The sequence below is a fragment of the Kogia breviceps genome, chromosome 4 (assembly GCF_026419965.1).
Source record: "Kogia breviceps isolate mKogBre1 chromosome 4, mKogBre1 haplotype 1, whole genome shotgun sequence".
Classification (NCBI taxonomy): domain Eukaryota; kingdom Metazoa; phylum Chordata; class Mammalia; order Artiodactyla; family Physeteridae; genus Kogia; species Kogia breviceps.
This window is the reverse complement of record NC_081313.1, coordinates 129,497,983-129,570,071: the sequence shown is the minus strand read 5'-3', so window position 1 is coordinate 129,570,071 and position 72,089 is coordinate 129,497,983. Positions and strand designations below refer to the sequence as shown.

Sequence of the window (72,089 nt, the reverse complement as noted above, 5' to 3'; positions counted from 1 at the left end):
TTACTACGTTGTGTTAGTTTCTACTGTAAAGCAAAATGATTCAGCTATACGTACACATATATTCCCTCTTTTTTGGATTTCTTTCCCATTTAGGTCACCACAGTGCATTAAGTAGAGCTCCCTGTGCTATACAATATGTTCTCATTACTTGTCTATTTTATACATAGTATCAATAATGTATATGTGTCAATCCCAATTTCCCAATTCCTCCCCCCACCCTTTCCCCCTTAGTATCCATACATCTTGTTCTTTATGTCTGTGTCTCTATTTCTGTTTCGCAAATAAGATAATCTCTACCATTTTTCTAGATTCCATGTATATGTGTTAATATATGATATTTGTTTTTCTCTTTCTGACTTGCTTCACTCTGTATGACACTCTCTAGGTCCATCCACGTCTCTACAAATGACCCAATTTCGTTCCTTTTAATGGCTGAGTAATAGTCCATTGTATATATGTACCACATCTTTATCCATTCATCTGCTGATGGACATTTAGGTTGCTTCCATGTCCTGGCTATTATAAATAGTATTGCTATGAACATTGGGGTGCATGTATATTTCCAATTTAGAGTTTTCATCTTTTCTAAATATATGCCCAGGAGTAGGATTGCTGGTTCATATGGTAACTCTATATTTAGTTTTTTAAGGAACATCCATACTGTTCTCCAAAGTGGCTGCATCAATTTAAATTGTCACCAACAGTGTAGGAGGGTTCCCTTTTCTCCACACCCTTTCTAGCATTTGTTATTTCTAGACTTTTTGATGATGGCCATTCTGACTGACATGAGGTGATACCTCATTGTAGTTTTGATTTGCATTTCTCTAATAATTAGCTGTGTTGAACATTTTTTTCATGTGCTTGTTGGCCATCTGTTGTCTTTTTTGGAGAAAAGTCTATTTAGGTCTTCTGACCATTTTTTGATTTTTTTTTTGTTGTTGTTGTTATTGAGTTGTGTGAGTTGTTTGTATACTTTGGAATTTAATCCCTTGTTGGTTTTTGCAAATATTTTCTCCCATTCTGTAGGTTGCCTTTTCATTTTGTTTATGGTTTCCTTTGCTGTGCAAAAGCTTATAAGTTTGATTAGGTCCCATGTGTTTATTTTTGCTTTTATTTCTTTTTCCTTGGGAGACTGACCTGAGAAAATATTGCTACGATGTATGTCAGAGAATGTTTTGCCTATGTTCTTTTCTAGGAGTTTTATGGTGTCATGTCTTATATTTAAGTCTTTAAGCCATTTTGAGTTTATTTTTGTACATGGTGTGAGGGTGTGTTCTAACTTCATTGATTTACATGCAGCTGTCCAACTTTCCCAGCACAGTTTGCTGAAGAGATTGTCTGTTTCCCATTTTATATTCTTGCCTTCTTTGTCGAAGATTAATTAACCATAGGTGTGTGGGTTTATTTCTGGACTCTCTATTCTGGGAGGACTAGGGCTTCTTAATTGTGTTAGTTTTTCATGGGTGCCGTAACAGATTGCCACAAACTTATTGGTTTGAAACAATAAAAAATGATTATCTTCTACTTCTGCAGGTCTGAAGTCAAATATGGGTCTCAGGGTGCTAAAATCATGGTGTCGGCAAGGCTGCATTCCGTTCTGGAGGCTCTAAGGGAGACCCTGTTTCTTTGCCTTTTCCAGCTTCTAGAGGTCTCTTTTCCTTGAGTCCTCACATCAAATCACTGTGAACTCTTCTACCTCACTCTTCCACTTACAAGGACCCTTGTGATTATATTAGTCCCCCCTGGATGATCCAGGATACTCTCCCCAATTTTGTCACCTCATTAGCAAACTTGATTCATGTGCTCCCTTAATTCCCTTTTGTCATGTAAGGTTATATATTCATGGTTTACGGGGACTAGCATGCAGACATGCTGGGGGGCGGGCTGTGCACTATTGTGCCTGCCCCACTAACTTCCACCTGCTTTGGAATGCTACTAACTTCCACCATGCTACTGTATTTAAGAGTTTTCCATTATCTATTATTTGCCTGATGCCTTTTCTTCTTTTGTTTTTCCCTCCTGCATTATCTTTATATAGTTTCCATGATAGTTCCTTTAAAAAATTTACCACTTTTCTTTGAAGTAATGGCATTTTCCTGGACAGCTCTTTTTGAAAAAGTAGTTGGAGGAAGAGGTAGCTTATATCCCCAAGGCTTCTGTGGATATAATTCAGGAGGTCTGTTAACTTGGATGGGAAAAATTTTAATCTTGATTTTCTCTAACGAAGGCAGGCAACGCAGCCCAATAGTATTCATAGGTCCTATACATTTGTCACCAGTAGAAATTAAAGATATTTTCTTAAAAAAAATAAATTTATTTATTTATTTACTTACTTACTGGCTGCGTTGGGTCTTCTTTGCTGTGCACGGGCTTTCTCTAGGTGCAGCGAGCAGGGGCTACTCTTCGTTGTGGTGCACAGGCTTCTCTTGTTGTGGAGTACGGGCTCTAGGAGCACAGGCTTCAGTAGTTGTGGCACATGGGCTTAGTAGTTGTGGCTCGTGGGCTTAGTTGCTCTGCGGCATGTGGGATCTTCCCGGACCAGGGCTTGAACCTGTGTCCCCTGCATCAGCAGGTGGATTTTTAACCACTACACTCCCAGGGTAGTCCCTAAAGATAGTTTGATATCACATTACAGATATACTGAAAAACCGGTTACCCTCATCATTTCTTCCAAATTATAACAGTTATTAGGCCCACTGCTAGATCTCATTAATTGAGGCATAAATATCACAAACTTAAAAAAATATTTTGGTACCTGTATTTCAATATGTCTCCCTTTATAATCTTCTATGCTTTATTTTATGCATTTGAAAATATTATTCTGAGAGGGACCCATGCACCTCAGCAGGCTGCAGTGTGGGTCCAGTCTTCCTGCCTTTTGCCCTGTTCTTGCTGTTCCTCTCTTCTGGGTGTGGTCCCCTTCCGAAAAACAGGAAGTCTCCTTGACTCATGTCAAAACCCTGCATGTCACAGATTTTGGGTGAGTTAGCTTGGACTTTTCCTTAGCTATTCAGTGTCAGAAAGGATCAGGCTTCTACTGATTCACTCACAGTTTCTCCCCACACTGGTAACAGATAACCACCCACTCTTGAAAATGTATGTCCCTGTTTCACCCCAACATCCTTCCACTACTGTGGTCCACAGGGTTCAAAGATGTTTGGTGATTTGCCCATATACCCAGACCTTGCAATTCAAAGTAAGGTGGGGCTGGGATTGCTGTTTCCCACTAGTGTGTGTTCCCTACTCTGAAAAACCTTGGATTCTCTTTATTTTCCTGCAGATGGTCTCTCTCCTTGTGTCCCTTCTCACTCCAGTCCCAGGCCCCAAGAGCATAGGGGCCCTCTCATGATTAGTGATTTCATAGAAGTGGAAGTTCTTTTTTTGTTTCTCTTTGTTGTTCTGGGTTGATTTCAGAGAGGGCACAAGAGTTAGAGGTTTCTCTTCTGCTATCTTTAATCAGAAATCTTTTTAGCTTCTTTCCATAACTTTTAAAAAGTTGCTGAAGTTCATTTTAGTAGAGACAATACAGAATTGCATGTAGTGGAAATGTCTCCTTCTTCCCACATAGTGACCTCTTTTAGGGATGATATCAGAAGCAAAAATGTGATGTGTGTTTATTTTCCAGTCTTTTCTATATATTTATATAAACATTTAAAGTATCCAATCCAGCCACAATTTATATAGATGCAGCTGGTAAAGTGAAATATAATCGCTTACTTTTAACTGAGTGCTAGGAGTAGCACTTGTACTACAGTTTTTCTTTACTCTCTTCTGGGTTAAATGAGAGAGGGGGAAAATCAGGGGTGGAAATGTATAAAACAACTGATTTTCTTCTTCTTTACTGTAGAAAATATATATAACATGCAATTTACCATTGAAATAATTTCTAAGTGTATAGTACAGCAGTGTAATGTACATTCACATTGTTGTGCACTATCTATCTCCAGAACTCTTAATCTTTTTTGTTGTTTTTGGCCATGCTGTGTGGCTTGCAGGATCTTAGTTCCCTGACCAGGGATCAAACCCATGCCCCCTGCAGTGGAAGCACAGAGTCCTAACCACTGGACTGCCAGGAAATCCCAAGAACTCTTCATCTGGCAAAACTGAAACTTTGTACCCATCAAACAATGAGTCCCCACTTCCCCCTCCCCTGGGTCCCTGCCAACCACCATTCTTTCTGTTTCTGTGAATGTGACTATTCTAAGAATCTTATATAAGTGGAACAGTATTTGTTCTTTGGTGACTGGCTTATTTCACTTAGCGTAATGTCATCATGGTCATGTTGTAGTGTACTGAGCTGATAAGGAGGGCCGACTCTAAGTTATAGGCAAATTTTTGACTGTGCAGAAGGTCAGCATCCCTTAACCACTGCCAGTTGTTTAAGGGTCAACTGTACTTCTGAGTAGTAGTTTATCTGTTTTCCTCTCAAAATGTTTATTTTCCTTCTGGTTTCAAGTTTGCAGTAAAAGCTCCTAGATTTGCTTCAACTTGGAATGTGTCTTCCAGAAACACGATAGGGAGCACTGACGGGGGTGGTGGTGGAAATCATTTAAAGGTAGATGAGACAGTAATCCATAGTTGGAACCCCATGACAAGGGTCTATGACCCTATTGCTGTTTATAAAAAGTAATTCTAGAGAAAAGCTTATGAACACAGAAAAAGGGAAAGCTAAATGGGAACAAAGAAACTGATTCCACTTATGGTTCATGGGATGTTTGTGTAGAGGACTTGTCTCTTTTTTTTTTTTTTTTTTTTGCGGTACGCGGGCCTCTCACTGTTGTGGCCTCCCGTTGCGGAGCGCAGGCTCCGGACGCACAGGCTCAGCGGCCATGGCTCACGGGCCCAGCCGCTCCGCGGCATGTGGGATCCTCCCGGACCGGGGCACGAACCCGTGTCCCCTGCATCGGCAGGCGGACTCTCAACCACTGCGCCACCAGGGAAGGCCAGGACTTGTCTCTTAAAAAGTAGGACTTGACAACTTTTTTCACAAGTGTCAGCCAAATCTTCTTCAATCCATTACTCAGAAGGTGTAGAGGTCCAAGAATTGGGAGTCTTGGAAACACTTGGGCTCATAAGCCCATGGAAACCCATCTCAACTGGGGATGGTACCTGCTAGGAGAAGGGTGTGTTCCCAGCATTCTGAGCCCCAGGGAAATACACCTTGAGGGGAAGAGGGAAGAGCACAGTTGCAACATAAAGTGATTATTATGCCAGGCTTCTCCTTACAAGAGATCATGAAGACTCAGTAATGCTAAATTGTAACTTTATTTTAAAAAATTGAATAGTCTTTGTGCAAATTCAAATTGTGCATCACTGCCCCTTCCTGCCATATCATGTTTCTGCCATGTGATTTGTCCAACAGTCACTTTCAGTTTAAAATGCAGTCTCTTTCTAAGAGAGCTCAGCTGCCTTGGGACTCTCTACTTCCTGTCTCTTGTCTTCTCCCTAGTAGGGGAATGGTGTCTGGCTGCTGGGCTGACCTCTGTCCTTTCTGGGCCCCTCTGAAATCTCCCCTGGGTACCAGCGTCCTTCCCAGCTGCTTCTGGCACCACGTCCTCATCCCGGTCTTGGGTCCCCTGGAATTTCTGGTGGTCCCAGAATGCATGCTCCCTCCTTGGGTCTGGGTCAGGTAGGGTTTTGTGAATATGTCATGGCCTGCCCACCTGGCATCTCAGGCACCATTTCCTTGTTTTAGAAGAGAGATTTCTCTGGGAGGTGTGTGCTCTCTCTGGGCAACCTCTGGGACAGTGAGGCATGTTTTCCTCTATTCTCAGATCCCCTGCATCCACTAGTAGTTTCTGTAACTCCTCATCCTGGGGCTTGGGCTGCAGGTATGCTGTTGGGCTTTTGGTCCTTACCCAGGGACTGTGTTAGTCAGGGTTCTCCAGAGAAACAGATGTATATGTTTGTGTGTGTGTGTGTGTGTGTGTGTGTGTGTGTGTATATAATATACTGAATGTTTGTGTCCCTTCAAAATCCATATGTTGAGACCTAATCTCCAGTGTGATTAGTATTTAGAGGTGGGGCCTTTGGGAGGTGATTATGTCTGACGGGGGAACCCTTATGAATGCAATTAGTGCTCTTTTTTTTGTGTGTGTGTGGTACTTGGGCCTCTCACTGCTGTGGCCTCTCCCGTTGGGGAGCACAGGCTCCGGACGCGCAGGCTCAGCGGCCATGGCTCACGGGCCCAGCCGCTCCGCGGCATGTGGGATCTTCCCGGACCGGGGCACGAACCCGTGTCCCCTGCATCGGCAGGCGGACTCTCCACCACTGCACCACCAGGGAAGCCCCTAGTGCTCTTCTTATAAAAGATCCCAGAGAGGTCCCTCACTCCTCCTGCAATGTGAGGACAGAGTAAAAAGATGACCTTCGATGAATCAGGAAGCAGCCCTCATCACTCATTGAATCTGCTGGCACCTTGATCTTGAACTTCCCAGACTTCATAACTATGAGAAATAAATGTTTGTTGTTGAAGTCACCCATTTTTTTAGTATGGTATTTTTGTTATAGTAGCCTGAACACACTAAGACAATATATATATATATATAGTGTGTGTGTGTATATATATATATATGTATATATATCACATCTATATATATGTAACTGTCTATATTTATATCAACATCTATATCTGTCTATCTATCTATTTTGAGGGATTTTAAGTATTTGGCTCATGTGATTGTGTGGGCTGGCAAGTCTGAAATCTGCAGGGCAGGCTGGAGACTCGGGAGAAGTTGATGTTGCATTGTTGAGTCTGAAGGCAAACTGCAGGCAGAATTCCTTCTTTCTTGGGGGATCTCAGTCTTTTCTCTTAATACCTTCAACTGATTATGTGAGGCCCAACCACATTATGGTAGGTAATCTGTTTAACTCAAAATCTACTGATTTAAAAGTTAATCTCATCTAAGAAATACCTTCACAACAACATCCAGACTGGTGTTTGGCCAAATGTCTGGGTACCACGGCTTGGCCAAATTGACACATTAAATTAACCATTGCAGGGGCGCTCCATTTCTCCAATTCAGGTTCCTGTTGATTTTTTTTTTTTTTTTTTTTTTTTTTTGCGGTACGCGGGCCTCTCACTGTTGTGGCCTCTCCCGTTGCGGAGCACAGGCTCCAGACGCGCAGGCTCAGCGGCCATGGCTCACGAGCCCAGCCGCTCCGCGGCATGTGGGATCTTCCCAGACCGGGGCATGAACCCGCGTCCCCCACATCGGCAGGCGGATTCTCAACCACTGCGCCACCAGGGAAGCCCAATGTTCATGTTCTTTGAAATTGTTCTCATATCACCTTACAATCTTCCCTGTGCTATATAGTTTATGTGATAAAATTTATTTTATGAATTCATGAATGCTCATGCTATTTGGAGCTCAACGAAGATTTTCTCTCTCAAAAAGCCTCCATTCTATCATAAAACCTTCCATTCAAGACCATTGTTCTACCTTGAAATTCAGAGCTGGCTGATAACTCCTTATTTTGTGGCCATGTTGCCACAGGGAAAAACTATGGTGAGGAAATGGTGAGGAAATGGTAGTGGCTGACAGCTAGGGTCTTTTTTAGAACTATTTAACAATCCTCAGGACACTGATGCCCACCTGTTAGCCCAAGCACAAGTCGATAGCCATGCTACACTTGTACTTGTGATTATTAGCTCAGTGTTGACCTCAGGGAAATCAAAACTCACAGAGAAGAATAGTCAATCATACCTCAACAGTGGCATCTATGTATAAGTTGCCTTTGGATTTGACGAACAGAGAAACCATATTAATTGGCTTAAACACCAGAGCATTTCACTGTTGGGCTGGTTGCTTCAGTGGACATGTTTCTTCCATCTCTGGCTCTGCCATCCTTTGAGTCTTTCATGTTCCCTTATAGTCATTAAATGGCCACAGCAGTTCCAGGCATCATAACCTGATGTGACCACATCTATTGGCAGCAAAGGACCAAACCTTATGGAAAGTCTTTCTTCAGAGCACAGACTGTTTTATGTGAAGTCCTGGTCTTATAACCAGAACTTACTCACCAGCCCACTCCTTAAACAATCATTACTAGGAGAGCAGGATCCAATTATTGGGTTATATAAACCAGAATATACCCATTAATTTGGAGAAAAGAATTAACTTTTCCTGAGTCCTGTAAGGAAAAAGTGAATTCTTACGCAAAATTGGGGTCCTTTTAGTAAGGAAGAAGGTGGCCACTGGGTGATGGTCTGATCACCTAGAGTGTCTGCTCCACTTCTGTGAAATTCTACACTCATCATAATACAAGTACATGCTTGGCCTTTTGCAGTTCATGCCTTGACATGGATTAGAAGGCATGGGAGAAAGAATTAGCACCGAGTGGAGGAGGAGGAAAAAATGTAGCGTTATTAGTTAGAGGACTGGTGTCCTGATGGAAGCTAGAAAATCAGGGAAGCCCAACTGTCACTGTCATCCTATTTTAAGGCCACCAGAACCTACCAACTTGATACCTGTGCTGGGTAAAACTCCCTTTTTTTCTTTTTCAATTACAAAGTTATATATGCTTTGGAAAAAAGCCAGTCAATAGAGAAATATATAATGTACAACATAAAAGTCCTTTGTATTAATGTAGAAAATAAAAATCTTCTGTTTGTTCTAACTTCATGTTTGTAGTTGCAAATACAGTTCTTCCAAATTTGTCTACACATGTATTAATAAATGCATATATACGTATTTTAAATATAAGTAATCTTATATATATATATGTATATATATACATATCTTCAACAACCTACCTGATGTCTGATAGAATAATATTCTGCAGGAAATATTTTAAGATTTCCAACACGAGGAATTAAGTTCCAGGAAGCCCCTTCCAGGCAAAGAAAGGAGTCAGACCAGGGCTGACCAATAAAACTCAGTAGTGATATACTTGTCCTATTTTGCACTGTCCCCACATGTGGCTACTGAGCCCTTAAAATGCCTCCAGTGCAGCCAGAACTGAATTGTTAATTTTAATTAATTTACATTTCAGTAGCCATGTGTAGCTAGTGGCTACTGTATTGATCAGTGCAGGGTTGACAAATGGAAAGTGGCAGTGATGCCTGCAGCCTAAGAGAATCTTTTTTCCAGGAGAGCAATGTGCTTTCTTTCTGCCGGTGTAGAAGTGAAACCACCTTTCTCACAGGCCTAGAGAGGGTGATTAGCATATCATGTGTGTAGAGGTCAAGGGAAGGGGAAGCTGGGTGAGGATTTGGAAGCATTCAGGCCCAGAGATACATGCATGATTTAGGGTACCTTACACTATTACTGTTTTGCTTTGGACTTTTCAATAGAATCTTGACTTTAAATGTTTGGGCTCTTTGTCACCACACCTATACTTTCATGTCTCGTGTCTGGATTTTTGGTTCAGAAAAGCCCTATGACATTTCATCACTCTGCCCCGACCCGTAGAATCAGGCCTTGTTCATATGTACTTGGAGGTGGCTGGGGGAAGCAAGTCTGTCCTGGCTTGCTTTATTTCCCCTTCAGCCTTTGGCAGGCTATTTCTTTGTAACTTACAGCAGTCATTGATTTCCTAGTGGGTTTCCTTTTGTTTTGTTTTGGTTTCCTGTAGATTATTCAATTAGAAAAAATTGGTGGCAAGTTTGGGTTTGGAACCCAATACCCAGAGCTCCAGTTCACTCTGCTTTATAGAGGTGAGAGGCAGTTGTTTCATGGGTGTAATTGTTTTTCTTTGGTGCACAGTATTAACTTGTTATTCTCTGTGTTTTTAGGAGGGGGGTCATGAATAGGTCGGAAGCAGAATCATTATATTCTATTTTTGTGACCTTCTTTGTTTAATATTTGTGTTGATTTTGATATTCCCATACCTGAAACAATGTTCTCAGAAGGCAGACTAACAAGCAAAGCATGGTGATTTCTTTTCCTGATTAGTTTTTATACATGATTAGAGTATATTTTCAAAATTCTGGAATGATATTTGAACACTGCTTTCTACCTTGTATTTCCCTCTCAAGTATTTTTTTTTTTTAACATCTTTATTGGAGTATAACTGTTTTACAACAGTGTGTTAGTTTCTCTTTTACAACAAAGTGAATCAGTTATACATATACATATGTTCCCATAACTCTTCCCTCTTTTGTCACCCTCCCTCCCACCCTCCCTATCCCACCCCTCTAGGTGGTCACAAAGCACAGAGGTGAACTCCCTGTGCTATGCGGCAGCTTCCCACTAGCTATCTAATTTACATTTGGTAGTGTGTATATGTCCCTGCCACTCTCTCACATCGTCACAGCTTACCCTTCCCCCTCCCCATATCCTCAAGTCCATGCTCTAGTAGGTCTGTGTTTTATTCCCATCCTACCACTAATCTCTTCATGACATTTTTTTTTTTTAGATTCCATATATATGTGTCAGCATATGGTATTTGTTTTTATCCTTCTGACTTACTTCACTCTGTATGACAGATTCCAGGTCTATCCACCTCATTACAAATAACTCAGTTTCATTTCTTTTTATGGCTGAGTAATATTCCATTGTATATATGTGCCACATCTTCCTTATCCATTCATCTGTTGATGGACACTTAGGTTGCTTCCATGTCCTGGCTATCGTAAATAGAGCTGCAATAAACATTTTGGTACATGACTCTTTTTGAATTATGGTTTTCTCTCCCTCTCAAGTATTATTTGACTGACCTGCTGTCTCTCTCTCTCTGGCCTCAGCATCTGGATTCCTCACTGCTCCTGCATGCACCCTGACCCTTAACAACATGCAGAGCTTTAGACTCAGGTCTTGCTATCCTGCCCTTGCTTCAGTGGGAGTAGATGCCTCTCTTTCATCTCTCGGAGCATTTTGCACATAATTCTGTAACAACGGTAGTAACAGGAGCTAACCACAGATACCAGCTTCTTTGATTCAGGCTCTGTTCCAAAGGCCTCACATCTACCCATTTGCTCAGTCCTTATGAGAACCATCTCCTATTGGTGCTATTGTCACCCCCATTTCACAGATGAGGAAACTGAGGCATGAAGTAGCATACCAGTGCCCCTCTGTTAGACTTGGATGCTTTTCCTTCTTGCTTCAAGTTTCCTGCACTCTCCTGGGGGTGCTGAGTGCTTCTCACTCACCATGCTCTATGGAACTCATGCCACTGTTGGATTGTGGTCCTGCAGCCATGGTGAGAGCTAAGAAAACAGGTCTGGGTGTTTCTCTCTCCTCCAGCTCCTCTTGGGTAAGGCAAGGTGCTTTTCAGCTTTGTGTTCATGCCTAACACACACTAGGTACTCCATAAGTGTTAGTTGAATAAGTAAGTCAGTGAGTCAGAGAGGAGAGTTTATGCCCATCCAAAGGAATTTAAATCAGGATCTTGAAGAGATATCTGCTCCCATGTTCACTGCGGCATTATTCACAATAGCCAAGATGTGGAAACAACCTTGTCCATAATAGAAGAATGGATAAAATGTCCATAAATAGAAGAATGGATAAAGACAAACAAAGCGTCCATAAATAGATGAATGAATAAAGATGTGGTATATATATACAATGGAATGTTATTCAGACATGACAAAGAAAGAAATCCTACCATTTGCAACAAAATGGACGGATCTTGATGACATTAATAAATAAATGAGACAGGAAAGATAAATACTGAATGAAATCAGTGAAATAAATGAGACAGGAAAGATAAATACTGAATGAAATCAGTGAAATAAATGAGACAGGAAAGATAAATACTGAATGAAATCACTCATGTGGAATCTAAAATAGTCAAACTCATTGAAACAGAGTAGAATGATAGTTGCCAGGGGCTAGGGAGAGGAAGAAAAGGGAAAATATTAGTCAGAGTGTGGGCAGTTTCTATTATGCAAGATGAAAAAGTCCTAGAGATCTGCTGTACAGCATAGAGCCTGTAGCTAATAATACTGTATTGTGGACTTCCCTGGTGGCACAGTGGTTAAGAATCCACCTGCCAATGCAGGGGACACGGGTTCGAGCCCTGGTCCAGGAAGATCCCACACGCCGCAGAGCAACAAAGCCCGTGTACTACAACATCTAAGCCTGTGCTCTAGAGCCCACGAGCCACAACTACTGAAGTCCGTGTGCCTAGAGTCTGTACTCCACAACAAGAGAAGTGCACCACAATGAAGGGTAGCCCCTGCCTTGCTGCAACTGGAGAAAGCCCACGCTCAGCAACGAAGACCCAACACAGCCAGAGATAAATAAATAAATAGTAAATTTATATTAAAAAATACTGTATTCTGTACTTAATATTTGGTAAAAGGGTAGATCTTATATTGTGTTCTCACCACACACACGAAATCATAATCATAATAGGGTGGGGAGAAACTTTGGGAGGTGATAAATATGTTTATAGCCTTGATGGTGGTGATGGTTTCACAGGTATATACTTACCCCTAATAAAATGGTTAAAAATAGAACAGTCAATTGTTATTGTACTGTCTGCAGACTGCCTCCATGTGACTGCTTGAAAGTTCATGGGAGTTGCAGTCTGATGGCCAGGTTATGCTCTCAGTTCTCTATTTACCAGCTCCAGTGATATTCTCCAACATACTCCCCTCTCTGTCAACAAAATACTCACGTGGGTGCTGTCAGAGTTACAGGGAACATCACTGAGTAGCAGTTGAATTTCCTCCCATTCTCTACCCCAGTGGCCACTGAGGAGAGGCCGACATCTCTGGCTACAACCAGTCTCAGCTTTGAGAACTTCAGTTTGGAAAATCCAGTGATGTGAGTAATCGTTAGTCTCTGCCTTTGTCTGTGATGCAAGCCTGTTCACTCCATAGTGAGACCACATCCTTCCTGCTGGACTGTGACTGCTATAAAATTCATCTAGTTTCCTCTCCGGCTGTTCCTGAGGCTGGCATCTGGGTGAGTCCAGCTCTGTGGAGCGGGATGGCTGAAATGGTCTTGGGAAGAATGCAGAGATTGTGTCAAGGGCCAGAACTTGACTAGAGATTTCTTTTGCTAGTCTTCAGGTCTGTCCTTCAACAATGCTTCTGGAATGCTCTTTTATGTTTATCAGTATTTGGGTGCTATGTGTGCGAGTGCATGTGTGTTGGGGGGGACGGGGGGTGAGGACAGGAGCAGCAACCACTGCTTACACCCATGACTCCAGCAGATTTGCCAAGCATTCCCCCAGGGAGACGATAGATGAAATGCATAAAAGCAAACGAGTATTTTAGAACAGGACAGAGAAGGTAAAGGTCAGGGTGGGGTGCACTAGGGTTAGGGATAGGGGAGCACAGAGGAAAGACAGAGTCCTGATGTGGATGGAAAGATCAGTGGAATGGGACCTGGGAGGGTCTGCAGAGCTGGAGGATCTGTCTGGAGTACCCCCTCCCCTCCTGCCGCCTGCCAGATGCATAGAGAATGGATTTGGTGTGGGGTGCATGAGGCCAGGAGTGGAGAGGCAAGAATGAAGATAGAAGGAGAGATGAACATGTTTGAGATGTCTTGAACATTAAACTGTGTTCTTTATAAATTCCACTTTGGAGAGTTCTAAAGCTTCGTAGGGCCCCTCCCTTCCTTTAACATCATTTATGTCTTTGGGCTAATGTTGTGCTTTTCCAAATTCAGAAATATAAAGGGATAAATTCCAAACAAAGCCAATGTGTTCATCCATCTAAAATCTAGGAGATGTGTATGATCAAAAGATATAGCATCTTATTTCTAGTCTTTGTGGAACTCAAACTCTAGTTAGGAAACTGTTATTGAACACTATAATGAAAGACTGTGTGATAAAACCTGGGAAAATGTCTTTGCCTTCTAACCATTTATTTTTATCATCTTCGATAATTTTTCCTCCTATCTGACTGAGATACCTACTTAAGTGGTGGAAGAGGCGGTCTCACACTCTTTAAGCTGAGAAAAATGCAACATTAGGGGCATGACTCAGAAATTAATGACCCTGGTCTAAATCCTGGCTTTGTCCCTCCTGGCTGTGAAACCCTGGGCAAGTCACTTAGCCTAAAGCTCAGTCTCTACTTCCATACCATGGGACTAGGAATATAATCTTTGGGCTTTGTGCATCAGTGCAGCACCTAGCCCATGAGAAGCTCTCAATAAATGTGAGTACTAATAATTACTATAATTGTGATTTTTGCAAAGAGACATTAAAGAAATATGTTTATTATTCTACCTTATCACCCCAAGTTCCATCCCATTTCAGTATTTATCAATCAGTGGACTGATAAAAGGGCTATTGCAGACCATCCTCTCCTCTACATGCTTTTTTTTTTTTTTTTTTTTTTTGTGATATGCGGGCCTCTCACTGTTGTGGCCTCTCCTGTTGCGAAGCACAGGCTCCGGACGCGCAGGCTCAGCGGCCATGGCTCACGGGCCCACCCGCTCCGCGGCATGTGGGATCTTTCCGGACCGGGGCACGAACCCGTGTCCCCTGCATCGACAGGCGGATTCTCAACCACTGCGCCACCAGGGAAGCCCTCCTCTACATGCTTTTATGTTCTCTCTCCTTTTCTCTCTCTAGACATATGCTGCTCTGTTATTGCCATAGTTACTAATCCCTGGCATCCTTCTTCTTTTGTCCCTTATTCATCTTTCCTTGGTTCAAAACAGAAACAAGAAACCAGAGTCTTTCAGTTGGAAGGAATGTAAAAAACATATTTTCCACTCCGTCATTTTATAGATGAGGAAACTGAAGTTGAAGAATAGTGAAGAATTTGTCCAAGGTCACACATAGCCAGTGATCAGTGGAACCAAAGTTCCCTTGGTGACACATCAAGGTGGCGTCAGAAAGTGGTTTAAGATACACACTGCAATGTTACTCTGACTGTGTTTGTGGGTTTAATTGTTTCTCTCCACAGGGGCACCTTTTTTCCTTGGCTCAGGACACACTCCTGGGTCAAGTCAATACGAAAACTCTCTGGTAAGTATTTGACTCACTTTTCAAAACTAAAGATGGCAACTCGTTAGAGTCTGGTGATTTTTTTTTCCTTTCAGTCTTCTGGGTTTTTGATAGTTTAGTTCTCTCTGAGGGTAGACTTCTTAAAAGACTTCTTATCCATATGCTGTTTTCACCACCCGATTTCCCAGTGTGGACCTATGCCCAAGGACTCTGACCAGGGCTGCAGATGAGCATGGCAAGCGTCCGCTGCAAGCTGGCTCGTTTCCTGGAGGATCTGGAAGACGTAGACCTTAAGAAATTCAAGATGCACTTAGAAGACTATCCTAGTCAGAAGGGCTGCACGTCACTTCCTCGGGGTCAAACCGAGAAAGCAGATCACGTGGATCTAGCCACGCTGATGATTGATTTCAATGGAGAGGAGAAAGCATGGGCCATGGCCAAGTGGATTTTTGCTGCAATCAACAGGAGAGACCTTTACGAGAAAGCTAAGAGGGAAGAGCCAGAATGGGGTGAGTGGAAGGAAGACAGTATGTTTTTTAAAATTGTGATAAAATACACATAATATAAAACTTACTGTCAACCATTTTAAAGTGTATGATTCATTGGTGTCAAGCACATTCGCACTTTTGTGCAATCAATCTCCAGAAATCTTTTCATCTTGCAAAACTCTGTACCCATTAAACAACGATTCCTCATTCTACCCTCCCCTCAGCCCCTGGCTACCTCTTTCTGTCTCTATGAATTTGACTATTCCAGTACCTTTTATAAGTGGAATCATACAGTATTTGTCTTTTTGTGTCTGGCTTATTTCGCTCAGCATAAACATCCTCAGGCTTCACCCGTGCTGTCACATGTGGCAGGATTTCGTTCCTTTTTAAGGTGGAATAATATTTTGTGGTATGTATATACCACAGTTTGTTCATCCATTCATCCATCAGTGGACTTTCTGGTTGCTTCTAGCTTCTGATTATTGTGAATAATGCTGCTATGAACATGGCTGTACAAATCTCTTTGGGACCTTGATTTCAATTCTTTTGGGTATATGCCCAGAACTGGAATTACTGGATTACATGGTAATTCTAGGTTAATTTTTTGAGAAATGTTTTCCATAATGGCTGCATCATTTTACACACCCACTAGCAGTGTACAATTGTTCTAAGTTCTCCACATCCTTACCAACACTTATTTTATATATGTATTTATATTTTTTTGATAGTAGCAGTCCTAAGGCGTGTGCGATGGTATCTCATTGTGGTTTTGATTTGCATTTCCCTATTGACGAGTGACATGAGCACCTTCTCATGTGCTTGTTAGTCATTTGTTTATCTTTGGAGAAATGCCTGTTCAAGTCCCTTTCCCATGTTTTAATTGGGTTGTTTGTCTTTTTTGTTGTTGATTTGTAGGAGTTCTTTATATATGCTGGATATTAACCTCTCATCAGATATATGATTTGCAGATGTTTTCTCCCAATTCTATGGGTTGCCTTTTCACTCTGTTGATGGTATCCTTTGACGATTCAAAGTTAGTATGTTTGTTTTGCTTGTTTGTTTGTTTACATTTATTTATTTATTTATTTTTTGGCTGTGTTGGGTCTTCGTTGCGGTGCACGGGCTTCTCACTGTGGTGGCTTCTCTTGTTGCGGAGCACAGGGTCTAGGTGCGTGGACTTCAGCAGTTGCAGCACTTGGGCTCAGTAGCTGTGGCTCGTGGGCTCTAGAGCGGAGGCTCAGTACTTGTGGTGCACAGGCTTAGTTGCTCTGCAGCATATGGGATCTTCCTGGACCAGGGCTCAAACCCGTGACCCCGGCATTGGCAGGAGGATTCTTAACCACTGCGCCACTGGGGAAGCCCAGTATGTTTGTTTTTTAATCACTTGTTTGATTATCTTGGCTTCATCTTCTTTTTTCTTCTCATGATAGTGCTATGAGAAGATGGAGGAAAGCAGTTTACTTTTTTCTAACTCCTTTAAAAACCTAAGTCAGGGCTCATATACCGCTAGGAATCTTCTCTGATTAGTTACACTTTATCCAAATCTCTCCTGTGCCTGAAACTTCCTCCAGGTCTCCATCTAGCTCCTCATGTGTCTGCCTGCATAGTCAACAAACTTGAATCTCTGCTTCCCATGGCTCAGGGGGCAATGTCTCACCTTATAGAACAATGTAATTTCTGGGGAAAAGCTTTTCCTGTGGGCATTACTTTGGGTGTTGGAATGATCAAAGAAATACTCTTCATCCCTGTGGACATGCTGAGGGTGAGGTTCTTCCTTCTGGCTCCGGTTCTGAGCAATGGAAGGGTACAGGGATGGAATCTAGAAAATCAGAGGAATCTAGAGGAATCTAGAAAATCACAGGATGTTGATGTTGAGCTAGTGGAAAGGGGGAATAAAAATGAATCAGCGTTTCTGAAATGGTCAGACAAAAATGGTGGTGTGTATGTAGAATATCCATGCTACTTGAAGTCAGTTTTATATATTTAAACTTCTGTTTTCTAATGAACGTTTACCCTGTTTACCCTGTTTTTTCTTCGAACCCGGTACTGTCCATATTGGCATGTCTGAAGTCAATTTAAATGTATTTATACTGGCAAAAAAAAAATGCATCATCAGGTCAGAAGCACAGTGAACTGGGGAAGCAACATGGGTCTAATGAGGGAGATAAAAATAATATGGGGGCATGAGGACAAGGGCATACACCCGTGGGATGGTATAAACAAATTGCATGTAATAACACAGTTATAAATGTGTCAGTACTTACCTACTCAATAACCCTTTTAAAGTATCATAATCATAGTGGCAGAAGTAGTTCACTAAGCAGTTTTTGTGGATTTTATTCATTCTTCACAAGAACCCCAGGAAGCCTGTGCTTTTTCAAATGAACTTTCAGTTTTATTATACTGAGTGAAATAAACCAGTCACAACCCCTGGTGGTTGCCAGGGGCTGCAGCGAATAGGGAATGGAGAATGGAGAATTGTTGTCTAATTGGTATAGAGTTTCATTTTTACAAGATGAAAAATAATTCTGGAGACTGGTTGCACAACCATGTGAAGTGAGCCTGGAAGAGGTTTTGGTTGTCCATGACTCTGTTCTAATCAGAGCGAAGACTGGGATTCAATGCCAAGTGGGTCTTTGGTGGAAGCCTGGCTCTTAACCACCGTGCCATTTGGCTTCTACATCTGGGTTTTGGGGTGGAAGAATTATAACTAGGGTTAGAAGTGTTTTGTTTTTATGGGGGGTGCTGGCTAAGGTTAGGTTTTAGGTAAGAATTAAATTTTAGTCTTGGTTTGGGTTAATGTTTAGATTTTGTTTTGTGGTTTTGTGTGTGTTGGATTAACAGCATTGCCATTCAGAATAAGTAGACACCTATCAGGAATCCTTTAAGTAGCTCTTCGGTTCCTGCCCACCTAAAGTTATCTGTCCTATGTGTTTCCCTTGGTGCCTAGCTCTCATTCTACTGTGCCTAGTTTCTCCTATAAGATGCCTCTTTGGGACGTGTTATTCAGTGATTGTTTAGATCTGCGATTCTCAACTGTGGATGCATGTTGGAGCTTTTAAAATATAATGGTGCCTGGGCTCCACCTCAGAGAATTGACAAAGGATCACCGGGGGTGGAGTCCTGGAATCAGTTTTTATTTTTATTTTTTTAATTTTTCCGGTATGTGGGCCTCACACTGTTGTGGCCTCTCCCGTTGCGGAGCACAGGCTCAGTGGCCATGGCTCATGGGCCCATCCGCTCCGCGGCATGTGGGATCTTCCCGGACCGGGACACGAACCCGTGTCCCCTGCATTGGCAGGCGGATTCTCAACCACTGTGCCACCAGGGAAGCCCTGGAATCAGTTTTTAAAGCTTTCTAGGTGAATCTAAAGTCAGCCAGGAATCTGAATACTGAAATAGAGAAATAGACATAAGCCAGATTGGTTATTCTTACTCTTGAAGACTCAGGATATGGGTAAGATGAATTTCAGGTGTTTGGGGTCAAGGAAAGATGAAATTGCTGGCCTTTAGCCATCTTGTGGATATTGGAAAGTGTGTGGGATGGCCTCAAAACCAGAGCACCAAGGAGGGAGTCTGCCAAAGACAAATGAGGATAAGAAACCTTGATGCCTCACATGTTTACGGTTTGATTTCCAGGCTTGGGAGACGGATTCCAAGAATGGATACAGTGTGGACATAATTCTGGGTGGTATCCATTGCCTTGAAATTAGGAGTACAGGAGTGCCCCCAACCGGACATTCAACTGAGCTCTATTCTGGTTTGGGAGATGTTCAGGGCAGGTGCCTTTGACCTGTGCCAGGTGTTAGATATTGGATCTCAATGACATCACCTTAATCAGGAGTCCTGGGTTTTGACACTGAATTTTTCTTCCTTTTACTCTCAGACAATGCAACTGTTTCTGTGATAAGCCAGGAAGAAAGCCTAGAAGAGGAGTGGATGGGTTTACTGGCATACCTTTCCAGAATCTCTATTTGTAAAAAAAAGAAAGGTAAGCAATGGGAGTGGTACTTCTAGTTGGGTTTGGAGGCCTGGTTCTGTAGGTAGTTGAAGCTAGGAAGGTGGATAACTTGGTGATCCTAACATGTTCCTGGTCCTTGGGGTGAAAAGGCCTGTCTCAGGAAATCCACTTCAGCTTCAGAAACAGATTCATGTTTGCATTGCTCCTTGCAGTCCCAGAACCAAGGGGAGGCAACTGAGTGTTTCAGGTTTTATCAGGCATGAGCTGCAGACTACCTAAAGTAGTAAGATTGAACAAAAAGGATCTTCTGGCCAGGGCCAGTTCATATGGCGCTTTGCTGTTCTTTTGTTTAACCGTGTCTAGGAAGATTTTGACACCCTAGATTTTCTGGGGCTGTTCATACCCAGGCAGTGGAGAGAAACTGCAACTCCCATTCCTCGTTTCCGGTTACCATTCCTTATAGACCACCGGCCCCTGTTGACAGCTCATCTCTGGTGGATGTGCTCAGGCTTCTTCCAAAATCTAATTTTCTGTCTCTGCCACAGATTACTGTAATAAGTACAGAAAATATGTGAGAAGCAGATTCCAGTGTATCAAAGACAGGAATGCCCGTCTGGGTGAGAGCGTGAACCTCAACAAACGCTTTACCAGGCTGCGTCTCATCAAGGAACACCAGAGCCAGCAGGAGAGAGAGCATGAGCTCCTGGCCATTGGTAGGACCTCAGCCAAGATGCAGGATGGCCCCGTGAGTTCCATGAACTTGGAATTGCTTTTTGATCCCGAGGACCAATACTCTGAGCCTGTGCACACGGTGGTATTCCAGGGAGCAGCGGGCATTGGGAAAACAATACTGGCCAGGAAGATCATGTTGGACTGGGCGTCAGAGGAACTTTACCAGGACAAATTTGACTATTTGTTTTACATTCACTGTCGGGAGGTGAGCCTTGGGATGCAGAGGAGCCTGGGGGACCTGATCGCCAGCTGCTGCCCTGGCCCAAACCCACCCATAGGCAAGATTGTGAGCAAGCCTTCCAGGATCCTCTTCCTCATGGATGGTTTTGATGAGCTGCAAGGTGCCTTCGATGAGCACACAGAAGCCCTCTGCACGAACTGGCAGAAGGTGGAGCGGGGAGACATTCTCCTAAGCAGCCTCATCAGAAAAAGACTGCTTCCCGAGGCATCTTTGCTCATCACCACAAGACCTGTGGCCCTGGAGAAACTTCAGCACTTGCTGGGCCGGGCTCGTCATGTGGAGATCCTGGGTTTCTCAGAGGTCAAAAAGAAGGAATATTTCTTTAAGTATTTCTCAGACAAGCAGCAAGCAAGGGAAGCCTTCAGGCTGATTCAGGAGAATGAGATCCTCTTCACCATGTGCTTTATTCCCCTGGTCTGCTGGATTGTGTGCACCGGGCTGAAACAGCAGATGGACAGTGGCAAGAGTCTTGCTCGGACATCCAAGACCACCACTGCAGTGTATATCTTCTTCCTCTCCAGTTTGTTGCAATCCCAAGGAGGGAGCCAGGAACACCACAACTCTGCCACCCTCTGGGGTCTCTGTTCATTGGCTGCAGATGGAATCTGGAACCAGAAAATCCTGTTCGAGGAGTGTGATCTCAGGAATCATGGCCTGCAGAAGGCCGATGTGTCTGCTTTCTTGAGGATGAACCTATTCCAGAAGGAAGTGGATTGTGAGAAATTCTACAGCTTCATCCACATGACTTTCCAGGAGTTCTTTGCTGCCATGTACTATCTGCTGGAAGAGGAGAATCAGGGGGAGATGAGGAACACGCAGCGGAGTAGTTTGAAGCTTCCCGACCGAGATGTGACGGTCCTTCTCGAAAACTATGGCAAGTTTGAAAAAGGGTATCTGATTTTTGTTGTCCGTTTTCTCTTTGGCCTTATAAACCAGGAGAGAACCTCCTACTTGGAGAAAAAACTGAGTTGCAAGATCTCTCAGAAAATCAGGCTGGAGTTGCTAAAATGGATTGAAGCAAAAGCCAAGGCCAAGGTGCTACAGACTGAGCCCAGCCAGCTGGAATTGTTCTACTGTTTGTATGAGATGCAGGAGGAGGGCTTTGTGCAGAGGGCCATGCGCTGTTTCCCCAAAATTGAGATCAAGCTCTCCACCAGAATGGACCATGTGGTTTCTTCTTTTTGTATGGAGAACTGTCCCCACGTGGAATCACTTTCCCTGAGATTGCTCCATAACTCATCCAAGGAGGAGGAGGAAGAGGAGGAGGAGAAAGAGGAGGAAGTTCAACACTCTGATGTGAACCATTGTGTCCTCTCTGATCCTCATGTCGCATATTCTCAGAGGTAAGGAGATTCTGCTTCAGGCAGGTGGTAGTATCTGTCTTCTATTTTCTAGCCACCTATCTCTTGGCACTTGCCCTCTCTCCTTCCTTCTCAACTGTCTTGCAAATGCAGTTGCCACAGCTACATAATAATGCCACCACCGCTCATTTCTACCAGACCCGCTTCATTGGCAGATATTGACTAGTAGAGAAAAGGTAGGTGGACAAACACCATGAGAAAAAAGCCAATGAAACAAAAAGCAAATGTTTGGTGGATGCCAATTTAGCACAAGGCATTCTGTGGGGGAAAGAATGGAATAAAAATGTTCGTAAACTCAAATTGCTTGTAATGTACTTGGGGCTTTAGTGCATAATACCCAATCAGTACCTAAGGGGCAAAACAACCCCTTTGACTCTGCCCAGGAACACAGAGGACAGAGGGCCCTCAGCATTGGATGCTTGGGGGAGGTTTCTTGGAGGAGTGAAGTTTGAGCCTGCTGTGAAGGATTGATAGGATATGTGTGAGTAGAGGAGAAGGTAAAGGGATTTGTGCAATGGGTTCTTGTATGAAGAAAGCATGAATATGGTCTGAGGAAGAGTACTTATGTTGGAGAAAATGGAGAGGGACATGGCTTCACTGGAACAACCAATGAGAGGAAATCGAGGGAAATAGGGCTGGAAAGGAGAGAGTGCTCCGAGGCCCCCACCTTGTGTTTGCAGCCAGGCATTCATCAACAGCACCCCCTTCAGGATCTGTTCACCCACTTGCTAGGGGCTTGGACGCCAGTTGCTGTGTGTGTACAGTGAAGGGATTGAGTTACTTGACTTCTAAGTCCTTGCACAGAAACTGCCACAGCTACAGTGGCTGTGGGGAGGTGGCTGCTCTGTGAATGCTTGGGTTTAACCACTATAGAAGACACTTGACATAGGACAAAATTAAGGAGAAAGAGAGCTGACCCTTTCACTGGCAGCAATAAATTTTCAGCTCCCTCTCTTTGCCTCAGCACCACTGCCAGGATGACTTTTCTATTTACTGTCGGGTCATCAAGGACCACCTGCTGGGGCCTCAGTGGTGGCTAAGACCAAGGTCCTGCTCACAGCGACTTACAGTTGGGTTGTGGGGACAGGCAGGAAACAAGGGCAGTTGGTAGAGAGGATGGGCTTTGGCAAGAACACTGGTGGAGTGCACCTGAAGCACATGGGTGGAGCCCTTGAACAGCTGGACCCTGAATGATGGGGCATGAGAGAGCCATGGATGTGCAAAGGGCAGCCCAGATTGAAGGAATAGTGGGTTCAAAGGGTGGGAGGTGGGAAAGCAGGGTACATTTTGACAATGGCAAATAGTTCAGAATAGCTAGAAAGAAGATGGGAGAAGGAGAGAAAGAGAGAGGGGGACTAAGAGGAGAAGATCTGCTCCCTAGGGCTCTAAAATTGAAGCTGAGTAAGCAAGACATCTGACAAGGATCACACAGCTGTGAGGAAGGCTGGCGGAGACTCAGACTAAAACTCCTGATGAAAAGCCTGATGCCCATCTTGCTAGATGACAGCTACCTTCTTCTGAGGGCAGGAGCTTGCTTTGCGTGTTCTAGAGCCTTCGAAGGGCCAGCAGCGTGGGTATCCCTCTGGTGCCTGTTAGAAGTGCAGGACTGCAGGCCTGATCCTAGATCCGTGGAGTCAGAATCTGCATTTTAATGAGAGCTGAACTTTGAAATCACCTGGAAGTCTTAAAAATATCAATATGCTTGGTCCCACCTCAGAGATTCTGACATTATTCCTATGACCTGGCCTAGGGATTTTCGAGAACACTGCTGATGCTGTTCTTGCAGCCAACGTGAGAACTGGTCTCTGGGTCACTTAGCAGAGTGTCCAGGGCCATGGGCAGGACAGCCGACTGTTGAGGGAGGAGAAGGATGCCTGAGGGAAGAGCCAGAGAGTATTCACAGTCAGCCAAAGTCACAGGCTCTTTCTTAGTTGTTTTTTACTTTTACTTTTATTATTATTATTTTTTATTGAGGTATAGTTGATGTACAATATTATGTAAGTTTCAGGTGTATAGCATAGTGATTCACAATTTTTAAAGGTTACATTCCATTTATAGTTATAAAATATTGGCTATATTCCTTGTGTTGTACAATGTATTCTTATAGTTTATTTATTTTACACATAGTAGTTTGTACCTCTTAATCCCCTACCCCTATCTTGTTCCTCCCCCTTCCTTCTCCCCACTGGTAACCACGAGTTTGTTCTTTATATCCATGAGTTTGTTTCTTTTCCATTGTAGTCACTAGTTTGTCTTATTTTTTAGATTCCACATATAAGTGATATCATACAGTATTTGTCTTTCACTCATTTCACTTAGCATAATACCCTCTAAGTTCATCCATGTTGTTACAACAAAATTTCATTATTTTAAAATTTACTTTAGTTTTAAATTTTTATTTCTTTAATTGAAGTATAGTTGATTTATAGTGTCATGTTAGTTTCAGGTGTACAGCACAGTGATTCAGATATATATATATATTCTTTTTCAGATTCTTTTCCCTTATAGGTTGTTACAAAATATTGAATATAGTTCCCTGTGCTTTACAGTAGGTCCTTGTTGGTTATCTATTTTATATATAGTAGTGTATATATGTTAATCCCAAACTCCTAATTTATTCCTACCCCCCGCTTTGGTAACCATAACTTTGTTTTCTATGTCTGTGAGTCTCTTTCTGTTTTGTAGATAAGTTTATTTGTATTATTTTTTAGATTCCACATATAAGTGATATCATATAGCATTTGTCTTTCACTTATTTCACTTAGCGTAATACCCTCAAGTCCATCCATGTTGCTGCAAATGACAAAATTTCATTATTTTTTATGGCTGAGTAGTATTCCATTGTGGGGTGTGTGTGTGTGTGTGTGTGTGTGTGTGTGTGTGTGTGTGTGTGTGTGTGTATACATCACATCTTCTTTATCCATTCATCACAGGCTCTTTGAATCATAGGTGTGTAGAACAGTCTTACGAAGACTCCTCTGGCCTTTTTCATTCCTCAGTGCACAATCTTTGGTTCTGTGACTCATTTCTTAATTCCCGGGAGGTCTTTGAACTGGAGTCAGCCACTCCTGGACCCTAGCTTCAGTTTGCTATTCTTAGAGATTGACTTTGTTTTCTGTCCTTCCTTCCAATTTCTAGATTGGTGAACTATCTCACGTCCAGCATTTGCAGGGGCATCTTCTCAGTCCTGAGCAATAACTGGAACCTCACTGAATTGAACCTCAGTGGCAATACCCTGGGAGACCCAGGGATGAAGGTATTATGTGAAACACTCCAGCAACCTGGATGTAACATTCGCAGATTGTGGTAAGAACACGTGTATGTGTATGTGTGTGTGTGTATCTGTGTGTGTGTGTGAGAGAGAGAGAGAGAGAGAGGGAGGGAGAGAGAGAGAGAAAGGGAGAAGAAGGACCAGATTAGTGATTAGTTTTCTAAGGTTGTCATAACAAAGTACAACAGACTGGGAGCCTTAAATAACAGAAATTAATTTTCTTACAGTCTTGGGGGCTAGAAGTCCAAGATGAAGTTGTCAGAAGGGTTGGTTTCTTCTGCATCTTCTCTCCTTGGCTTGTAGTTGGCTGTCCTCTCCTTGTGTCTTCACATGGTCTCTGTGTATGTCTGATTTCTTCTTACAAGCACACAAGTCATGTTGGATTAGGGCCTACCCTAATGACCTATTTTAACTTAATTACTTTTTAAACACTGTCTCCAAATATAGTCACATTCTGAGGCCCCTAAGTGTTGAGACTTCAACATGAAATATTCGGGGGGACACAATTCAACCCATAGCAAGTGGGAAGGCAAAATTGATTGGAGGACAGCTGTTTGGGAAGTTTAAGATGGGGAAGAATAAAGGGGAACTGAAAATAAGTCATTTGTTGGTGTCATGAAAGGACGTGACTTTCAGTATGTTCCATTTCTTCATTAGCCATGCTTACGGATGAGATTTGAAGAGTTTCATCAAATACAGCAATGACTACCTGGGCTGGAACCCATCAAAATATTTTGCATAGGTTAAATTGTCACAGGGAATCTCTTATAGATTTATTAATAAAATAAATTATTTTTCTCTTTGCCAACCTTGTCCCTGCTATACTGTTTGATGATTTAATCCCAGCCCTTCATCTAAACTGAAGGAGCAAGCAGCTCTGATTCTTGATTTGCTTTACACACACACAAACACACACACACACACACACACACACACACACACACACACACACTCCGTCACCACCATCACCACCACCACCACCAATTAGTCCCTATCAGAGGAGCAAGAACAATATTCCAGCTCATCCTGCTGTGAGCCCACACTGTGAATCAGACTCGCATGCCCTGAGTTGAGCACACAGTTGTATTGGCTATCCCTCCAGCCCTCTTCCATCACACATCTGCATTTTTGACGAGCTACACAGCCAATGTTAAAGCCCACCACTCCAGGACATTTTCATTCCTTCCTCTCTTGTTCATCACAACCACTCCATCACCAGTCTTATTTTACCTACTACACAAACCATATCCACTTTTCCTCATCCTCACTCTATTATTGACTAGAGTCCTTAGACTCCTTAATCAACAGAAAGTTATTAGAGGCCAGATGATGAATTCAGGCAAGGCTTTACTGGGGCTCGTGCTACAGCACAAGGGAGCAAAAACAAGTAACAGGTGCCCTTGTTCACTCCCTGAGGAGGGGCGAGCTGGTCCCTTAAATGGGGTGAGGGTAGGGGCCAGAGGTGTGGCTTAGGTGGTCTGCCACCCCCTTGGTGGTGCTGTGTGCAGGGATTATGCGCAGTACTCTGCTTTTGCTCCTGGCACCTCAGAAATGGCAGTCGGGTTTTGACTTTTTTGTATCTTATTGTTCATAATTTGCCCCAACTGCACACATGAATGCAGTTATGTTTAGTCTCTTATAGTTTCTTTGTATTCTGTTGCTTGAGCAGATATTTGTCCAGGTGCAAGCACTGCAGTAAAGAGTCTCAGGTCCCAGCCTATCTCAACTCCACCAGCCCAGGTCCAACAACCACCATGATTTGCCTGGATAGTGCAATAGACTCTAAGACCATAAACTTCTCATGACAGGATTCATGTTTGTTCTGCAATTGTCTCTATAATGTCTGGAGACATTGTTCTTACCATGTGTTCATGCCCCAAAATACATGTTGAATGAATGTTGGCTGTTTGGTCTCCCTGCATCTACTTTTGCCACTCACCAATCATTTTCTGTACAAAAGACAGAGTGTTATTTAGAAAATTATACTTTGATCATGGCATTTCTATGCTTGAGTGCTTTTTCTTTGCTCTTTTGACAAATTATAAAATGTTCTTCTTGCCTTCAAGGCTCTGACTGGTTTTGACATTTAACCTTCCTCTACACCATCATCCCATGCCATTCTCCCCATCGCCCCTGTGTGATTCCAGAAAGTGAGACACAAATGGGGAGACATGGGTGAGAATGAGATGTTTTGCAGATAAGATCTATTATCCATTCACTTCTAGTTGGTGTGGAAATGGAGGAAGAAAAGATGATCCAACAAGCTCCAGGACATTTGAACTATTCGCCTGGAGATGAGCTGGAATATTGTTCTTGCTCCTCTGATAGGGACTAATTGTTGTTGGTGGTGATGGTAGTGACGGAGAGTGTGTGTGTGTGTGTGTGTGTGTGTGTGTGTGTGTGTGTAAAGCAAATCAAGAATCAGAGCTGCTTGCTCCTTCAGTTTAGATGAAGGGCTGGGATTAAATCATCAAACAGTATAGCAGGGACAAGGTTGGCAAAGAGAAAAGGTAGATGGGTACAACCCTAGAGAGAACAGTATACATCTGAAGGAGTTTCAGCTGTTAGGAACATGTGGTAAAGAGGTGGAACCCATAGATTCACCATTGTTTTCATTTACAAAACAGGAACTTGCCATTTATATACTCATATATATGCCCATTATTTATGGAGGGTGTTCACTGGCAGCTGTGGTCTCAGACTGTGAGCCAGTGAGCCCAACAGCTAACTTCCCAATATGTCTTGAGCTGTAGTCAGGAGTTCTGATAAGATGATACTTTCTTTCATAAAAATTTAGTTATAACTTTCTCTTTGTAACATGAGAACACAGTGCCCCTTCCTGGTGCTAAAAACCAACCTAGACCAGAAAGCAGTGACAGAAAAGCAGCCCAAGTTCTGATGTTTTCTGTTTCTGTGCTTGGCATGGAGGTTGGGGCAGTGTTGCCTTTCCCATCAGTGCTGCTTCAACATCTCCTCGGTCTTGAGCAACAATCAGAAGCTGGTGGAGCTGGATCTGAGCCACAATGCCCTGGGAGACTTTGGAATCAGACTTTTGTGTGTGGGACTGAGGCATCTATTTTGCAATCTGAAGAAGCTCTGGTGAGTCTGAACTAATTTCCCTCAAAAAGGACGAGCTATGGCTTCAATGAGTCACGAGGGTTTAGTATTTTAGTGTGAGAATGGCCTTTGCTGCTCAGAGGATTCCCTGTGTTTATCTCTGGGTGTTTGTCAATAATTAAAAGCCATATACTCAGCCCTGGAAGGGAACTTAAAAAATCAAAAATGTCATGCTTGCCTTTAAGGTATTTACAACCTAGCTGAGAAAATAAAACCAATGTACTGCATTGCTATAGAGTTTTGGGACTTGATGACAGGGCCTTGGTCCACACAGAATAGGAAAAATGATGCTAAAGCAATGTAGACACTTGCCCTTCTATGCAGCTCTTCATTAAATGCTTCTGGGAGACTTGAATTTTGAAGAAGACAGGAAAGCACTTGAAAAATGGTAGGGCTGATTCACACCCATTAGGATGGCTATTATAAAAAAGCAAAGCAAAACAAGACTACATATTCAGTAAAATAAGCCAGAAGAAAAAGGGCAAATATTGTATGATTTCACTTATATGAAGTACCTAGAATTGTCAAATCCATAGAGACAAGATGTAGAATGGTGGTTTCCAGGGGCTCAGGGAAGGGGAATTGAGAGTTATTGTTTAATGGGTACAAAGTTTCAGTTTGGGAAGATGAAGAGAGTTCTGGAGATAAACAGCGGTAGTGTTGCACAATATGTGAATGTACTTAAGTGCTACTGAATTGTAGCACTTATAAATGAACACTTATAAATGTTTACAATGGTAAATTTTATGTTAAGCATATTTTACCACAATAAAAATATACATGTAGAGATCTGGGAAGATGTTGTAACATTGCAAGGGCTTGGAAGGTGTTTACATGCTATTATACCAACCAGAAAAAGAAACAGAAAGTTAATAAAGAGCTTGGATGTACTCTTTCCATGTGTGGACTGGACTATAAGCAAAGGCAGGACAAGTGCTTTCTTGAGTCGCAGCAGAGTGGGGCGTGGGGTGAGAGAGGTGTTGTGACCTTCTGCCATCTCTGAAGGTTGGTCAGTTGCTGTCTCACATCGGTGTGCTGTGATGATCTCGCATCTGTCCTGAGCGCCAACCATTCCCTGACCAGACTCTACTTGGGGGAAAATGCTCTGGGAGACTCAGGAGTTGGAATTTTATGTGAAAAAGCAAAGAATCCACAATGTAACCTGCAGAAACTGGGGTAAGTCTTCATGAGTGTCTCAGCAATAAAGCGACTTATCTTTAGGGATACATTGTTTGGAAAATGTGGATGGGGGTCACTCTAAAAAAGATTAATCAGATGGAGTTGAGGGTAAAGAATAGAAGAGACAATATCTGAAGTAGTTTGAAGCACTAGATACTACCCACTGCTAGTAAGTTAGTTATGTCTATGCTACTAAATGCAAGTTCATGTGCCCAGCACACAGTGAGGCAAAACAAACTAAAACATTGCAGTTTGGAGTAGAGAAAGGTTTATTGCAGGGCCATGCAAGGAGATGGGTGGCTCACGTATCCCCAAACCCTGCACTCCTTTAAGGGTTTCAGCAAACATTTTTTTTTAAAACATCTTTATTGGAGTATAACTGTTTTACAATAGTGTGTTAGTTTCTCCTTTACAACAGAGTGAATCAGTTATACATATACATATGTTCCCATATCTCTTCCCTCTTGTGTCACCCTCTCTCCCACCCTCCCTATCCCACCCCTTTAGGTGGTCACAAAGCACAGAGGTGATCTCCCTGTGCTATGCGGCAGCTTCCCACTAGCTATCTAATTTACATTTGGTAGTGTATATATGTCCCTGCCACTCTCTCACTTCGTCAGAGCTTACCCTTCCCCCTCTCCATATCCTTAAGTCCGTGCTCTAGTAGGTCTGTGTTTTATTCCCGTCCTACCACTAATCTCTTCATGACATTTTTTTTTCTTAGAGTCCATATATATGTGTTAGCATACGGTATTTGTTTTTCTCCTTCTGACTTACTTCACTCTGTATGACAGACTCCAGGTCTATCCACCTCATTACAAATAACTCAGTTTCATTTCTTTTTATGGCTGAGTAATATTCCATTGTATATATGTGCCACATCTTCTTTATCCATTCATCTGTTGATGGAAACTTAGGTTGCTTCCATGTCCTGGCTATCGTAAATAGAGCTGCAATGAACATTTTGGTACATGACTCTTTTTGAATTATGGTTTTCTCAGGGTATATGCTTAGTGGTGGGATTGCTGGGTCGTATGGTAGTTCTATTTGTAGTTTTTTAAGGAACCTCCATACTGTTCTTCATAGTGGCTGTATCAATTTACATTCCCACCAGCAGTGCAAGAGGGTTCCCTTTTCTCCACACCCTCTCCAGCATTTATTGTTTCTAGAGTTTTTGATGATGGCCAATCTGAGCGGTGTGAGATGATATCAGCAAACATTTTTAAAGACAAGTTGAGGGAAGGGTGTGGGTGGTTGTTGCAGACTTCTAGGTGTCATAATCCTTTGTTCTTGCACTGTCCATGTAGGTCAGGTCACACTGTTCCCATAAACCTCCAACAAGACAAATGTTACCCTCTCTTCTGCAACTTTTTATCTCCAAATGGATGACTCTTAAAAGTCAGAGCCGTGAGAATAGGCTATTCTGTATATTTCAGGCTACAGGCAACATTCTTATACAAAGGGGCAAAGCATGACTAAGCACAGGCAACAGAGCACAAAGGTTAAAGTAAAAGAACCAGATCTAATATGGAGTCAGATTTGTTCTTCTCTATTACATATAGAAGTTGAGATTCTCAGAGTTGAAAGAAAGCTTAGGAATTGTGCAGCACAGTGAAGCAGCGAAACATTTGCTTCTAAGACATTCACGTGGGTAGTCACCCGTTTTATGCGTAAACATTTCTAGGCATGCTAGAGACAACAGTCACACTCTAGGTCTTCTCATCTTTTGCCTGAATGTCTCTAAACTAGGACATGTCCCTTAACTAGGACATGGCTTAGCACCTTCACCTATTTAGTTATGTTGTCCTAGGTGAGGGTTGGTCTGTTAATGTCTCTATTCGAAGTACAATGCCCAGACCTGAACCTGATACTCCTAAAGATGTGTGTTGGAACTTTCACCTCCTGTGGCAGGGCACTGTACTGTCACTGGTGAAGCCTGGGATTTCCTTATATTTCTGGCAATCACCTTAGATCATGAGTTCTACTGGATGTCTGCAGTCAATAATAATATACATTTTGGGGGTGTTTCTAACACCAATAACCAATTCTCTGCAGACACCAACTGGGTGTCCTACAAGTCAATTCGATTTTGACGCTAACTACCCAGAGTTATTGCAGACCCTTCAGCTAAGGTCTCAGTCCAAAAAGACTGCCTCCACCAACCCCTGCCAATGTCAGACATCAATTACAAGCAGTGGGTCCCCAGAATACTCACACTTCTTTCTGACTTGGCTACAAATTGAGGATTCACACGACCCCCTACTCAGGTGGGAAAATTTGCTAGAATGACTCACAGAAATCAGGGAAATACTTTATTTACATTTACATTTTTTAAAAAGCGTACAAATAGTCAGATGAAGAGACACATAGGGTGAAGTACAGAAGGATCTGGAGCCCAGGGACTCTTCTATCCCCATGGAGTTGGGGTGCTTTACCCTCCTGGAATGTGGATATATTCACCAACCCAGAAGGTCTCCAAATCTCATTGTTCAAGAGATTTTATAGAGCTTAATCTCCAGCCTTCCTCCCCTCTCCTTCCTGGAAGTTGGTGGATGGGGCTGAATGTTCCAACTTTCTAATCACTTGGGCTTTCTGATGATCAGCCCATCTGAGCCTATCTAGGGGCCCGACCTTAAGTTACCTCATTAGCATAAACTCAGGTGTGATCAAAAGGGGCTCCTTTGAATAACAAGAGACACTCGTATTAATCAGGAAATCCCCAGGGTTTTAGGACCTCTGAGCTGGGAATGGGGGACAAAGACCAAATGTATTTCTTTTTAAAAATTTTTTAACATCTTTATTGGAGTATAGTTGCTTTACAATGGTGTGTTAGTTTCTGCTTTATAACAAAGTGAATCAGCTATACATATACATATATCCCCATATCTCCTCCCTCTTGCATCTCTGTCCCACCCTCCCTATCCTACCTCTCTTGGTGGTCACAAAGCACCGAGCTGATCTCCCTGTGCTATGCAGCTGCTTCCCACTAGCTATTTTACATTTGGTAGTGTATATATTTCCATGCCACTCTTTCACTTCATCCCAGCTTACCCTTCCCCCTCCCCATGTCCTCAAGTCCATTCTCTATGTCTGTGTCTTTATTCCTGTCCTGCCCCTAGGTTCTTCAGAACAATTTTTTTTTAATATGTGTTAGCATACAGTATTTGTTTTTCTCTTTCTGACTTACTTCACTCTGTATGACAGACTCTAGGTCCATCCACCTCACTACAAATAACTCAATTTTGTTTCTTTTTATGGCTGAGTAATATTGCATTGTATATATGTGCCTACTACAAAAATACCCACTAATACATGCACTTTACTGTGTATCACTGCTCTTCCATGTTCTTTACGTGGGTTATCTCAGTTGGCCTCATAAAAACTACATTGAGTAGATATCAGTGTCTCCAATTGAAAGAAATAACTTGAGGCTCAAAGAGCTTAAAGGCAGTGGAACCTAATGCAGATATAGTCCAGTGTAACCCACCACCCACCCCTTAACTCCAGCACAACACTCCCTCATGATGAGTTGCTAGTAGGCTCTCTAGAAGGTTTCTACAATATATCCTGCCCGCTCCAACCTGTGTGACACCTCACATTTAGGTCTGTTAAATTTCTTCATATCTTTCTTTTGACTCATTTTCTAGGCATTTTTAAAATTTAATTTTAAAAAATATACAACAGGTTCTTATTAGTAATCTATTTTATACATATTAGTATATATGTGTCAATCCCAATCTCCCACTTCATCCCACCACCTCCTCCACCCCTCTGCTTTCCCTTCTTGGTGTCCATACATTTTTCTCTACATCTGTGTCTCTATTTCTGCCTTGCAAACTGGTTCATCTGTATCATTTTTCTAGATTCCACATATATGCATTAATATACAATATTTGTTTTTCTCTTTCTGAATTACTTCACTCTGTATGACATTCTCTAGGTCCATCCACATCTCTACAAATGACCCAATTTCATTCCTTCTTAATGGCTCAGTAATATTCCATTGTATATATGTACCACATCTTCTTTGTCCATACATCTGTTGATGGGCATTTAGGTTGCTTCCATAACCTAGCTATGCCCAATAGTGGATCATAAGAGAATTCTATTTTCAGTTTTTTAAGAAACCTCTATACTGTTCTCCATAGTGGCTGTACCAATTTATATTCCCACCAACAGTGCAAGAGGGTCCCCTTTTCTCCAAACCTTCTCCAGCATTTGTTGTTTGTAGGTTTTCTGATGATGCCCATTCTAACCAGTGTGAGCTGATACTTCATTGTAGTTTTGATTTGTGTTTCTCTAATAATTAGTGATGTTGAGCAACTTCTCATGTGCCTCTTGGCCATCTGTATGTCTTCTTTGGAGAAATGTCTATTTAGGTCTTCTGCCCATTTTGGGATTGGGTTGTTTGTTTTTTTAATATTGAGTTGCATGAGCTGTTTATATATTTTGGAGATTAATCCTTTGTCCATTGATTCATTTGCAAATATTTTCTCCCATTCTGAGGATTGTCTTTTCCTCTTTTTTATAGTTTCCTTTGCTGTGCAAAAGCTTTTAAGTTTCATTAGGTCCCGTTTGTTTATTTTTGTTTTAATTTCTAATACTCTGGGAGGTGGGTCCAAAAATGTGCTGCTGTGATTTATGTCAAAGGGTGTTTGTTCTTCCTATGTTTTCCTCTAAGAGTTTTATAGTGTCTGGTCTTACACTTAGGTCTTTCATCCATATTGAGTTTATTTTTGTGTATGGTGTTAGGGAGTGTTCTAATTTCATTCTTTTACATGTAGCTGTCCAGTTTTCCCAGCACCACTTATTGAAGAGACTATCTTTTCTCCATTGTATATCCCTGCCTCCTTTGTCATAGATTAGTTGACCATAGGTGTGTGGGTTTATCTCTGGGCTTTCTATCCTTTTCCACTCATCTATATTTCTGTTTTTGTGCCAGTACAATATTGTCTTGATTACTGTAGCTTTGTAGTATAGTCTGAAGTCAGGGAGTCTGATTCTTCCAGCTCTATTTTTTCTCCTCAAGATGGCTATGGCTATACGGGGTCTTCTGTGTCTCCATGCAAATTTTAAGATTTATTGTTCTAGTTCTGTAAAAAATGCCATTGGTAATTTGATAGGGATTGAACTGAATCTGTAGATTGCTTTGGGTAGTATAGTCATTTTCACAATATTAATTCTTCCAATCCAAGAACATGGTATATCTCTTGATCTGTTTGTGTCATCTTTGATTTCTTTCATCACTGCCTTATAGTTTTCTGAGTACAGGTGTTTTACCTCCTTAAGTAGGTTTATTCCTAGGTATTTTATTTTTTTGTTGCAATGTGAATGGGATTGTTTCCTTAATTTCTCTTTCAGGTATTTCATTATTAATGTATAGGAATGCAAGAGATTTCTGTGCATTAATTTTGTATCCTGCAACTTTACCAAATTCATGGATTAGCTCTAGTAGTTTTCTGGTGGCATCTTTAGGATTATCTATGTACAGTATCTTATCATCTGCAAACAGTGACAGTTTTACTTCTTCTTTTCCAATTTGTATTCCTTTTATTTCTTTTTCTTCTCTGATTGCCATGGCTAGGACTTCCAAAACTATGTTGAATAATAGTGGTGAGAGTGGACATCCTTATCTTTTTCCTGATCTTAGAGGAAATGCTTTCAGTTTTTCACCATTGAGAATGATGTTTGCTGTGGGTTTGTCCTATAGGGCTTCTATTATGTTGAGGTTGGTTCCCTTTATGCCCACTTTCTGGAGAGTTTTTTTCATAAATGAGTGTTGAATCTTGTGAAAAGCTTTTTCTGCATCTATTGAGATGATCGTATGGTTCTTATTCTTCAGTTTGTTAATATGGTGTATCACATTGATTGATTTGTGTATATTGAAGAATCCTTACATCCCTGTGATAAATCTCACTTGACCATGGTGTATGATCCTTTTAATTTGTTGTTAGATTCTGTTTGCTAGTATTGTGGTAAGGATTTTTGCATCTATAATCATCAGTGATATTGGTCTGTAATTTTCCTTCTTTAAGTATCTTTGTCTGGTTTTGTTATCAGGGTGATGGTGGCCTCATAGAATGAATTTGGGAGTGTTCCTTCCTCTGCAAATTTTTGGAAGAGTTTGAGAAGGATGGGTGTTAGCTCTTCTCTAAATGTTTGATAGAATTCACCTGTGAAGCCATCTTGTCCTGGACTTTTCTTTGTTGGAAGATTTTTAATCACAGTTTCAATTTCATTACTTGTGATTGGTCTGTTCATATTTTCTGTTTCTTGCTGGTTCAGTCTTGGAAGGTTATACCTTTCTAAGAATTTGTCCATTTCTTCCAGGTTGTCCATTTTATTGGTATAGAGTTGCTTATAGTAGTCTCTTAGGATGCTTCAAATTTCTGTGGTGTCTGTTGTAAGTTCTCCTTTTCCATTTCTAATTTTATTGATTTGAGTCCTCTCCCTCTTTTTCTTGATGAGTCTGACTAAAAGTTTATCAATTTTGCTTATCTTCTCAAAGAACCAGCTTTTAGTTTTATTGATCTTTGCTACTGTTTTCTTTGTTTCTATTTCATTTATTTCTGCTCTGATCTTTATGATTTCTTTCCTTCTATTAATTTTGGGTTTTGGGTTTCTTTCTCTAGTTCCTTTAGGTGTAATGTTAGATTGTTTATTTGAGATTTTTCTTGTTTCTTGAGTTAGGACTCTATTGCTATAAACTTCCATCTTAGAACTGCTTTTGCTGCAACCCATAGGTTTTGGAATGTCGTGTTTTCATTGTCATTTTTCTCTAGGTATTTTTCGATTTCCTCTTTGATTTCTTCAATGATCTCTTGGTTATTTAGTAGTGTATTGTTTAGCCTCCATGTTTTTTTATTTTTTTCCCTGTAATTTATTTCTAATCTCATAGTGTTGTGGTCAGAAAAGATGCTTGATATGATTTCAATTTTCTTAAATTTACTTAGGCTTGATTTGTGACCCACAATGTGATCTATCCTGAAAAATGTTCCATGTGCACTTGAGAAGAAAGTGTAATCTGCTGTTTTTGGATGGAATGTCCTATAAATATCAATTAAATTTATCTGGTCTATTGTGTCATTTAACGCTTGTGTTTCCTTATTAATTTTCTGTCTGGATGATCTATCCATTGGTGTAAGTGAGCTGTTAAAGTCCCCCACTATTATTGTGTTACTGTCGATTTCCTCTTTTATAAATGTTTTTTGCATTTGCCTTATGTATTAAGGTGCTCCTATGTTGGATGCATATATATTTATAATTGTTATATCTTCTTCTTGGATTGATCCCTTGATCATTATGTAATGTTATTTCTTGTCTCTTACAACATTCTTTATTTTAAAGTCTATTTTATCTGATATGATTATAGCTACTCCAGCTTTCTTTTGATTTCCATTTGCATGGAATATTTTTTTCCATCCCCTCAATTTCAGACTGTATGTGTCCCTAGGTCTGAAGTGGGTCTCTTGTAGACAGTATATATATGGGTCTTGTTTTTGTATCCATTCAGCAAGCCTGTGTCTTTTGGTTGGAGCATTTAATCAATTCACATTTTAGGTAATTATCTATATGTATGTTCCTATTACCATTTTCTAATAGTTTTGGGTTAGTTTTTGTAGGTCCTTTTCTTCTCTTGTGTTTCCCACTTGGAGAAGTTCCTTTAGCATTTTTGTAGAGCTAGTTTGGTGGTGCTGAATCCTTTTAGCCTTTTCTTGTTTGTAAAGCTTTTGATTTCTCCGTCGAATCTGAATGAGTTCCTTGCCAGTAGAGTAATCTTGGTTGTAGATTCTTCCCTTTCATCACTTTAAATATATCATGCCACTCCCTTCTGGCTTGTAGAGTTTCTGCTAAGAAATCAGCTCTTAACCTTATGGGAGTTCCCTTGTATGTTATTTGTCATTTTTCACTTACTGCTTTTAATAATTTTTCTTTGTCTTTAATTTTTGTCAATTTGATTACTATGTGTCTCACCTTGTTTCTCCTTGGGTTTATCCTGCCTGGGACTCTCTACACTTTCTGGACTTGGGTGGCTATTTCCTTTCCCATGTTAGGGAAGTTTTTGACTATAATCTCTTCAAATATTTTCTCAGGTCCTCTCTCTTCTCCTTCTGGGACCCCTATAATGTGAATCTTAATGTTGTCCCAGAGGTCTCTTAGGATGACTTCATTTCTTTTTATTCTGTTATCTTTATTCTGTTATGTGGCAGTGAATTCCACCATTCTGTCTTCCAGATCATTTATCCATCCTTCTGCTTCAGTTATTCTGCTATTGATTCCTTCTAGTGTGTTTTTCATTTCAGTTATTGTATTGTTCATCTCTGTTTGTTTGTTCTTTAATCCTTCTAGGTCGTTGTTCTTTAATTCTTCTAGGTCTTTGTTAAACATTTCTTACATCTTCTCAATCTTTGCCTCCATTCTTTTTCTGACATCCTGGATCATCTTCACTATCATTATTCTGAATTCTTTTTCTGGAAGGTTGCCTATCTCCACTTCATTTAGTTGTTTTTCTGGGGTTTTATCTTGTTCCTTCATCTGCTACATAGTCCTCTGCCTTTTCATTTTGTCTGTCTTTATATGAATGTGGTTTTCATTCCACAGGTGGCAAGATTGTAGTTCTTCTTGCTTCTGCTGTCTTCCCTCTGGTGGATGAGGCTATCTAAGAGGCTTGTGCAAGCTCTCTGGTGGGAGGGACTGGTGGTGGGTAGAGCTGGGTGTTGCTCTGGTGGACAGAGCTCAGTAAAACTTTAATCCATTTGTCTGCTGGTGGGTGGGGCTGTGTTGCCTCCCTGTTGGTTGTGTGACCTGAGGCAACCCAGCACTGGAGGCTACAGGCTCTTTGGTGGGGCTAATGGTGGACTCTTGGAGGGCTCACAACAAGGAGTGTTTCCCAGAACTTATGCTGCCAGTGTCCTTGTCGTCGTGGTGAGCCACAGCCACCCCACTCTGCCTCTGCAGGAGGCCCTCTAATACTAGCAGGTAGGTCTGGTTCAGTCCTAGGTTCAGTGATCCTATGGGATCACTCCTTCCCCTTGGGTCCCGATGTGCACACTACTTTGCATGTGCCCTCCAAGAGTGGAGTCTCTGTTTCCCCCAGTCCTGTCAAAGTCCTGCAATCAAATCCCACTAGCCTTCAAAGTCTGATTCCTTGGGAATTCCTCCTCCCATTTCTGGACCCCCAGGTTGGGAAGTCTGATGAGGGGCTCAGAACCTTCACTCCAGTGGGTGAACTTCTGTGGTATAATTGTTCTCCAGTTTGTGAGTCACCCACCCAGTGGTTATGGGATTTGATTTTATTGTGATTGTGCCCCTTCTACCATCTCATTGCAACTTCTCATTTGTCTTTGGATGTGGGGTATCTTTTTTGGTGAGTTCCAGTATCGTCCTGTTGATGATTGTTCAGCAGTTAGTTGTGATCTGGTGCTCTCATAAGAGGAAGTGAGCACACATCCTTCTACTCTGCCATCTTGAAGAAATCTCTGTGCTGTTGTCTGGAATTATTGAGGCTCAGGTTCTTTGTGTCTCAGTGCAGAAGAACTTCAGCGAGAGGCACAGTGATAGGCAAGAAGTAGATTTATTAATGTAGGACGCTTGTAAGAGATGCAAACGGGCAGGTGAGAGAGCTGTCTAGGCATTTTTGAATCATGATCCTGTCAGTATTACCTAGACATATAACAAGCAAACTGTAAATGTCTTCATTAATGTTACTGACAGAAATACCAACCAGATCAGCACCAAATACACCAGGAAGGGTCTTTACTGAGGAATAATGTGTTAATCCATAATTAAAACCCATAGATGTTCACAAAGCTCTGTTACCTCCTTGGGCCTGTCCCAGTGACCCATCCTCAGATATTGCCAAACTCTTTACCAAAAAAAGTCTATTCTCAATGCCTTCATTTCCTTCCCTTATATGATTACTCTATCTCAGCAATTTGGCTTCTGCTGCTCTTGGTTTGTTCAGCAGATGTGATTTAGCCCCTTTGTTTTCCAGGTACTCTGGGGACCCAGTTGTGGGTGTTGATAGCAGGAGTGAGTAAAACAAACCAGGACCCGGGTTTCACAAACATTCTTATAGTGGGTAATAAACACTAGACAATAGACAAGCAAAACAATGTACAATATATGTAAGTGGTATAATAAAAACTGGAGTGACAATGAGGACTCCTTCCTTGCCCAAGTGTTCAGTAAATGCCTCTCTTGCAGATGACATGGGATCACGTACTAAATAAACTGAGGATGAGAGCCATGAAGAAGCCAGGGGAAAACACTCCACACAAAGCAAAAAGAAGTGAAGGGGTTCAGAGCATAAACTCTCAGTTGACCCTCAGTGATCCTGTTTCTGACTCTCATAGATTCTCCTCAGTCCTAATCCTAGTTGAAATCTGTTGCCTTTAATTCTGTTCATCATCTCCTTGAAACACTTCGTTCTTGTTTTTAGGGCACTGCTCAGTTTTTCCTGCTAATTTTATAGCTTCTGCTTCTCTGGCTTCTGCATTGACTTCTCTTCCTGTGGTCTGGGGATTTCACCATTGGTTTTCTTTTTCACTAAATGTTTCTACACTCTCTGGGAACTCTCATATGCCCCTCAGCTTTGAAAACAACCTGTATGCAGGTGGCTCCCCAAACAGATCTTAAACCTAGATATTACTCTTATGCTTTTTTCTTTTTAAATAGACATTTTTAGAGGGGAATTAGATACAGCAAAATTGAGAGGAAGATACAGAGATTTCCCATATGCCCCTACCTCACATATGCATAATCTCCCCCATTATCACCATCACCCCCCAGAGTGGTACATTTGTTACAGCTGATGAACCTACACTGACACATCATAATCACCCAAAGTTCATAGTTTACATTAGGTTCACTCTTCATTTGGTATGCTCTGTGGGTTTGGACAATTGTATAATGATATGTTTCTACTATTGTAGTAACATAGAGAGTAGGTTTACTGCCCCCCAAATCCTCCATGCTTGGTCTATTCATCCCACCCTCACCTCTAATCCCTGGTAACCGCTGATCATTTTACTGTCTCCATAATTTTGCCTAAAACAGAATGTCGTACAGTTGGAATCATACAATATGTAACCTTTTCAGATTGGCTTGTTTTATTTAGTAATATGTATTTAAGTTTTTGCCATTTCTTTATAGCACTGACTAGTAGTCCATTGTCTGGATGTACCAGTTTATTTATCCATTCACCTAATGAAGGATATCTTGTTTGCTTCCAAGTTTTGATAATTATGAATAAAGCTTCCATAACCATCTGTGTGCAGGCTTTTGCATGGACATAAGTTTTCAGCTCCTTTGGGTAAATACCAAGGAGTGATATTGCTGGATCATATTGTAACAAATGTTTAGTTTTGTAAGAAACTGAAAAACTGTCTTCCAAAGTGGGTATAAAATTTTGCATTCCCACCACCAATGAATGAGAGTTCCTATTGCTCCATATCATTGCTAATATTTGGTGTTTTCAGTGTACCAGACTTTGGCTGTTCTGATATGTATGTGGTGGTATCTCATTGCTGTTTTAATTTGCATTTCATTGACGACATATGATGTGGAGCATATTTTCATAAGTTTATTTACCATCTGTATATCCTCTTTGATAAGGTGTCTGTTAAGGCATTTAGCCCATTTTTTGACAGGATTTTTTCTTTTCTTACTGTTGGGTTTTAAGTGTTCTTTGTATATTTTGGATAACAGTCCTTTATCAGATATATCTTTTGCAAATATTTTCTCCCAGTGTAGCTTGTCTCTTTGTTATCTTGACAGTGTCTTTCCAAGAGAAGAAAATTTTAATTTTGATAAAGTCCAACTTATCAATTATTTATTTCTTGGATCATGAATTTGGTCATTGCCAAACCCAAAGTCCTCTAGATTTTCTCCTATGTTATCTTCTAGGAGTTTTATAGTTTTGTGTTTTACCTTTAGGTCAGTTTTGAGTTAATTTTTGTATTATTTTTGTGAAGGGTATGAGTGTCTGGATTCATGTTTTTGTATGTGGATGTCTAGTTGTCCAGCATCATTTGCTGAAAGGACTTATCTTTGCCCTTGCTCCTTTGTCAAAGATCAGTTGACTGTATTTATGTTCCTCTATTTCTGGGCTCTCTATTCTGTTCCACTGATCAATTTGTCTATTCTTTTGTCCTCATTACTGTTATTTTACAGTAAGTCATTGAGCTGAATAGTGTCAGTCCTCCAACTTTGTTCTTCTCCTTCACTATTTTGTTGGCTATTCTGGGTCTTTTGCTTCTACATTAAACTTTAGAATCATTTTGTCAATATCCACACACACACAAAAACTTGCTGGGAAGTTTATTGGGACTGCATTGAATCTATAGATCACGTTGGGCAGAACTGACATCTTGACAACATTGAGTCTTCCTATCCATAAACATGAACTATCTGTCCATATATGTAGTCCTTTGATTTCTTTTATCAGGCTTTTGTAGTTTTCCTTATGTAGATCTTATACATATTTTGTTAGATTTATACCTAAGTATTGTTGCTGAAATTCAGCCTCTGTTCACCTGCACCGAATAGAAATGTGGACACAGAGTTTTGGATGAAGTAGAAAAGAATAGCTTTATTGCTTTGCCAGGCAAAGGGGGCCACAGTGGGCTAATGCCCTCAGAACTGTGAGTCCCACCCTGGAGGGTGTAGTAAGGAGCCTTATAGTGTTCAAGGACCAGGGCGTGGTCAGCTTATGGACATTCTTCTGATTGGTTGGTGGTGAGGTAATCAAGAGTCAGCATCATCAACCTTCTGGTGCCAAATGGTCTGGGGTCTACGCACTTGTGGGCAGCATAAAATTAACTTCTTCCACCTGGTGGGGGTTTCAGTTTCTGCAAAACAGCTCAAAGGACATGGGTCAGAATATTATCTATAGTCCTTGAGGAAGAACTAAAGGTCTTTGACTTTGTTTAATGACTAAAGTATTATTATTTTGTCTTGCTTGACTGTTTTCCTTTCTTTCTGCATTTTCTCACCTCTCTGATTAAATTTATTCTTTGACTAAAGCTTTTCTTCAGACAGAAAGCAGGTGGAGGACATGGGTGTAAGTCTATTCTGGGAAGGCCTCATAGGGTCCTGCTCAGTTAAAATGTTTCAGTTTTTGGGGTGCTAATATAAATGGTATTGTGTTTTATTTCAAATTCTACTAGTTCGTTGCTAGTATAGGAAAGGGATGGATTTTTTTTAATTAAATTTTTATTTTATATTAGAGTATAGTTAATTTACAATGTTCTGTTAGTTTCAGATATGCAACTAAGTGATTCAGTTATACATATTCATATATCCATTCTTTTTCAGATTCTTTTCTCATATAGGTTATTATAGAATATTAAGTAGAGTTCCCTGTGCTATACAGTAGGTCCTTGTTGATTATCTATTTTATATATAGTGGTGTGTATATGTTAATCCCCAAATCCTAATTTATCCCTCCCTCCCCACATTTCCCCTTTGTTAACCATGAGTTTGTTTCCCAAATCTGTGAGTCTGTTTCTGTTTTGTGAATAAGTTCATTTGTATCATTTTTTTCTGAGTCCACATATAAATGATATCATATGATATTTGTCTTTCTCTGTCTGACTTACTTCACGTAGTATGATAATTTCCATATCCCTCCATGTTGCTGCAAATAGCATTGTTTCATTCTTTTTTTATGGCTGGGTAATATTCCATTGTATATATGTTCCACATCTTTTTAAAAAATAGTTGATTTACAATGTTGTGTTTATTTCTGCTGCACAGCAAACTGATTCAGTTATACATATATTTATATATACACTCTTTTTTCAGTATTCTTTTCCATTATGGTTTGTCCCAAGATACTGACCATAGTTCCCTGTGCCATACAGTAAGACCCCATTGTCCATCTATTCCATATATAGCAGTTTGCAACTGCTAACCCTAAACTTCCACTCCATCCCCCCAACCCCCCCCCCCTCGGCAACCACAAGTCTATCCTCTATGTCTGTGAGCCCATTTCTGTTTTGTAGATAAGTTCATTTGTGTCATATTTTAGATTCCACATGTAAGTGATATCATATGGTATTTGTCATTCTCTTTCTGAGTTACTTCACTTAGTATGACAATCTCTAGTTCCATCCCTGTTGCTCAAATGGCATTATTTCATTCTTTAATTTTTTTAGTTTTGGCTGCATTGGGTCTTCATTGCTGCATGTGGGCTTTCTCTAGTTGCAGTGAGTGGGGCTACTCTTCGATGAGGTGCACGGGCTTCTCATTGCAGCTTCTCTTGTTGTGGAGCACAGGCTCTAGGCACGTGGGCTTCAGTAGTTGTGGCATGTGGGCTCATAGTTGTGGCCCATGGGCTCTAGAGTGCAGGCTCAGTAGTTGTGGCCCACAGGCTTAGTTGCTCCGCGGCAGGTTGGATCTTCCCAGAACAGGAATTGAACCCATGTCCCCGCATTGGCAGGCAGATTCTTAACCACTCTACCAGCACCACCAGGTCACTATTTCATTCTATTTTTATGGATGGGTTGTATTTCATTATATATATATATATATATATATATATATATATACACACCACATTTTTTAACATCTTTATTGGAATATAATTGCTTTACAATGTTGTGTTTCTGTTGTATAAAAAAACTGAACCAGCTATATGTATACATGTATCCCCATATCCCCTTCCTCTTGTGCCTCCCTCCCACCCTCCCTATCCCACCCCTCTATGTGGTCACAGGGTACCAAGCTGACTTCCTGTGTTATGCAGCTGCTTCCCACTAGCTATCTGTTTTACATTTGGTAGTGTATATGTGTCAGTGCTACTCTCTCACTTCATCCCAGCTTACCCTTCTCCCTCCCTGTGTCCTCATAACCTTATATCCTGCAACCATGCTGAAATTGCTTTTTCATTCTAGGAGTTTTTTTGTCAGTTCTTTCAGATTTTCTATATGGAAGATCATGTCCTCTGTGAACACAGCTTTATTTTTTCTTCCCAATCTGTATACCTTTTATTATTTTTCCTTTTGCTGTCTTACTGCATTAGCTAGGACTTCTACTATGATGAAGAAAAGGAGTGGTGAGAGGGGATATCCTTGTCTTTTTCCTAATCTTAGTGGGAAAACTTCAAGTTCCTTACCTTTAAGTATGCTGTTACCAGTAGGTTTTTTTGTATATTTTTAAAAACAAGTCCAGAAACTTTCCCTAATTCCCAGTTTGCTGAGTACTTTCATCATGAATTGGTGTTGGATTTTGTCAAATGCTTGTTATGTAACTATTGATATGATCATGCAAGTTTTTCTATATTCTGTTGAAGTGATGGATTATATTAATTGATTTTCAAATGTTGATTCAGTCTTGAATACCTGGGATAAATTCCATGTGATCAAGGTATATAACTTTTTATACATTGTTGGATTCAATTTGGTAATATTCTGTTGAGGATTTTTGCACCTTTGCTCATAAGAGATATTTATAATGCTGGCTTCATAGAATGAATTTGGAAATGTTCCCTTTGCTTCTCTCTTCTGAAAGAAGTTGTAGAGAATTGGTAAAATTTCTTCCTTAAACATTTGTTAGAATTCATCAGTGAAACCATCTGTGTCTAGTACTTTCTCTTTTGGAAGTTTGTTAATTATTGATTCAATTTCTTTAATAGATAAAGTTCTGTTCAGACTATTTCTTCTTGTTTGAGTTTTGGCAAAATTTGTCCTTAAAGGATTGGTTCATTTCACCTAACTTATAAAATTTGTGCACATAAAATTGTTTGTAGGCTTCCTATATTATCCTTTTAATATTTTGGGGAACTGTAAAGATTTCCCTTCTTTCATTTCTGATATTAGTAATTTGAGCCCTCTCTCTTTGTTTCTCTTCATTAGCCTGGCTAGAAATTTATCAATTTTATTGATCTTTTCAGGAGATCAGTTTTTGGATTCATTGATTTTCTTTTTTTTTTTTTTAATTATTTTTGTGTGCGTTGGGTCTTCGTTGTTGCGTGCGGGCTTTCTCTAGTTGTGGTGAGTGGGGGCTGCTCTTCCTTGCGGTGCATGGGCTTCTCATTGTGGTGACTTCTCTTGTTGCGGAGCACCAGTTCTAGGTATGCGGACTTCAGTAGTTGTGACTCATGGGCTCTAGAGCGCAGGCTCAGTAGTTGTGGCACACGGGCTTAGTTGCTCCACAGCATGTGGGATCTTCCTGGACCAGGGCTCAAACCTGTGTCCCCTGCATTGGCAGGCGGACTCTTAACCACTGCAACACAAGGAAAGCCAAGATTCATTGATTTTCTTTTTTTAGAATATTAATTAATTAATTAATTAATTAATATTTGGCTGTGTTGGATCTTTGTTGCTGTGTGTGGGCTTTCTCTAGTTGAGACAAGCAGGGGCTACTCTTTGTTGTGGTGCATGGGCTTCTCATTGCAGTGGCTTCCCTTGTTGCGGAGCATGGGCTCTAGGTGCATGGGCTTCAGTAGTTGTGGCATGGGGTCAATCGTTGTGGTTTGCGGGCTCCAGAGTGGAGGCTCCTTACTTGTGGCACACGGGCTTATTTGCTCCACTGCACGTGGGATCTTCCTGGGCCAGGGCTCAAACCCATGTCCTCTGCACTGGCAGGCAGATTCTTAACCACTGTGCCACCAGGGAAGCCCTCATTGATTTTTTTGATAAGAATTTATTGTTTTCAATTTCATTGATTCCTGCTCTAATTTTTATTGCTTTTCTTCTGCTTACTTTGAATTTAACTTGCTCTTCTTCTAGTTTCCTAAGGTGGAAGCTTAGATGATTGATTTTAGATTTTTATTCTTTACTAATATATGCATCCCTTGCTATAAATTTCCATCTAAGCACGGCTTTTGCTGCATCCCACAAATTTTAAGTTGTGTTTTTATTTTCATTTAGTTTAAAATATTTTAAAATTTCTTTTGAGATTTCTTCCTTGATCCATGTTTTGTTTAGAAAATTGAATGTGTTATGAAATTCCATGCCAAAAGTTACTTTTCCTGGGTCATTAATATTTATAACTAACCTGTCCTTTAATTTGCATTAATAATGTACCTTGGGATTACACAAAGAATAATTCGTAAATATTCTGGTAAAGGGGAAGATGCAATAGTTAAAACACAGTAATTAACATGGAAAGAAAAAAGAAGTGTCCATGTATTTTGAAATTTTCCAGCTATCTTTCTGTAATTTATCTCTAGTTTCATTTGATTTCAGTCTGATTTGTTTTTTAAACTTGTTACCATATGTTTTATGACACAGAATGTGGTCTCTCTTGGTGAATGTTACATGTGAGCCTGAGAAGAATGTGTATTCCTCTGTTGTTGGGTGAAGTAGTCCATAAATGTCAATTTTTTTTAGTTTATTTTTTTGAAGTATAGTTGACTTACAGTGTTGTGTTAATTTCTGCTGTATGGCAAAGTGATTCAGATATATACATATATACTCTTTTCCATTATGGTTTATCACAGGATATTGAATGTAGTTCCCTGTGCTATACAGTGGGACCTTGTTGTTTATCCTTTCTGAATATAATAGTTTGCATCTGCTAATCCAAAACTCCCAATCCCTCCCTCCCCTACTCCCACTCCCCCTTGGCAACCACACGTAGATGTCAATTGTTTTCAGTTCATTGATAGAGTTGCTGAGTTCAACTATGTCCTTACTGATATTCTGCCTGCTGGATCTGTTAATTTCCGATAGAGGGGTGTTAAAGTCCCCAGCAATGTGTTATAGATACATATATTTTTTCTCCTTGAAGTTCTATCAGTTTTTGCCTCACATATTTTGACTTTTTTTAGGCACACATATGTTAAGGATTGTTATGTCTTCTTGGAAAATTGACCAATATAAACATCATATAATGTCCCTCTTTATCCCTAATAATTTTCATTGCTCTGCAGGCTGCTCTGTCTGAAATTAATATAGATACTCCTGCTTTATTTTTTAAATTAAAACAATTTCAAGCTTTATCTAGGTATGATTGACCAATAAAAGTCATATATATTTAATATGTACCACATGATGTTTTTATATATATATATATACATTGTGAACTAATTTCCACAAACAAGCTAATTAACATACCCATCATATTGTTACTTTTTTGTCTGTGTGTGGTGAGATCACTTGAATCTACTCTTAGCAAATATCAAATATACAACATATTAACTTGGTGAATGTACAGTCACCAAGCTGTACATTCAGTCTTCAGAACTTATAACTGAAAGTTTATATTCTTTGATCAATATCTCCCCTTTTCCCCCATCCCCCCAACCTCTGGTAACCCCCATTCTACTCTGTTAACTATGAGTTTGGTGGTTTTTTTTTTTTTTTTTTCACATATAGGTGAGATGACATGGTATTTGTCTTTCTCTCTTTGGTTTAAATTACTTAGCATAATGTCCTCTGGGTTCATTCATGTCACAAATGGCAGGATTTCCTTCTTTTATAAGGATGAATAATATTCCATTGCATATATGTATATGTATATCTATCTATCTATCTAGCTAGCTAGCTAGCTATCTATATCTATCATCTATCACCTATGCCACATATCCTCTGCTCCCTTTTGATTAGTGTTAGCATGCTATATCTTTCTCTATCCCTTTACACTTATTTTTTAAACCATTGTTTCCATTCCTGTAATTTTAATCTGTATGTGTTTATATTTAAAGTGGATTTCTATTTATTTATTTATATTTTGGCTGCCTTGGGTCTTCGTTGCTATGCACGGGCTTTCTCCAGTTGTGGCACGTGGGGGCTACTCTTTGGTGCAGTGTGTGGGCTTCTCATTGTGGTCGCTTCTCTTGTTGCGGAGCATGGGCTGTAGGTGCACAGGCTTCAGTAGCTGTGGCACATGGGCTCAGTAGTTGTGGCTCATGGTCTCAAGAGTTCAGGCTCAGTAGTTGTGGTGCATGGCCTTAGTTGCTCCGTAGCATGTGGGGTCTTCCTGGACCAGGGCTTGAACCCATGTCCCCTGCATTGGCAGGTAGATTCTTAACCACTGCACCACGAGGGAAGTCCTAAAGTGGATTTCTTGTAGACAATAAACAGTTGGGTTTTATTTTTTGTTCACTCTCTGATACCTGACTTTTAATTGATTTATTTAGATCATTGATAAATTTATTATTGACATTGTTGGATTAATATCTCATATTTGTTCCCATTTTCCATTTATTGCTCTTGTTCTTTTATCTTATTTTTGTCTTCATCTCTTTTTCTGCCTTTTGTGACTTTAACTGGACCTTTTATATACCATTTTTTCTCTATTCTTAGCACATCCGTCATACTTTATTTTTTTTTGGCTGTGCTGCCCAGTTTATGGGATCTTTGTTTTCTGACCAGGGATTGAACTGGGCCCATGGCAGTGAAAGTGCTGAGTCCTAACCACTGGACAGCCAGGATTCCCTCCATTTTACTTCCAAAAAAATTTTCTTAGTGGTTGCTCCAGAGTTTGCAATACATATTTACAACTAATCTGTCTACTTTCAAATAACCCTATGCCACTTCACAGTATGAATACCTTATAATAACAAAGTAATCCTAATTCCTCCTTTTTGTCCCTTGTATAATTGCTGTCATTCATTCAATTTATATATAAGGATATATATACACATAAATATAAATCATTGAATACATTGTTGGTATTATTTTGAACATGATGTTATCTGTTTGATCAATTAAGAATAAGAAATAAAAGTTTTTATTTAACCTTCACTTGTTCCTTCTCTGGTGTTCTTCCTTTCTTTATGCACATCTGACGTATATTATTTTCCTTCTCTCTAAAGAACTTTTTAAAGTAACATTTCATTTCTTGCAAGGTGTTCTATTGGCGACAAATACCCTCAATTTTTTTTTGTCTGAGAAACAAAGGCTGAATGATATTCATTTTTGTTGGCTAATTTCACAGGGTTCAGAATTCTAGGATTGTTTCTGTTCTCTCAACACTAAATATTTCACTCCATTCTTTTCTTGTTTGATGATGTCTGAGAATAAGTCAGTTGTAATTCTTATCTTTACTCCTAAACAGAAAAAGTATTTTCCCCCCTCTGGCTTCTTTCAGGATTTTTCCTTTACCTCTGAGTTTTTGTGTTCTGAAAATGATATGCCTAGCTGTAGTTTTTTTATCCTTTTTTTTGTGTGTTATCTATATTGCTCGGCATTCTCTGGATCTATGATTTGGCATCTGACATTAACTTAGTGAAAATTTTTGGTCATATTTGTTTCCTGTAATTCTTCTTTTCCATTCTCTTCTCCTTCTGGTATTTCCATTATGTGTGTGTTACACTCATATGGCAACTTTCATAGTTATTCCACTGTTCTTGGATATTCTGGGTTTTTTTTTCCATCTTTTTTTTCTGTTTACTTTTCAGTTTTAGAGCTTCCTATTAAGATATCCTCAAGCTCAGAGATTCTTTTCTCAGCTATGTCCAGTCTACTAGTAATCCCATCAAAGGCATTCTTCTGTTACAGTATTATTATTTTGGGGTTTTTTTTGTTGTTGCTGTTGTTTTAATCTCTAGCTTTCCTTTTTGGTTCCTTCTTGGAATTTCCATCGCTCTGCTTACTTTTTTTTAAAATGGTTTATCATAGGATACTGAATAGAGTTCCCTGTGCTATACAGTAGGACCTTGTGGTTTATCCATTCCATATATAATAGCTTACGTCTGCTAACCCCAATCTCCCACTCCATCCCTCCCCTAAGCCCCTAGGCTCAGGTTTTTGTTTTGTTTTTTTATACAGCACGTTCTTATGAGTCATCAATTTTATACTCATCAGTGTACACATGTCAATTCCAATCGCCCAATTCATCAAACCACCCCCCCCACCCCTCAACTTTCCCCCCTTTGTATTTATACGTTTGTTCTCTACATCTGTGTCTCAATTTCTGCCCTGAAAACCGGTTCATCTGTACCATTTTTCTAGGTTCCACATATATGCGTTAATATACGATATTTGTTTTTCTCTTTCTGACTTACTTCACTCTGTATGGCAGTCTGTAGATCCATCCACATCTGAACAAATGATCCAATGTCATTCCTTTTTATGGCTGAGTAATATTCCATTGTATATATGTACAACATCTTCTTTATCCATTCATCTGTCAATGGGCATTTAGGTTGCTTCCATGACCTGGCTATTGTAAATAGTGCTGCAATGAACATTGGGGTGCATGTGTCTTTTTGAATTGTGGTTTTCCCTGGGTATATGCTTAGTAGTGGGATTGCTGGATCATATGGTAATTCTACTTTTAGTTTTTTGAGGAACCTCCATACTGTTCTCCATAGTGGTTGTATCAGTTTACATTCCCACCAACAGTGCAAGAGGGTTCCCTTTTCTCCACACCCTCTCCAGCATTTGTTGTTTGTAGATTTTCTGATGATGCCCATTATAACTGGTGTGAGGTGATACCTCATTGTAGTTTTGATTTGCATTTCTCTAATAATTAGTGATGTTGAGCAGCTTTCCATGTGCTTCTTGGCCATCTGTATGTCTTCTTTGGAGAAATGTCTATTTAGGTCTTCTGCCCATTTTTGGATTGGGTTGTTTGTTTTTTTAATATCAGAATGAGCTGTTTATATATTTTGGAGATTAATCCTTCGTCCGTTGATTTGTTTGCAAATATTTTCTCCCATTCTGAGGATTGTCTTTTCATCTTGTTTTTGGTTTCCTTTGCTGTGCAAAAGCTTTTACGCTTCATTAGGTCCCATTTGTTTATTTTTGTTTTTATTTCCATTACTCTAGGAGGTGGATCAAAAAAGATCTTGCTGTAATTTATGTCAAAGAGTGTTCTTCCTATGTTTTCCTCTAAGAGTTTTATAGTGTCCGGTCTTACATTTAGGTCTTTAATCCCTTTTGAGTTTATTTTTGTGTATGGTGTTAGGGAGTGTTCTAATTTCATTCTTTTACATGTAGTTGTCCAGTTTTCCCAGCATCACTTATTGAAGAGACTATCTTTTCTCCATTGTATTTCCTTGCTTCCTTTGTTATAGATTAGTTAACCATAGGTATGTGGGTTTATCTGTGGGCTTTCTATCTTGTTCCATTGATCTATGTTTCTGTTTTTGTGCCAGTACCATATTGTCTTGATTACTGTAGCTTTGTAGTATAGTTTGAAGTCAGAGAGTATGATTCCTCCAGCTCTGTTTTTTTTCCCTGAAGACTGCTTTGGCTATTCGGGGTCTTTTGTGTCTCCATACAAATTTTAAAATTTTTTGTTCTAGTTCCGTAAAAAATGCCATTGGTAATTTGATAGGGATTGCATTGAATCTATAGATTGCTTTGGGTAGTATAGTCATTTCCAATCTAAGAACATGGTATATCTTTCCATCTGTTGGTATCATCTTTACTTTTTTTCATCAGTGTCTTATATTTTTCTGCATACAGGTCTTTTGTCTCCCAGGTAGGTTTATTCCTAGGTATTTTATTGTTTTTGTTGCAGTGGTAATTTGGAGTGTTTCCTTCATTTCTCTTTCGGATATTTCATCATTAGTGTATAGGAATGCAAGAGATTTCTGTGCATTAATTTTGCATCCTGCAAGTTTACCAAATTCATTGATTAATTCTAGTAGTTTTCTGGTGGCATCTTTAGGATTCTCTTTGTATAGTATCATGTCATCTGCAAACAGTGACAATTTTACTGCTTCTTTTCCAATTTGTATTCCTTTTATTTCTTTTTCTTCTCTGATTGCTGAAGCTAGGACTTCCAAAACTATGTTGAATAAGTGGTGAAAGTGGACATCCTTGTCTTGTTCCTGATCTTAGAGGAATTGCTTTCAGTTTTTCAGCATTTAGAATGATGTTGCCTGTGGGTTTGTTGTATATGGTCTTTATCATGTTGAGGTAGTTTCCCTCTATGCCCACTGTCTGGAGAGTTTTTATCATAAATGGGTGTTGAATTTTGTCAAAAGTTTTTTCTGCATCTATTGAGATGATCATATGGTTTTTATTCTTCAATTTGTTAATATGGTGTAGCACATTGATTGATTTGCGTATACTGAAGAATCCTTGCATCCCTGGGATAAATCCCACTTGATCATGGTGTATGATCCGTTTAATGTGTTGTTGGATTCTGTTTGCTAGTATTGTGTTAAGGATTTTTGCATCTATGTTCATCAGTGATATTGGTCTGTAATTTTCTTTTTTTGTAGTATCTTTGTCTGGTTTTGTTATCAGGGTGATGGTGGCCTCATAGAATGAATTTGGGAGTGTTCCTTCCTCTGCAAATTTTTAGAAGAGTTTGAGAAGGATGGGTGTTAGCTCTTCTCTAAATGTTTGATAGAATTCACCTGTGAAGCCATCTTGTCCTGGACTTTTCTTTGTTTCAATTTCATTACTTGTGATTGGTCTTTTCATATTTTCTATTTCTTGCTGGTTCAGTCTTGGAAGGTTATACCTTTCTAAGAATTTGTCCATTTCTTCCAGGTTGTCCATTTTATTGGCATAGAGTTGCTTATAGTAGTCTCTTAGGATGCTCCAAATTTCTGTGGTGTCTGTTGTAAGTTCTCCTTTTCCATTTCTAATTTTATTGACTTGAGTCCTCTCCCTCTTTTTCTTGATGAGTCTTGCTAATGGTTTATCAATTTTGTTTATCTTGTCAAAGAGCCAGCTTTTAGTTTTATTGATCTTTGCTATTTTTTTCTTTGTTTCTATTTCATTTATTTCTGCTCTGATCTTTATGATTTCTTTCCTTCTGCTAACTTTGGGTTTTGCTTATTCTTGTTTCTCTAGTTCCTTTAGGTGTAAGGTTAAATTGTTTATTTGTGATTTTTCTTGTTTCTTGAGTTACACTTGTATAGCTATAAACTTCCCTCTTAGAATTGCTTTTGCTGCATCCCATAGGTTTTTGATCATCGTATTTTCATTGTCATTTGTCTCTAGGTATTTTTTAATTTTCTCTTTGATTTCTTCAGTGATCTCTTGGTTATTTAGTAATGTATTGTTTAGCCTCCATGTGTTTGTATTTTTTACATTGTTTTTTCTGTAATTCATTTCTAATCTCATAGCGTTGTGGTCAGAAAAGATGCTTGATATGATTTCAATTTTCTTATATTCACTGAGGCTTAATTTGTGACCCAAGATGTGATCTATCCTGGAGAATGTTCCGTGAGCGCTTGAGAAGAAAGTGTAATCTGCTGTTTTTGGGTGGAATGTCCTACAAATATCAATTAAATCTATCTGTGTCATTTAAAGTTTCTCTTTCCTTATTATTTTCATTTTGGATGATCTGTCCATTGGTGTAAGTGAGGTGTTAAAGTCCCCCACTATTATTGTGTTACTGTCAATTTCCTCTTTTATAGCTGTTAGCAGTTGCCTTATGTATTGAGGTGCTCCTATGTTTGGTGCATATATATTTAGAATTGTTATATCTTCTTCTTGGATGATCCATTGATCATTATGTAGTGTCCTTCTTTGTCTCTTGTAACATTCTTTATTTTTTATTTTTTTATTTTTATTTTTTATTTTTTTTTGCGGTACGGGGGCCTCTCACTGTTGTGGCCTCTCCCGTAGCGGAGCATAGACTCCAGACGCACAGGCTCAGCGGCCATGGCTCACGGACCCAGCCGCTCTGCGGCATGTAGGATCCTCCCGGACCGGGGCGTGAACCCGTGTCCCCTGCCTCGGCAGGCGGACTCTCAATCACTGCGCCACCAGGGAAGCCCCAACATTCTTTATTTTAAAGTTTATTTTACCTGACATGAGTATAGCTACTCCAGTTTTCTTTTGATTTCAATTTGCATGGAATACCTTTTTCCATTCCCACACTTTCAGTCTGTATGTGTCCCTGGGTCTGAAGTGGGTCTGTTGTAGACAGCATATATATGGGTCTTGTTTTTTTTTTTTTTTTTTTTTTTTTTTTTTGTGTTACGCGGGCCTCTCACTGTTGTGGCCTCTCCCGTTGCGGAGCACAGGCTCCGGACGCGCAGGCTCAGCGGCCATGGCTCACGGGCTCAGCCGCTCCACGGCATGTGGGATCTTCCCGGACTGGGGCACGAGCCCGTGTCCCCTGCATTGGCAGGCGGATTCTCAACCACTGCGCCACCAGGGAAGCCCTGGGTTTTGTTTTTGTATCCATTCAGCAAGCCTTTGTCTTTTGGTTGGAGCATTTAATCCTTTCACGTTTAAGGTAATTGATATGTATGTTCCTATGACCATTTTATTTGTTTGGGGTTTGTTTTTGTAGGTCTTTTTCTTCTCTTGTGTTTCCCACTTAGAGAAGTTCCTTTAGCATTTGTTGTAGAGCTGGTTTGGTGGTGCTGAATCATTTTAGCTTTTGCTTGTGTGTAAAGCTTTTGATTTCTCCATCAAATCTGAATGAGATCCTTGCCAGGTAGAGTAATCTTGGTTGTAGGTTCTTCCCTTTCATCACTTTAAGTATATCATGCCACTCCCTTCTGGCTTGTAGAGTTTCTGCTGATAAATCAACTGTTAACCTTATGGGAGTTCCCTTGTATGTTATTTGTCATTTTTCCCTTGCTGCTTTCATAATTTTTCTTTGCCTTTAGTTTTTGCCAATTCGATTAGTATGTGTCTCAGTGTGTTTCTCGTTGGGTTTATCTTTATGGGACTCGCTGAGCTTCCTGCACTTGGGTGGCTATCTCCTTTCCCATGTTAGGGAAGTTTTCGACTGTAATCTCTTCAAATATTTTCTTGGGTCCTTTCTCTCTCTCTTCTCCTTCTGGGAGAAGAGACCCCTTCTGGGACCCCTATAATGCAAATGTTGTTGCATTTAATGTCCCAGAGGTCTCTTAGGCTGTCTTCATTTCTTTTCATTCTTTGTTCTTTATTCTGTTCTGCAGCAGTGAATTCCACCCTTCTGTCTTCCAGGTCACTTATCTGTTCTTCTGCCTCAGTTATTCTGCTATTGATTCCTTCTAGTGTAGTTTTCATTTCAGTTATTGTATTGTTCATCTCTGTTTGTTTGTTCTTTAATTCTTCTTGCATCTTCTCAATCTTTGCCTCCATTCTTTTTCTGACGTCCTGGATCATCTTCACTATCATTACTCTGAATTATTTTTCTGGAAGGTTGCCTATCTCCACTTCATTTAGTTGTTTTTCTGGGGTTTTATCCTGTTATTTCATCTGGTACATAGCTCTCTGTCTTTTCATCTTGTCTATCTTTCTGTGAATGTGGTTTTTGTTCCATAGGCTGCAGGATTGTAGTTCTTCTTGCTTCTGCTGTCTGTCCTCTGGTGGATGAGGCTATCTAAGAGGCTTGTGCAGGTTTTCTGATGGGAGAGGCTGGTCCTCTCTCTGCTTACTTTGCCTGTCTGTCCTTCCATGCTGTTTACTTAATCCGTTAGAGCTCTTAGGGTATTAGTTATAACTATTTTAAATGCGTGGTCTGATAATTTCACATTCCTGCCATATCTGACTCTGGTTCTGATGTTTTCTCTGTTTCTTCAACCTTTAGTTTTTGCCTTTTAAAATGTTTTATAACTTTTTCTTGAATCCTGGACATGATGTACAGTGTAGAGGGAACTACTCTAAATAGAACTTTAGTAATGTGGTAATGAAGTGTGGGAAGAGGTGAAGCATTCTATAATCCTATGATTAGGTTTCAGTCTTTCAGTGAATTTATACCTCTGGACTGTGAATTCTCAGTGCTTTTCAACTGCTTCTCAGGTTTTTTTCCTCCCTTTTTAGCAGAACAGAATGCCTAGAGTAGGTTGAAGCTGAGTATTTCCCTTCCCTAAGATCAGTTAGACTAATAATATCCCAGCAGGTTAGGCTTTGGGCAACTATTTTCTCCTGAGGACAAGTATTGTTGAAAAGAACAGAGTGCTCTAGTATATAGGCATATGTTAATTTATTGATCTTTGCTTTATTGTGCTTTGCAGACATTGCAATTTTTACAAATTGGAGGTTTGTGGCAACCCTGTGTTGAGCAAGTCTATTTGCACCATTTTCCAACAGCATTTCCTCACTTTGTGTCTCTGTATCACATTTTGGTAATTCTCTCCATATTTCATACTTTTTGATTATTATTATATTTGTTATGGTGATCCATGATCAGCAATTTTTGATGGTTCAATTGTAACTGTTTTGGGGGCACCACAAACCACACCCATATAAGTCAGTGAACTTAACTGATAAATGTTGTGTGTGTTCTGACTGCTCCACAGATCGGCTGTTCCTGTGTCATCTCTCTTCCTCTCAGTGGGCCTCCCTATTCCCTGAGACACAGAAATATTGAAATCAGGCCAATTAATAACACTACAATTCTTCTAAGTGTTCAAGTGAAGAGTCAATCAATATGGCAAACTTCATGGTTGTCTTTTAAAAAAAATTATTGAAGTGTAGTTGATTTACAATGTTGTGTTAGTTTCTACTATACAGCAGAGTGACTCAGTTATACATATGTATACATTCTTTTTCATGTCTGTTTCCATTACAGTTTATCACAGAATGTTGAATATAGTTCCCTGTGCTCTACAGTAGGACCTTGTTGTTCACTGTTGTCTTATTTCAAGACATCGCCACAGCCACCCTAAACCTCAGCAACCATCATTCTGATCAGTCAGCAGCCATCAACACTGAGTCAAGACCTTCAACCAGCAAAGATTATGACTCACTGAAGGCTCAGACGACAGTTAGCATTTTTTAGCGATAAAGTGTTTTTTAATTAAAGTATGCACATTGTTTTTTTTAGACATATTGCTATTGCACACTTAATAGACTACAGTATAGTGTAAACATAACTTTTATATGCACTGGGAAACCAAAAAATTCGTGTGACTAATTTGGTTGTGATATTTGTTTAATTACAGTAGTCTGCAACCAAACTGACAATATCTCTGATGTATACTTGTATTTTAAAATGGTTCCTTTACTCTTCCACGTATTGGAAGCACAGAGAGATTTTTCCCTGATATTTAATGTGAGAACTTGGTTGAGCTCCTGAAGGTAAAACTCACAAAAGTATGCAGGTCCCCTTATGACAGGGTCCCCTGGTGTTTTCATTGTTCAGACTTGTCCACAACTAGCATTTAGTTATTTGTCAATTACAATTCAGGTTTTCCTACCTGGGCACTGATTCCCACGGATGTTTAAGCTCATGGGTTTCTGATCCAGGAAGTTATGATTCTTTGTATTTGTCTCTGTGTCTCCCCAATTTTGGGGGCAGCAAATTGTGCTGTGGCCACACTTCTCGTGGATTTAAGAAGTATTGTTGATTCGTCAGCTTGTTCAGCTTTTACCTTGTTGTTAGGATGGAATGGCAACTTCTAAGCTTTCTACATGCTGGCCTGGAAACTGGAAGTCCTGCTTGTGAGTTTTTTAATTACAAAAGTAATACATGCTTAGTGTGAAAATGTTAAATAATACAAATACATGAAGTAAGAATTGAAAGCTCCTTTTCAGCTCACTTCCAGAGAGAACCATTTACAGCAGGCTGATGAGCAAACTTCCAGACATTTTGTTATACATGAACAATCATCCATCCATTTATCTGTCCATCTACCCACCCATCTTAATACACTCTGTGTATTGGTTTTCTAGGGCTAGTGTAATAAAGTACCACAAAAGGAGTGGTTTAAGCAACATTTATTTTTACTTTTTTTCTTTCAAATTTATTGGCATATAATTGAAGTACAGCACTTTATAAGTTTAAGGTGTATAACATAATGAATTGACATACATATATTGCAAAATGATTACCACTGTTAATATCCATCACTTCATATAGTTACAAAAAATGTTTTAGAATTACTGTCTTAACAACTCTCAAATATACCATACAGCAGTGTTATCTATAGTTATTACTTGTCTTTTTGATGATGGCCATTTTAACAGACATGAGGTAGTATCTCATTGTGGTTTTAATTTACATTTCCCTGGTGAGTAGTCCTGTTGAGCATCTTTTCATGTACCTGTTGGCTATTTGAATATCTTCTTTGGAAAAATATTTATTCAGACCCTTTGCTCATTTTTAAATTGTATTATTTGCTTTTTTGCTATTGAGTTATATGAGTTCTTTACATTTTGTATATTAACCTTTTAACAGATACATGATTTGCAAATATTGTCTCTCATTCTGTAGGTTGCCTTTTCATTTTGTTGATTATTTCTTTTGCTATGCAGAAGCTTTAGTTTTATGTAGTCCCATTTGTTTATTTTTAATTTTGTTGCCAATGCTTTAGTAGTCATATTTAAAAAAATCATCACTAAGACCCATGCCAAGGAGCTTTGTTCTCTATATTTTCTTCCAGGAATTTTATGGTTTCAGGTCTTATCTTTAAGTCTTTAATCCTATTCAAGATGATTTATGTGAGTAATGTATGAAAGGGATCTAGTTTCATTACTTTTCATGTGAATGTGTAATTTCCCCAGCACCATTTATGGAAGAGATTGTCTTCTCCATTGACTATTCTTGGCTCCTCATCAAATATGTGTTGATGGTGTATTCATGGGATTATTTCTGGTCTCTGGATCCTGTTCCATTGGTCTATTGTCTATTTTTATGCCACTATGATACTGTTTTGATTACCATAGCTTTACAATATACTTTGAAATTAGGAGGTATGATGACTCTAGCTTTGTTCTTCTCTCTCAGGATTACTTTGGCTATTCTGGGTCTTTTACGGTTCCATATAAATTTTAGAAGTGTTTTTTCTACTTCTGTGAAAAATTCCAGTGAAGTCTTAATAAGGATTGCATTGAATCGGTAGATGTCTTCAAGTAGTATGGACATTTTGATGATATTAATTTTTCCAATACATAAACAAGGGATAGCTTTCTGTTTGTTTATGTCTTCTTAAATTTCTTTCACCTGTGTCTTATAGTTTTCAGTGTAGAGATCTTTCACCTCTTTGTTTAAGTTTATTCCTAAGTATTTTATTGTCTTTGATGCTACTGTAAATGGGATAGTTTTCTTTATTTCTTTTTTATATAATGCTATTAGTGTATAGAAATGCTACTGGCTTTTGGAAGGCAGCTATGCTCACCACTATACCACCAATGCTACATGAAATGTTACTGACATTTGTATGTTGATTTTGTATGCTGCAACTTTACTGAATTCATTGATTAGATCTAACAGTTTTTTGGTTGAGTCTTTAGGATTTTCTATATAAAAATCATGTCATCTGTAGAGTCAATTTTACTTCTTCCTTTACAATTCTGATACATTTATTTCTTTTTCTGGCCTGGTTGCTCTTTCTAGGACTTTCAGTACTATGTTGAATAGGAGTGGGGAGGGTGGGCACTTTTGTCATGTTTCTGATTATAGAGAAAACTTTCAACATTTCACTGTTGAGTATGATGTTAACTTTGGGCTTGTAATATATGGCCTTTATTATGATGGGGTATGTTCCTTCTATACCTAATTTGTTAAGATTTTTTATCATGAACAGATGTTGAATTTTGTCAAATGCTTTTTCCACATCTGCTGAGATGGTCATGTGATTTTTCATTTCATTTTATTAATGTGATCTGTCACATTGATGGATTTGCATATGTTGAACTATCCTTGCATCCCAGAAATAAATTCCACTTGATCATATTGCATGATTCTTTTCTTTTTTCTTTTTTTTTTTGGCTGTGCTGGGTCCATTGCTGCACATGGGCTTTCTCTAGTTGCAGTGAGCAGGGGCTACTCTTCATTGCGGTGCGTGGGCTTCTCATTGTAGTAGCTTCTCTTATTGCAGAACACAGGCTCTAGGCACATGGGCTTCAGTAGTTGTGGTGCACGGTCTCAGTAGTTGCAGCTCGCAGGCTCTAGAGCACAGGCTCAGTAGTCGTGGTGCACTGGCTTAGTTGCCCTGTGGCATGTGGGACCTTCCTGGACCAGGGATTGAACCCATGTCCCCTGCATTGGCAGGCAGATTCTTAACCACTGGACCACCAGGGAAGTCCTGCATGATTCTTATAATGTGCTGCTGAATTCAGTTTACTAGTATTTTGTTGAGAATTTTTACATCTATATTCATCAAGTAAATTGGTCTCTAGTTTTCTTTTCTTATAGTGTCCTATCTGATATCAAGATAATGCTGGCCTCATAAAATGAGTTAGAGTGTTTCCTCCTTTTTGAGTTTTGGAAAAGTCTGTGGAGAATTGGTGTTAATTCTTCTTTAAATGTTTAATAAAATTCACTAGTGAAGCCATCTGGTCCTGGGCCTTTTTTTGCTGGGAGTTTTTAAAATTTCTGATTCAATCTCCTTACTAGTAATTAATCTGGTTAGATTTTCTATTTCTTCCTGATTCAGTCCTGGTAGCTTGTATGTTTCTAAGAATTTTTCCATTTCTTCTATGTTGTCCAGTTTATTATAGTTGTTTATAGCAGTTCTTATGATCTTTTGTATTTCAGTGATATCAGTTTTAATGTCTCCTCTTTGGGTTATAATTTTATTGATTTGGGTTTTCTTTCTCTCTCTCCTTTTTTTTGGGGGGGTGGTTTCTAGCTAAAAGTTTGTAAATTTTGTTTATCTTTTCAAAGGTCCAACTCTTAGTTTGTTATTTTTTTCTATTATTTTTCTAATTTTATTTTACTTATTTCTGCTGTAATCTTTTATTTCCTTCCTTTTGTTAACTTAGGGCTTTGTTTATTCCTCTTTTTCTAGTCCCTAGTTCCTTGAGTTAATTGTTTAATTAAGATCTTTCAACTTTCTTGATGTATGCATTTATGGCTAGAAACTTTCCCATTAGAAATGATTTTCCTGCATCCTATAAGTTTTGGTATGTTGTTTTTAATTTTTTTGACTCAAGATATTTTATTCCCCCTATAATTTTTCTTTGACCCATTGGTTGTTCAGAAGAGCATTGTTTAATTTTCATGTATTTTTGAGTTTTTCAATTATCCTCCTGTTATTGATTTCTAGTTTCATACCATTGTGGTCTGAGAAGATACTTGGTATAATTTCAGTCTTCTTGAATTTGCTAAGACTAGTTTTGTGGCCTAACATATGATCTATCCTAGAAAATGTTTCATGTGCACTTGAGAAGAATGTTCTGCTACTGTTAAAATGTTCCAAACAAAATTTATTTTGTCTTAGTAATGGAGGCTAAAAGTCCAAGATCAAGGTGTCGGCAGGATTTTTTCCTCTGACAGCTGTGAGGAAGAATATGTTCCATACTTCTCTTCCAGCTTCTGGTGGTTTACTGGCAATCTTTGACATTCCTTGGCTTGTAGATGTATCACCTCAGTCTTAGCCTTCATCTGCACATGGTGTTCTCACTGTGTTGGTGTGTATCTATTTTTGAGTTTAAACATCTCCCTTTTATAAGGATATCAGTCATATTGGGTTAGGGCTTACCTTAATGACCTCATTTTAACTAATTACATCTTCAATGACCCTATTTCTTTTCTTTCTTTTTTTTTTTTTTTTGTGGTACGTGGGCCTCTCATTGTTGTGGCCTCTCCCATTGCAGAGCACAGGCTCCTGACGCACAGGCTCAGCGGCCATGGCTCACGGGCCCAGCCACTTTGCGGCATGTGGGATCTTCCTGGACCGGGGCAAGAACCCATGTCCCCTGCATTGGCAGGCGGGCTCTCAACCACTGTGCCACCAGGGAAGCCCAGACCCTATTTCTAAATAAGATCATATTCTGAAGTACTGGGGGATAAGACTTCAACATATGAAATGTTGGGGAACATGATTCAACCCCAAACACTCTGTCTATCCAAACTGAAATCATTATGAGACCATTTTTCCATGATTTACTTTTTTCATTTCTTGTGGACACATTGCCATGCTGGTATATACAGATCTACAGATTTCGGCATAATGCTCTATAGTATACATTATGGTAATATATTTAGTTGCTCATTGAATGGCGAACCTTTGGATGAGTTTCCACTTTTTCACTATTACAAATAACTCTGCAGCAAGCATATTTATATATACAACTTTATGTGTGTGTATTTGTTTTCAGACAGATACCTACAAGTGGAATTGAGGCAAAACTTTTAGGCATTTTATATTTTGTTAGGTATAGCCAACATTTCTTTTCTTGAACTTTAGGTCTTTCTCTCTGGCTGCATCTTGCCCCTGCCCCCTCCACAACATTACACAAGCATCACACACTAAGCATTTGCAAAATTCTTTATTTCTTGTAACTTTTTTCCCACCTCTCTCCTTTTTCTTGCCCTCTCTATTCTGCCTTGTTGAATAGTGGGACTTTCCAGGGAGCTGACAAGTAAAGAGAGGCTAATTCTAATCTTGGGTTTACTTTCAATTTCCTCTGTCTCTCATCTTTCTTTTACATAACAACAGAGGGAATTTTCTGAAATGCAAATTTGATAATACTGGGCTTTTGCTCAAAAAACTTTCAAACGTTCTTCTTTGAAATCAGGGTAAATTTGGTATATCTTAGCTTGGCACACAAGGCTATCCCTGATCAGCCCTAGATTGCTGCTCCTACCCTCTTGCCTATACTGAAGTTTTAGTTCTAAGAACCTGGCCCACTCTTTCACCCTTTCTCACCCTTGCTTACCATTTTCCTTTTGCCTGAGGGTTACCCTTACTCTCCCATTCCTACTGTCCATCTAGAAAGCTCCTTCTTATTCTTCAACTGATTTCTCTGATCCTCAGTTTTTCTATTTAAAAATAGATATAAAAACAATACATGCATCTTGGTTTTGTAATAATTCAATGAGATAATCCTATTTAAAGTCATCATCACATAGCCAAGCAGTTAGTAGACACTCAATAAATGTTAAATCTTCTTCCTCAATTTCTTTTGTGAGCCACTTTTGTGACATAAGGCATATTATTAGTAAATTTTAAAAAAATCAGTAACAATATAGTACTTGGAAAGATATCTATGTTCAGTAAATATAGATCTGAGTCGAATGGATTGGGTGAAACCAAGATATATCAGGTTGGTTACATTCTTCTAATCTAGTGGTTTAGTTGGTAGGGCTTGGTTGTTTGATTTTCTAAACATTTCATTATGTACTCTATGTACCCATCACTTAGTCTCAGTGGTTACCAACATTTTGATAATCCCGATGTGACTTATTCTTAACAAAACCACCCTATCTACTTGTAATTGCTGCCACTTCACTGTGTACTTCTCCTCAAACATTTGTTGCATAATACTTTTTAGCCCTTTTCTGGAAATAGTAGTAAATCTTACTATTCTGTAACTTTCAAAATATTCTTTCTTTTCCTTTTTGAGGACCATCTCTAGTCTTCTGGAATTGTTTTCACCTTTGCCAGTGTCTTAGTCTATTTGGGCTGCAGTAACAAAAATACCATAGACTAGGTGGCTCAAACAACAAACATTTATTTCTCACAGTTCTGGTGGCTGGAAATCCAAGATCAAGGTACCTGTAGATCACCTGTTTCCTGGTGAGGACTCTATTCTTGTCTTGCCTACAGCCACTCTTGCTGTGTTCTCACATGGTGATAGGGGTGAGGCAGCTCTCTGGGGTCTCTTTTAAAAGGGCACCAATCCCATCATGAGAACTCTACCCTCAAGATCTAATCACATCTTAAAGCCCCCACATTCTATTGGATTGGCCAAAAAGTTCTTTCGGGTTTTCCATAAGATGTTACAGAAAAACTCAAATAACTTTGTGGCCAACTCAATCATACCATCACATTGAGAGTTAAGATTTCAACATATGAAATTTGGAGGAGGGGGGACTACAAACATTCAGTCTATGACAGCCAGAAATCCTGAAATCCCTTCTGCATGTTCACTGAAGATCCTCTGGTAAAATTCTCCTTAGCTAGAAAGAAGAACTTACTATAAACCACTCAGTTGTTTTTGTTCATCCCTCTTGGGCTTCGTTTCCCTCTTTGTCTTGCTTACTCAGTCTTTTTTGTTGTGATTCATTCTTGACTGGGAAGATGGAGACTAGCGGATGGATAATTATTTCTGTTTCCTTTTGGTCATCTGTTCATGCTATGCTGTATGAATCACTTCTTTCTGTATTTCTATTTTTTCTGATTCTAAGACACCTTGGAACTTAAAAACATGTCATTGTTAAGAAAGAAATGTGACTGCATGAGATATTCTTAAATCAAAGCTTTGTTGAAGGCCTAGCACAGGTGACTTTCTGCATACAGTATATTACTCTCTGAGCTTCTATGCAAGAGTGACACAGCTCTCTATTTCAGAGCCCTTATGCTCTTGTTGAGTGATAGTATATTCTCAACTTGACCCAAGAGTAGTACATCAAAAATCTTAGTTCCACTGAGTATAATGCAAACCTAGGGCTTTGTACTCTGAGAGGCCATTTACAAGGCAGAAGGTAGTGTGAAATGGACAGAAAGGCCAATGGAGCAGGGGATGGCTCTAGAAGGTGTAAGTCTGGGTCCCCTCTCTACCAACTACTCTCTCTTTGACCTTAAAAGCAACACATGATTTGATGACCTTCAGCTTTCTAATCTGTAGAAAATATTCAGTAGTTACAGCTGCACTGCCACCTTGCTTGGTTGGTATAAGAATCAAATAAGGTAGGCCTCTGCATTGTTAATATAATAATAATGAGAATTATTAGTAAGAGACAATCTGGGATGTCCTTCTGGAAGAAGTGGTAGTGAGGAACATGTATGGTCAGAGGGAATACGTGTAAGAAGGAGGAATGTGGAGCGAATGTGGATCAGTTTGCTTTTGCTCTGTCTCTTCTGCTGATCCCAGGAAAGCATCTGCTAAGAAATCATTTGTCTCTTTTATGGGACCAGAGATAGGGAGTCATGCTCTCCTCAGATTATTTCCAAGATGCTGTCCACTGACCTTTAAGTTGAAGCACGAAGCTTTTCAGATAAAATGAAGTTCCTGTGTTGAGACAGCTGCGCAATGTTCAAGGAAATCTGGGCATTGAGGATTCTTCTCCCTGTTCCTTCTACAGGTTGGTGAATTCTGGCATTACGTCAGGTGGTTGTCTAGCTCTATGCTCGGTGCTCAGCACAAACCAGAATCTCACACACCTTTACCTACGGGGCAATGCTCTTGGAGACGTGGGGGTCAAGCTACTCTGTAAGGGACTCTTACATGCCCACTGCAAGCTTCAGGTGTTGGAGTAAGTCTCTGAGCTTATTACAGTGATGGGAATGCATGGTGGCTACAGGGAAGGGAATAGTTGAGGGGAATGATGATGAGATAATCTATATCTGAGAGTCTTCCTAGGGCTTGGCTTCTTACAGGATTATGGGACTAGGGGGAGCTGTACTTTTAGATGGTGTAAAGGTAAATACTGAAGTTCCTTTCACCATAAATCTCTCTACCACAAAAGACTGGGGGTGGTACGGCACTAATGTTTTAGGAAAATCCGGGCGGGGGGGAGACACAGAATTTGGGAAAAATCATTCCATAAACTGCTGTTAATCATTTGAACTGCAAAATCCAGTAGACTGGAAAAAATGTTCTCATCTGAAGAGGAGAGAATGATAACCCTTGGCACATAAGGCAGTTCTAACCTTGTTAATCCTGAGCCTTTCCTGCATTTGAAATATTACAGGCTGAGATCTGGGAGACCTGTGGAGGATAATTAAGGGGACATTTTCTTGAAATCATCTTCTTTCTTGCAGATTAGACAACTGCAGCCTCACGTCACACTGCTGCTGGGATCTTTCCACACTTCTGACTTCTAACCAGAGCCTGCGAAAGTTGAGCCTAGGCAACAATGACCTGGGTGATCTGGGGGTCATGCTACTCTGTGAAGTGCTGAAACAGCAGGGCTGCCTCCTGAAAAGCCTGAAGTAAGTGTGCTCTGTAGAGATTTGTGTGGCAGGGCTCCTAGTGCTAAGGAAAAGTCGGCCAGTTTCCAAAGTCCAGGTTGGCTTCATTTGCACTCTGGGTGAGGTTGGGCCTGGGCCAGTTGCAGATTTATATATGTTTACAATAATTGAGTCATGAACTACATATTCAATTTCATCCAGACATTTAGAATAATCAAGGTTCATTTGGGTGTGAAAAGACCTTTCATCCATATTCCTGAAAGAAACACAAGTCCCAATGAAAAATAGCCAAAGAGAATTGTATTTCTATGCAAGGTATCATACTTTGTAGAACTAGACTTGTCCATGGGTCATCCTTATCGCAAAGGCCTTTGCGTAGTAGGGGTGTTGTTGGTCTTGTTTCAGAGAATTTCTAAATAAAAAGTGCTCCAGAAACATCAAGAATAGAAATTCCATAAACTTTGGCCTGTCTTCAGGGTGTTGGGACCGTTGGCTCCTTTCCATCATCAATGATACCACTGAGGTACACATTACCTCGCTAGTAAAAGCTTCCTAATTAGTTTCATAACTTCTGTCAGCTCTGATGATCACAGTCTCCACTAAAGACATTTCTTTCACTTGGTTTTAGGGTCAACACACTCTCCTCTGGATTTTCTCCTACTACATTGGCTGTTTCTGCTCAGTCTCCTCTGGCATCCCTTCATCATTCTGACCTTTACATACCGAATCCCCAGGACTCAATCACTGGGTTAATTTTTCTTCTTTATATTTTCTCCCTTGTTTATATCATCTAGTCTTCTGGTTTTATCATATATGTGCTGTTCCCCTCCCCCCAGTTCATATCTCCATGAATTCCATGTTCAAATGCTTGTCTCACCTTTCTATTTGGATGTCTAATAAGCCTCCCAAATTTCACATGTCCAAATCCAAACCTGTGCTGTTCCCTTCTGTCTAAAATCTGCTTCTTCCCTATCTCAGTCAATGGTAACTCAGTCTGAATTTTAACTCAGGTCAAAATAATCCTGGTGTCATGTCATCTTCGACATATCCTTTTCCTTATGCACATATCCAATCCACTGGCATGTCCTGTTAACTCTGCTTTCACAGCATGCCCACTCACTGACCACTTTTTGCCAGCTTCGTGGCTCCTACCCTAGTTCAAACCATTGTCACCTCTTGTCTGGATTGTCCTGGTAGCATTCTGCCAGGCTGCTCTGCATCTACCATTGCAGATGGAGGGTGTAGCTAAAACATGAGTCAGAGCATATCACTCCTACCAACATGCTCCTATCACAAAGTAAGAGCCACAAACTCATGGCAGTGTCTAAGGCCCCGTGTGATCTGGCTCCTGCTGTTTTTGCAAAGTCATCTTCTAAACCTAGTTCCTTCTGCTTCACTCACACTGGTTTCCTTGCTATTTCGAAAAACACTGTCACCTCCGAAACTATACACTTGCAGTTCCCTCTGCCTGGAACTTCCCCCATTTGATATCCACATGCCTTATTCCTATGCATCATTAAATTCTCTGCTCAGGGTTTTCTCTGTGAGTCTGACTGTAACCATCCTACTGAAAATAGAAGCTCAGCATGCCTTTCCTCTTCTCTGCTTATTTTTCTCCATAGTGTTGACCATCATAATACATGCTATATCATTTTCTTGTTTATTTATTACCTATATCTTACCCCTAGTTTATAAATTCTATTAGCCCAGAAGTTTCTGTCCTTGTCCATGGCCTCAAGGCTGAGAAGCAATTGGAATACAGGTTTGAATAAACAGTAGTTCAGATCAGCATTGTATCCTTGTGTGGACACAGTGGAGCATGTTTCTTGCAAGAAAAGCCATTTCCAGAGCTAAGAGAAATAGGAACAAAAGGAATTATTGGTCAGGATGAAGCTGGGGACATTGCCGTATGTGGGCTAATTGACTCAGCCCTGAAGGACACTGGAGATAAGGGACAGGCTCAAAATAGACTGGGGAATCCATAGATGCAGTCAACCTGTCTTGTGAGTTCAGGTTGCCATAACAGAATAGCATAGACTAGGTGCCTTAAACAAATCATAGACATTTATTTCTCACAGTTCTGGCAGCTGGAACATCCAAGATCATGGCGCTGGCTGATTTGGTTTCTGGTGAGAGCTCTCTTCTGGGCTTGTTGTGTCCTCATGTGTACACACACAGAGAGAGAGAGAGAGACAGAGACAGAGACAGAGACAGAGAGATAGACAGAGAGTGTGTGCTGTGGTATCTCTTATTGTAAGGGCACTAATCTCATCATGAGGACCCACCCCCATGACCTCATCTATCCCTCATTACCTCCCAAAGACCTCATATCCAAATACCATCACATTGAGGGTTAGGGCTTTAACATATGAATTTTGAAGGAACACAAACAGTCCATAAGACAACCAAATCAAGATTATTAGAAATGATTCAGGACAAATGGTATTTCTTAGTTAAGTTGCAAGGGAAATTTTAAAAAAGAGGAGGAGGAAGAACTGATATCAAAAAAGACTTGAGGGGCTTCTCTGGTGGCTCAGTGGTTGAGAGTCCGCCTGCCGATGCAGGGCACACGGGTTCGTATCCCGATCCGGGAGGATCCCGCGTGCCGCGGAGCGGCTGGGCCCGTGAGCCATGGCCGCTGGGCCTGAGCGTCCGGAGCCTGTGCTCCGCGGCGGGAGGGGCCGCGACGGTGAGAGGCCCACGTACCGCAAAAAAAAAAAAAAAAGACTTGAGAGGCATACCAAGCAATTACAATGTGTGGACCTTTTTTTTTTTTTTGGCTGCATTGTGTGGCTTGCAGGATCTTAGTTCCCCCACCAGCAATTGAACCTGGGCCATGGCAGTGAAAGCACCAACTCTTAACCACTGGACCACCAGGGAATTCCCAATGTGTGGACTTTATGGCTCCTGATTAAATGAACATAACATAAAAATTTTATCAGACAGTTGAGGAAGTTTAAACACTGATTGGACATATATTAATATTTAGAAATTATTGTTAACTTTTTTGGGTGTGATAATGGCATTGCAGTTATGTTTTAAAAGTCTGCATTTAGTTTCACACATTGAAATATTTATAGATGCATGAACTGCTGTGTTTAAGATAATCCACTGATGTGAGGAGTGGGTGAGGTGATAGATGAAACAAGATTGGCCATGAGCTGTTAACTGTCAAACCTGGGTAATGGGATTCATTATACTATTCTCTCTATATTTGCACATGTTTAAACATTTCCAAACTTGAAGGTTAAAAATATTGAATATCACAGAAACCACATTAGGCATGAAGTGCAGCATTGGAAAGCTTAGAAGTGTGAGGCTAAGTGAGGAGATGAGATTTTTAAAGCCAAAAACTGAGTGTTTATTTGAAGAGTACAATCCAAAGCTTCTCTATTTGCTTTTACAGGTTGTGTGGAATGTATTTCAATTATGATACAAAACGTGCGTTAGAAACACTTCAAGAAGAAAAGCATGAGCTGACCATTGTCTTTGAGCCTGCTCGGTAGTGGTGCAAGCAGGGCTGCCAGACACCACGGTTCTTTGCCTTCCCTGCCATCTAGGTGTGGATAAATGGGAGTGAGTACTCCTCCACCAGGGTCAAGACCACCACTCTGTGATTCTTCTGGTCCAGTGAGGAAGAGTGGAAGCTTGCTGATGGTGCCTTTGCCTAGAGAATGTGAGCATCTCCTTTACCTCTGGGTTGAAGACACCAGGGCAATAAAATCATCAAACAACACAGGTCTCACCATAGTGCCTCAGTCAGAGGATGTGTTCCTCTTGGTGACCTCATGAAACTAACTCATTCAATAAAGCACTTTTTCTTTCTTTTTCCTCTTTCTGCTCTAGCTCTCCTTTCCCTCATATCTCCCCCCCCACCCTTTTTTGTTAACTTTTGACTGTATCATTCCTCCTGCCATCTTTCTCTTAACTGACCATAACAGAATGAGTTAACTGTATATTATGTTGCAATTTTGTGGCAGCAACTTATTTATTTTTAATCTTTGAACAGTTATACTTTCTAATAAAATAATTCATTTTATTGTATTGTAGCTGGTTGAAAACTTGGAAAATAGAAAAACTTTATTGTATTTATTGAGTTAATTTGTTTCCTTTCTTTAATTTTAAGAAAGGGTGCCTAGAAATCTTTTTACTTATTTATCTAAACTACTAAAGATAAATTAAATTGCTTCATGTATTAAAAAATCTCTTTGCCAAATCATTCAATTGTAATGAATAGGGAAAAAAATGTTTATCCTGACTCTGATGGTTGAAATTTCAGCTCTGGTAGGACAGGAGGTTGAAATCATGCAAAAGAAAATTTTAGAGTGGAGGGAGCCTGTATTCATAAATAGAAGTATTATGTAGAAAATGCATTTTGCCTTCAGTTATAAGAACTTATCTTGGATTTATCACATTCCAGGAACATTTCATCTACCACACGTCACATAGCATTAAATCATTAATATATATTGAATGATTGCTTCTCTACACATGGAGCAACTCTTAAACCACATGGAATTTTTCAGGATAGAAATACCACTTCCTTTTTCAAATGAGTCATCTAGACCTCTGCTTGTCAAAGTATAGTCTATGGACTGTTGATGTAAGGAGATTTTGCAAGAATGTAAATCAGTCGAATTACTAAGTATGCTTTTTAGGTGAGCTGACTCTTTTCATGATGAGACTTTTTCAATAAGGGAAGCAGTATGTGATTTATATTCTGGTGCAAAGTCTTTTTCTAGTCTAGGACTGGCACTTTTGAGTAACTCTGATATTGATGTTTGTTTTTTTGCATCTTAGTGAAGTGAGATATTGCAGACTGCCTCTCTGCCACAAACACCTTGACATGCACGATAAAATATAATTAGAAAAACACAGCTAAGCTGGAAAGACAGAAGAAAAATTTCTGTTCATTAAGATCTCAATATTGGATTAAGAGATTACCTTTCAGTGGTCAAGAGGAATATCTGAATAGATAAATACCCCACAATATAACTATTAATTTGGAAAATTCCATGAGGTTTTCCACACTAGTAGAATTAAAAAATAAGTAAAGTTGATGGACAGAAAATCAATACACAAACATCAACACATGCAGTTGGAAAGAAATCATTTGTTCCAACCATCACAATTAAAATTCGGTGAGGCATGAAGCGGCAATGGGTGGTAAAACCTAATAGGAAATTTCAATGATAAGCAGTATTCTTGTGTAGTCTGAAATTATCTTTTTACAGTTGGCTAATCAGTTGCAAAAGAAAAATAGTAACTATATAAAGAGCAGAAATTAGACAGTAACTGACCATCTAATAAAAAATATCAGTGAGGGCAAAGGAATGTCTGCTTTCAGGTGAGATGACTTGAGACGGAACCAATATCACTACTTTGTGTTTCTGGTTGAGAACCTGGAATTTAATCATCAGCAAACACCAGACAAACTCCAAGTGAGGAAGTTCTAGTAAAAGGGGGAGGGTTTCCCTGGTGGCGCAGTGGTTGAGAGTCCGCCTGCCGACGCAGAGGCCGCGGGTTCGTGCCCCGGTCCAGGAAGATCCCACATGCCGCGGAGCAGCTGGGCCCATGAGCCACGGCCACTGAGCCTGCGCGTCCGGAGCCTGTGTTCCGCAACGGGAGAGGCCACAACAATGAGAGGCCTGCGTACCGCAAAAAAAAAAAAAAAAAAAAAAAAAAAAAGGGGGGGTGGGGGGGGGTGGGGAGGGGACTATATTCTTCAAGAATGTCAATGTCAGTGTTGACAATGGGTAGATCTTGGAGTGGGAGGGTTATGGAATTATTCTTTAGACTGTTCTTATTCTTGCATCTTTTACGTACATATGACATATTTCCAAATAAAAGGTTTAAATAAAACAGCAGTATTTCTAAGCACTTGCAATTTAAAATGTAATGAAATCCTATTAATCAAGGGACTTCCTTGCTTGTGCAGTGGTTAAGAATCCACCTGCTAATGCAGGGGACATGGTTTCAAGCCCTCGTCTGGGAAGATCCCACATGCTGTGGAGCAGCTAAGCCCGTGCACCACAACTACTGAAGCCCGTGCACCTAGAGCCCGTGCTCTGCAACAAGAGAAGCCACCGCAATGAGAAGCTCACACACTGCAACAAAGAGTAGCCCCCGCTTGTCACAGCTAGAGAAAGCCCTTGCACAGCAACGAAGACCCAACGTAGCCAAAAATAAATGAATAAATTTATTTAAAAAAATCCCATTAATCGTAGCAATAAAAGTTATTAAGTATGCAAACAAAAGAAGAGCAAAGAGCATTTTTCTGAC

The 72,089-nt window shown here is 40.0% G+C and overlaps 1 protein-coding gene across 2 annotated transcripts; it reads left to right on the top strand.

Moving 5' to 3' along the window:
• The first annotated feature begins 12,620 nt into the window (after nucleotides 1-12,620).
• NLRP3 (NLR family pyrin domain containing 3) lies at nucleotides 12,621-70,004 on the top strand. Of its 2 annotated transcripts, XM_059061725.2 has the most exons (11): nucleotides 12,820-12,854; nucleotides 14,810-14,871; nucleotides 15,039-15,359; nucleotides 19,225-19,329; nucleotides 19,845-21,615; nucleotides 24,772-24,939; nucleotides 27,833-28,003; nucleotides 29,027-29,197; nucleotides 64,979-65,149; nucleotides 65,658-65,828; nucleotides 69,214-70,004. In XM_059061725.2, the coding sequence occupies exons 3-11, from the start codon at nucleotides 15,077-15,079 to the stop codon at nucleotides 69,311-69,313; spliced, it is 3,111 nt and encodes a 1,036-aa protein (XP_058917708.1). In that variant the 5' UTR covers nucleotides 12,820-12,854; nucleotides 14,810-14,871; nucleotides 15,039-15,076; the 3' UTR covers nucleotides 69,314-70,004. The 2 variants fall into 2 exon arrangements, with proteins under 2 accessions (XP_066887981.1, XP_058917708.1); XM_067031880.1 differs by lacking the exon at nucleotides 14,810-14,871 and having other exon boundaries at nucleotides 12,621-12,854.
• Nucleotides 70,005-72,089: the final 2,085 nt, after the last annotated feature.

Bases quoted from the DNA above. Each gene is read 5' to 3' on its own strand.
- NLRP3 (XM_067031880.1), top strand. From the start codon at position 15,077: ATGAGCATGGCAAGCGTCCGCTGCAAGCTGGCTCGTTTCCTGGAGGAT. The intron at 21,616-24,771 runs GTAAGGAGATTC...TCCAATTTCTAG, and splicing joins CATGTCGCATATTCTCAGAG to ATTGGTGAACTATCTCACGT. The intron at 65,150-65,657 runs GTAAGTCTCTGA...TCTTTCTTGCAG, and splicing joins TGCAAGCTTCAGGTGTTGGA to ATTAGACAACTGCAGCCTCA.